The following is a 72,089-nucleotide window of genomic DNA, read 5'->3' as shown; positions in this document are numbered from 1 at the left end:
AGCATATTGATATATATATATATTTGAGATCGCTCGGAAGAAACATTATCATTTCTGTGCATTTTTATAGTCGCGATGTAGTCATACCCGGATCAACACTAAGGGACCAGAAGATTTATAGACTTTAAAAGAAATGCAACACTACACAATTAAAAAAAGTTGGTTCAGAAATAATAGGAAAACGATAATGTTCCTTCTGCCTCATGCTGCGTTCGGCCCATCAGCGTGATCGTAATTTCTGATGATGAAGTAACACAAAATAATTAACAGTTAAGTAAATAAGGAGATGGACTCATCAAGGTTAATTTACGAAAATAAGCACACTTATCTTTAACACACGTTTTTTTTAATGCTACGTACCTTTTCATATTAAATTACAATAGATGACCATTGTGGTTAAATACTTTATACATAACAGTCAAAATGTCCTCTGGATGCTGTCTGTTCGATATCAGTTACAAGAAACTACATCTTTTGTGATTGGAAAAAAATAACAATTAGCATATTCACTCAATATTTTCACATCAAATATAATGTACAGTTGTGGAACGCAGCAAGTCCGCGTCCGCCTCTCATGGAATACAAACAGTAAAAGGTGAGGCGCCAAAAGCCTCATTTGTCTTGAAACAACAGAATTCTTTTTTATACCATTAATCGATACATGTACATAGAGATTTACTGGCACCGCGCAAGAACGGTAAAGATAAAGAATAATAGTTTCTGTCGATGCTATGCGATGGTTCATTTCTTTTACTTTACAATTGTTCGATAACTTTAGGCCATCAGGCGTTTACTATTGAGCGTATATTAATGTTTGTGAGGCGAAAATTACTAATATTACCATTCCGATGCTTCACTTCAGGTTAACTGTATACCTTGGCCCTTCTTATTGTCGATGAAACACAGAAATTGCATCCGAATTTAATACAAAAGGCACAATGCCGACTTAAGTACAAGAGGACAGGCACGCTAACATTCTTTGATTTAAACTTCTCCTGTGAGTCCAGTTTTAGATTCGAATGCTTCACTTCAGGTTTAATGTATCCCTTGGACATTCTTAATGACGACGAAACACAGTAATTGCATCCGAATTTAATACAAAAGGCACAATGTCAACTTAAGTACAAGGGGAGTCACACTCTAACTTTTATTGATTTGAACCTCTGCTGTGAGTCCAGTTTTAGATTCCGATGCTTCACTTCAGGTTTACTATATACCTTGGACCTTCTTATTGACGATGAAACACAGAAATTGCATCCGAATTTAATACAAAAGGCACAATGCCGACTTAAGTTCAAGAGGACTGACACTTTAACTTTCTATGATTTGAAGCTCTCCTGTGAGTTGAGTTTTACATTCCGATGCCTCACTTCAGGTTTACTGTGTAACTTGGACCTTGTTATTGATGATCAAACACAGAAATTGCATCCGAATTTAATACAAAAGGCACAATGCCGACTTAAGTACAAGAGGTCTGACACGCTCACTTTCTATGATTTGAACCTCTCCTGTGAGTCCAGTTTTAATTTCCGATGCTCCACTTCAGGTTAACTGTATCCCTTGGAACTTCTTATTGACGATGAAGCACAGAAATTGCATCCGAATTTAATTCAAAAGGCACAATGCCGACTTAAGTACAAGAGGACTGACACTCTAACTTTCTATGATTGGAACCTTTCGTGTGAGTCCAGATTTAGATTCCGATGCTTCACTTCAGGTTTGCTGTATACCTAGCACCTTCTAATTGACGATGAAACACAGAAATTGCATCAGAATTTAATACAAAAGGCACTATGCCGACTTAAGTAGAAGAGGACTGACACTCTAACTTTCTATGATTTGAACCTCTCCTGTGAGTCCAGTTTCAGATTCCGATGCATCACTTCAGGTTTACTGTATACCTTGGACCATCTTATTGACGATGAAACACGGAATTTGCATCCGAAATTAATACAAGAGGCGCAATGCCGACTTAAGTACAAGAGGACTGACACTCTAAATTTCTATGATGTGTACCACTCCTGTGAGTCCACTTTTAGATTCCGAAGCTACACTTCAGGTTTACTGTATACCTTGGACATTCTTATTGACGATGAAACATAGAAATTGCATCCGAATTTAATACAAAAGGCACAATGCAGACTTAAATACAAGACGACTGACACTCTAACTTTCTGCGATTCAAACCTCTCCTGTGAGTCCGGTTTTACATTCCGATGCTTCACTTCAGGTTTACTGTATCCCTTGGACCTTCTTATTGACGATGAAGCACAGAAATAGCATACGAATTTAATACAAAGGGAACAATGCCGACTTATGTACAAGAGGACTGACACTCTAACTTTCTGTGATTTGAACCTCTCCTGTGAGTCCAGTTTTAGATTCCGATGCTTCACTTCAGGTTTACTGTATCCCTTGGACCTTCTTATTCACGATGAAACACAGAAATTGCATCCGAATTTAATACAAAAGGCACAATGCCGACTTAAGTACCAGAGGACAGGCACTCTAACTTTCTTTGATTTAAACTTCTCCTGTGAGTCCAGTTATAGATTCCGATGCTTCACTTCAGGTTTACTGTATCCCTTGGACCTTCCTATTGACGATGAAACACGGAAATTGCATCCGAATTTAATACAAAAGGCACAATGTCGACTTAAGTACAAGGGGAGTGACACTCCAACTTTCTATGATTTGAACCTCTCCTGTGAATCCAATTTTAGATTCCGATGCTTCACTTAAGGTTTACTGTTTACCTTGGACCTTCTTATTGACGATGAAACACAGAAATTGCATCCGAATTTAATACAAAAGGCACAATGTCGACTTAAGTACAAGAGGACAGACACTCTAACTTTCTTTGATTTAAACTTCTCCTGTGAGTCCAGTTTCAGATTCCGTTGCTTCACTTCAGGTTTACTTTATACCTTGGCCCTTCTTATTGACGATGAAACACAGAAATTGCGTCCGAAATTAATACAAAAGGCACAATGCCGACTTAAGTACAAGAGGACAGACACTCTAACTTTCATTGATATAAACCTCTCCTGTGAGTCCAGTTTTAGATTCCGATGCTTCATTTCAGGTTTACTGTATCCCTTGGACCTTCCTATTGACGATGAAATACAGAAATTGCATCCGAATATAATACAAAAGGCACAATGTCGACTTAAGTACAAGAGGAGTAACACTCTAACTTTCTATGATTTGAACCGCTCCTGTGAGTACAGTTTTAGATTCCGATGCTTCACTTCAGGTTTACTGTATACCTTTGACCTTCTTATTGACGATGAAGCACAGAAATTGCATCCGAATTTAATACAAGAGGCACAATGCCGACTTAAGTACAAGAGGACAGACACTCTAACTTCCTTTGATTTAAACCTCTCCTGTGAGTCCAGTTTCAGATTCCGATGCTTCACTTTAGGTTTACTGTATACCTTGGACCTTCTTATTGACGATGAAACACTGAAATAGCATCCGAAATTAATACAAAAGGCACAATGCCGACGTAAGTAGAAGAGGACTGACACCTTAACTTTCTATGATTTGAACCTCTCCTGTGAGTCCAGTATTAGATTCCGATGCCTCACTTCAGGTTTACTGTATACCTTGGACCTTCTTATTGACGATGAAATACAGAAATTGCATCCGAATTTAATACAAAAGGCACAATGAAGCCTTAAGTACAAGAGGACTGACACTTTAACTATCTATGATTTGAACCTCTCCTGTGAGTCGAGTTTTAGATTCCGATGCATCACCTCAGGTTTGCTGTATACCTTGGACGTTCTTATTGACGATGAAACACAGAAATTGCATCCGAATTTATTACAAAAGGCACAATGAAGACTTAAGTACAAGAGGACACACACTGTAACTTTCTATAATTCGAAAATCTCCTGTGAGTCGAGTTTTAGATTCCGATGCTTCACTTCAGGTTTGCTGTATACCTTCAACGTTCGTATTGACGATGAAACACAGAAATTGCATCCGAATTTATTACAAAAGGCACAAGGCAGAATTAAGTACAAGAGGACTGACACTATAACTTTCTATGAATTGAACCTCTCCTGTGAGTCCAGTTTTTAATTCCGATGCTTCACTTCAGGTTTGCTGTATACCTAGCACCTTCTAATTGACGATGAAACACAGAAATTGCATCAGAATTTAATACAAAAGGCACAATGCCGACAAAGTAGAGAGGACTGACACTCTAACTTTCTATGATTTGAACCTCTCCTGTGAGTCCAGTTTTAGATTCCGATGCATCACTTCAGGTTTACTGTATACCTTGGACCATCTTATTGACGATGAAACACGGAATTTGCATCCGAATTTAATACAAAAGGCGCAATGCCGACTTAAGTACAAGAGGACTGACACTCTAAATTTCTATGATGTGTACCACTCCTGTGAGTCCACTTTTAGATTCCGAAGCTACACTTCAGGTTTACTGTATACCTTGGACATTCTTATTGACGATGAAACATAGAAATTGCATCCGAATTTAATACAAAAGGCACTATGCAGACTTAAATACAAGACGACTGACACTCTAACTTTCTGCGATTCAAACCTCTCCTGTGAGTCCGGTTTTACATTCCGATGCTTCACTTCAGGTTTACTGTATCCCTTGGACCTTCTTATTGACGATGAAGCACAGAAATAGCATACGAATTTAATACAAAGGGCACAATGCCGACTTATGTACAAGAGGACTGACACTCTAACTTTCTGTGATTTGAACCTCTCCTGTGAGTCCAGTTTTAGATTCCGATGCTTCACTTCAGGTTTACTGTATCCCTTGGACCTTCTTATTCACGATGAAAATCAGAAATTGCATCCGAATTTAATACAAAAGGCACAATGCCGACTTAAGTACCAGAGGACAGGCACTCTAAATTTCTTTGATTTAAACTTCTCCTGTGAGTCCAGTTATAGATTCCGATGCTTCACTTCAGGTTAACTGTATCCCTTGGACCTTCCTATTGACGATGAAACACGGAAATTGCATCCGAATTTAATACAAAAGGCACAATGTCGACTTAAGTACAAGGGGAGTGACACTCCAACTTTCTATGATTTGAACCTCTCCTGTGAATCCAGTTTTAGATTCCGATGCTTCACTTAAGGTTTACTGTTTACCTTGGACCTTCATATTGACGATGAAACACAGAAATTGCATCCGAATTTAATACAAAAGGCACAATGTCGACTTAAGTACAAGAGGACAGACACTCTAACTTTCTTTGATTTAAACTTCTCCTGTGAGTCCAGTTTCAGATTCCGATGCTTCACTTCAGGTTTACTGTATCCCTTGGACCTTCTTATTGACGATGAAACATAGAAATTGCATCCGAATTTAATACAAAAGGCACAATGTCGACTTAAGTCCAAGAGGAGTGACACTCTAACTTTCTATGATTTGAACCGCTCCTGTGAGTCCAGTTTTAGATTCCGATGCTTCACTTCAGGTTTACTGTATACCTTTGACCTTCTTATTGACGATGAAACACAGAAATTGTAACCGAATTTAATACAAAAGGCACAATGCCGTTTTAAGTAGAAGAGGACTGACACTATAACTTTCTATGATTTGAACCTCTCCTGTGAGTCCAGTTTTAGATTCCGTTGCTTCACTTCAGGTTTACTTTATACCTTGGCCCTTCTTATTGACGATGAAACACAGAAATTGCGTCCGAAATTAATACAAAAGGCACAATGCCGACTTAAGTACAAGAGGACAGACACTCTAACTTTCATTGATATAAACCTCTCCTGTGAGTCCAGTTTTAGATTCCGATGCTTCATTTCAGGTTTACTGTATCCCTTGGACCTTCCTATTGACGATGAAATACAGAAATTGCATCCGAATATAATACAAAAGGCACAATGTCGACTTAAGTACAAGAGGAGTAACACTCTAACTTTCTATGATTTGAACCGCTCCTGTGAGTACAGTTTTAGATTCCGATGCTTCACTTCAGGTTTACTGTATACCTTTGACCTTCTTATTGACGATGAAGCACAGAAATTGCATCCGAATTTAATACAAAAGGCACAATGCCGACTTAAGTACAAGAGGACAGACACTCTAACTTCCTTTGATTTAAACCTCTCCTGTGAGTCCAGTTTCAGATTCCGATGCTTCACTTTAGGTTTACTGTATACCTTGGACCTTCTTATTGACGATGAAACACTGAAATAGCATCCGAAATTAATACAAAAGGCACAATGCCGACGTAAGTAGAAGAGGACTGACACCTTAACTTTCTATGATTTGAACCTCTCCTGTGAGTCCAGTATTAGGTTCCGATGCCTCACTTCAGGTTTACTGTATACCTTGGACCTTCTTATTGACGATGAAATACAGAAATTGCATCCGAATTTAATACAAAAGGCACAATGAAGCCTTAAGTACAAGAGGACTGACACTTTAACTTTCTATGATTTGAACCTCTCCTGTGAGTCGAGTTTTAGATTCCGATGCATCACCTCAGGTTTGCTGTATACCTTGGACGTTCTTATTGACGATGAAACACAGAAATTGCATCCGAATTTATTACAAAAGGCACAATGAAGACTTAAGTACAAGAGGACACACACTGTAACTTTCTATAATTCGAAAATCTCCTGTGAGCCGAGTTTTAGATTCCGATGCTTCACTTCAGGTTTGCTGTATACCTTCAACGTTCGTATTGACGATGAAACACAGAAATTGCATCCGAATTTATTACAAAAGGCACAAGGCAGACTTAAGTACAAGAGGACTGACACTATAACTTTCTATGAATTGAACCTCTCCTGTGAGTCCAGTTTTAGATTCCGATGCTTCACTTCAGGTTTGCTGTATACCTAGCACCTTCTAATTGACGATGAAACACAGAAATTGCATCAGAATTTAATACAAAAGGCACAATGCCGACAAAGTAGAAGAGGACTGACACTCTAACTTTCTATGATTTGAACCTCTCCTGTGAGTCCAGTTTTAGATTCCGATGCATCACTTCAGGTTTACTGTATACCTTGGACCATCTTATTGACGATGAAACACGGAATTTGCATCCGAATTTAATACAAAAGGCGCAATGCCGACTTAAGTACAAGAGGACTGACACTCTAAATTTCTATGATGTGTACCACTCCTGTGAGTCCACTTTTAGATTCCGAAGCTACACTTCAGGTTTACTGTATACCTTGGACATTCTTATTGACGATGAAACATAGAAATTGCATCCGAATTTAATACAAAAGGCACTATGCAGACTTAAATACAAGACGACTGACACTCTAACTTTCTGCGATTCAAACCTCTCCTGTGAGTCCGGTTTTACATTCCGATGCTTCAATTCAGGTTTACTGTATCCCTTGGACCTTCTTATTGACGATGAAGCACAGAAATAGCATACGAATTTAATACAAAGGGCACAATGCCGACTTATGTACAAGAGGACTGACACTCTAACTTTCTGTGATTTGAACCTCTCCTGTGAGTCCAGTTTTAGATTCCGATGCTTCACTTCAGGTTTACTGTATCCCTTGGACCTTCTTATTCACGATGAAACACAGAAATTGCATCCGAATTTAATACAAAAGGCACAATGCCGACTTAAGTACCAGAGGACAGGCACTCTAACTTTCTTTGATTTAAACTTCTCCTGTGAGTCCAGTTATAGATTCCGATGCTTCACTTCAGGTTTACTGTATCCCTTGTACCTTCCTATTGACGATGAAACACGGAAATTGCATCCGAATTTAATACAAAAGGCACAATGTCGACTTAAGTACAAGGGGAGTGACACTCCAACTTTCTATGATTTGAACCTCTCCTGTGAATCCAGTTTTAGATTCCGATGCTTCACTTAAGGTTTACTGTTTACCTTGGACCTTCTTATTGACGATGAAACACAGAAATTGCATCCGAATTTAATACAAAAGGCACAATGTCGACTTAAGTACAAGAGGACAGACACTCTAACTTTCTTTGATTTAAACTTCTCTTGTGAGTCCAGTTTCAGATTCCGATGCTTTACTTCAGGTTTACTGTATCCCTTGGACCTTCTTATTGACGATGAAACATAGAAATTGCATCCGAATTTAATACAAAAGGCACAATGTCGACTTAAGTCCAAGAGGAGTGACACTCTAACTTTCTATGATTTGAACCGCTCCTGTGAGTCCAGTTTTAGATTCCGATGCTTCACTTCAGGTTTACTGTATACCTTTGACCTTCTTATTGACGATGAAACACAGAAATTGTAACCGAATTTAATACAAAAGGCACAATGCCGTTTTAAGTAGAAGAGGACTGACACTATAACTTTCTATGTTTTTAACCTCTCCTGTGAGTCCAGTTTTAGATTCCGTTGCTTCACTTCAGGTTTACTTTATACCTTGGCCCTTCTTATTGACGATGAAACACAGAAATTGTGTCCGAAATTAATACAAAAGGCACAATGCCGACTTAAGTACAAGAGGACAGACACTCTAACTTTCTTTGATATAAACCTCTCCTGTGAGTCCAGTTTTAGATTCCGATGCTTCATTTCAGGTTTACTGTACCCCTTGGACCTTCCTATTGACGATGAAATACAGAAATTGCATCCGAATATAATACAAAAGGCACAATGTCGACTTAAGTACAAGAGGAGTAACACTCTAACTTTCTATGATTTGAACCGCTCCTGTGAGTACAGTTTTAGATTCCGATGCTTCACTTCAGGTTTACAGTATACCTAAGACCTTCCTATTGACGATGAAACACAGAAATTGCATCCGAATTTAATACAAAAGGCACAATGCCGACTTATGTACAAGAGGACTGACACCGTAACTTTCTATGAATTGAACCTCTCCTGTGAGTCCAGTTATAGATTCCGATGCTTCACTTCAGGTTTACTGTATCCCTTGGACCTTCCTATTGACGATGAAACACGGAAATTGCATCCGAATTTAATACAAAAGGCATAATGTCAACTTAAGTACAAGGGGAGTGACACTCCAACTTTCTATGATTTGAACCTCTCCTGTGAATCCAGTTTTAGATTCCGATGCTTCACTTAAGGTTTACTGTTTACCTTGGACCTTCGTATTGACGATGAAACACAGAAATTGCATCCGAATTTAATACAAAAGGCACAATGTCGACTTAAGTACAAGAGGACAGACACTCTAACTTTCTTTGATTTAAACTTCTCCTGTGAGTCCAGTTTCAGATTCCGATGCTTCACTTCAGGTTTACTGTATCCCTTGGACCTTCTTATTGACGATGAAACATAGAAATTGCATCCGAATTTAATACAAAAGGCACAATGTCGACTTAAGTCCAAGAGGAGTGACACTCTAACTTTCTATGATTTGAACCGCTCCTGTGGGTCCAGTTTTAGATTCCGATGCTTCACTTCAGGTTTACTGTATACCTTTGACCTTCTTATTGACGATGAAACACAGAAATTGTAACCGAATTTAATACAAAAGGCACAATGCCGTTTTAAGTAGAAGAGGACTGACACTATAACTTTCTATGATTTGAACCTCTCCTGTGAGTCCAGTTTTAGATTCCGTTGCTTCACTTCAGGTTTACTTTATACCTTGGCCCTTCTTATTGACGATGAAACACAGAAATTGCGTCCAAAATTAATACAAAAGGCACAATGCCGACTTAAGTACAAGAGGACAGACACTCTAACTTTCATTGATATAAACCTCTCCTGTGAGTCCAGTTTTAGATTCCGATGCTTCATTTCAGGTTTACTGTATCCCTTGGACCTTCTTATTGACGATGAAATACAGAAATTGCATCCGAATATAATACAAAAGGCACAATGTCGACTTAAGTACAAGAGGAGTAACACTCTAACTTTCTATGATTTGAACCGCTCCTGTGAGTACAGTTTTAGATTCCGATGCTTCACTTCAGGTTTACTGTATACCTTTGACCTTCTTATTGACGATGAAGCACAGAAATTGCATCCGAATTTAATACAAAAGGCACAATGCCGACTTAAGTACAAGAGGACAGACACTCTAACTTCCTTTGATTTAAACCTCTCCTGTGAGTCCAGTTTCAGATTCCGATGCTTCACTTTAGGTTTACTGTATACCTTGGACTTTCTTATTGACGATGAAACACTGAAATAGCATCCGAAATTAATACAAAAGGCACAATGCCGACGTAAGTAGAAGAGGACTGACACCTTAACTTTCTATGATTTGAACCTCTCCTGTGAGTCCAGTATTAGATTCCGATGCCTCACTTCAGGTTTACTGTATACCTTGGACCTTCTTACTGACGATGAAATACAGAAATTGCATCCGAATTTAATACAAAAGGCACAATGAAGCCTTAAGTACAAGAGGACTGACACTTTAACTTTCTATGATTTGAACCTCTCCTGTGAGTCGAGTTTTAGATTCCGATGCATCACCTCAGGTTTGCTGTATACCTTGGACGTTCTTATTGACGATGAAACACAGAAATTGCATCCGAATTTATTACAAAAGGCACAATGAAGACTTAAGTACAAGAGGACACACACTGTAACTTTCTATAATTCGAAAATCTCCTGTGAGTCGAGTTTTAGATTCCGATGCTTCACTTCAGGTTTGCTGTATACCTTGAACGTTCGTATTGACGATGAAACACAGAAATTGCATCCGAATTTATTACAAAAGGCACAAGGCAGACTTAAGTACAAGAGGACTGACACTATAACTTTCTATGAATTGAACCTCTCCTGTGAGTCCAGTTTTAGATTCCGATGCTTCACTTCAGGTTTGCTGTATACCTAGCACCTTCTAATTGTCGATGAAACACAGAAATTGCATCAGAATTCAATACAAAAGGCACAATGCCGACAAAGTAGAAGAGGACTGACACTCTAACTTTCTATGATTTGAACCTCTCCTGTGAGTCCAGTTTTAGATTCCGATGCATCACTTCAGGTTTTATTGTATACCTTGGACCATCTTATTGACGATGAAACACGGAATTTGCATCCGAATTTAATACAAAAGGCGCAATGCCGACTTAAGTACAAGAGGACTGACACTCTAAATTTCTATGATGTGTACCACTCCTGTGAGTCCACTTTTAGATTCCGAAGCTACACTTCAGGTTTACTGTATACCTTGGACATTCTTATTGACGATGAAACATAGAAATTGCATCCGAATTTAATACAAAAGGCACAATGCAGACTTAAATACAAGACGACTGACACTCTAACTTTCTGCGATTCAAACCTCTCCTGTGAGTCCGGTTTTACATTCCGATGCTTCACTTCAGGTTTACTGTATCCCTTGGACCTTCTTATTGACGATGAAGCACAGAAATAGCATACGAATTTAATACAAAGGGCACAATGCCGACTTATGTACAAGAGGACTGACACTCTAACTTTCTGTGATTTGAACCTCTCCTGTGAGTCCAGTTTTAGATTCCGATGCTTCACTTCAGGTTTACTGTATCCCTTGGACCTTCTTATTCACGATGAAACACAGAAATTGCATCCGAATTTAATACAAAAGGCACAATGCCGACTTAAGTACCAGAGGACAGGCACTCTAACTTTCTTTGATTTAAACTTCTCCTGTGAGTCCAGTTATAGATTCCGATGCTTCACTTCAGGTTTACTGTATCCCTTGGACCTTCCTATTGACGATGAAACACGGAAATTGCATCCGAATTTAATACAAAAGGCACAATGTCGACTTAAGTACAAGGGGAGTGACACTCCAACTTTCTATGATTTGAACCTCTCCTGTGAATCCAGTTTTAGATTCCGATGCTTCACTTAAGGTTTACTGTTTACCTTGGACCTTCTTATTGACGATGAAACACAGAAATTGCATCCGAATTTAATACAAAAGGCACAATGTCGACTTAAGTACAAGAGGACAGATACTCTAACTTTCTTTGATTTAAACTTCTCTTGTGAGTCCAGTTTCAGATTCCGATGCTTCACTTCAGGTTTACTGTATCCCTTGGACTTTCTTATTGACGATGAAACATAGAAATTGCATCCGAATTTAATACAAAAGGCACAATGTCGACTTAAGTCCAAGAGGAGTGACACTCTAACTTTCTATGATTTGAACCGCTCCTGTGAGTCCAGTTTTAGATTCCGATGCTTCACTTCAGGTTTACTGTATACCTTTGACCTTCTTATTGACGATGAAACACAGAAATTGTAACCGAATTTAATACAAAAGGCACAATGCCGTTTTAAGTAGAAGAGGACTGACACTATAACTTTCTATGATTTGAACCTCTCCTGTGAGTCCAGTTTTAGATTCCGTTGCTTCACTTCAGGTTTACTTTATACCTTGGCCCTTCTTATTGACGATGAAACACAGAAATTGCGTCCGAAATTAATACAAAAGGCACAATGCCGACTTAAGTACAAGAGGACAGACACTCTAACTTTCTTTGATATAAACCTCTCCTGTGAGTCCAGTTTTAGATTCCGATGCTTCATTTCAGGTTTACTGTATCCCTTGGACCTTCCTATTGTCGATGAAATACAGAAATTGCATCCGAATATAATACAAAAGGCACAATGTCGACTTAAGTACAAGAGGAGTAACACTCTGACTTTCTATGATTTGAACCGCTCCTGTGAGTACAGTTTTAGATTCCGATGCTTCACTTCAGGTTTACAGTATACCTAAGACCTTCCTATTGACGATGAAACACAGAAATTGCATCCGAATTTAATACAAAAGGCACAATGCCGACTTAAGTACAAGAGGACTGACACCGTAACTTTCTATGATTTGAACCTCTCCTGTGAGTCCAGTTTTAGATTCCGATGCTTCACTTCAGGTTTACTGTATACCTTGGACCTTCTTATTGACGATGAAACACAGAAATTGCATCCGAATTTAATACAAAAGGCACAATGAAGACTTAAGTACAAGAGGACACACACTGTAACTTTCTATAATTCGAAAATCTCCTGTGAGTCGAGTTTTAGATTCCGATGCTTCACTTCAGGTTTGCTGTATACCTTGAACGTTCGTATTGACGATGAAACACAGAAATTGCATCCGAATTTATTACAAAAGGCACAAGGCAGACTTAAGTACAAGAGGACTGACACTATAACTTTCTATGAATTGACCCTCTCCTGTGAGTCCAGTTTTAGATTCCGATGCTTCACTTCAGGTTTGCTGTATACCTAGCACCTTCTAATTGACGATGAAACACAGAAATTGCATCAGAATTTAATACAAAAGGCACAATGCCGACTTAAGTAGAAGAGGACTGACACTCTAACTTTCTATGATTTGAACCTCTCCTGTGAGTCCAGTTTTAGTTTCCGATGCATCACTTCAGGTTTACTGTATACCTTGGACCATCTTATTGACGATGAAACACGGAATTTGCATCCGAATTTAATACAAAAGGCGCAATGCCGACTTAAGTACAAGAGGACTGACACTCTAAATTTCTATTATGTGTACCACTCCTGTGAGTCCACTTTTAGATTCCGAAGCTACACTTCAGGTTTACTGTATACCTTGGACATTCTTATTGACGATGAAACATAGAAATTGCATCCGAATTTAATACAAAAGGCACAATGCAGACTTAAATACAAGACGACTGACACTCTAACTTTCTGCGATTCAAACCTCTCCTGTGAGTCCGGTTTTACATTCCGATGCTTCACTTCAGGTTTACTGTATCCCTTGGACCTTCTTATTGACGATGAAGCACAGAAATAGCATACGAATTTAATACAAAGGGCACAATGCCGACTTATGTACAAGAGGACTGACACTCTAACTTTCTGTGTTTTGAACCTCTCCTGTGAGTCCAGTTTTAGATTCCGATGCTTCACTTCAGGTTTACTGTATCCCTTGGACCTTCTTATTCACGATGAAACACAGAAATTGCATCCGAATTTAATACAAAAGGCACAATGCCGACTTAAGTACCAGAGGACAGGCACTCTAACTTTCTTTGATTTAAACTTCTCCTGTGAGTCCAGTTATAGATTCCGATGCTTCACTTCAGGTTTACTGTATCCCTTGGACCTTCCTATTGACGATGAAACACGGAAATTGCATCCGAATTTAATACAAAAGGCACAATGTCGACTTAAGTACAAGGGGAGTGACACTCCAACTTTCTATGATTTGAACCTCTCCTGTGAATCCAGTTTTAGATTCCGATGCTTCACTTAAGGTTTACTGTTTACCTTGGACCTTCTTATTGACGATGAAACACAGAAATTGCATCCGAATTTAATACAAAAGGCACAATGTCGACTTAAGTACAAGAGGACAGACACTCTAACTTTCTTTGATTTAAACTTCTCCTGTGAGTCCAGTTTTACTTTTCGATGCTTCACTTGAGGTTTACTGTATCCCTTGGACCTTCTTATTGACGATGGAACACAGAAATTGCATCCGAATCTAATACAAAAGGCACAATGCCGACTTAAGTAGAAGAGGACTGACACTCTAACTTTCTATGACTGGAACCTCACCTGTGAGTCCAGTTTTAGATTCCGATGCTTCACTTCAGGTTTACAGTATACCTAAGGCCTTCTTATTGACGATGAAACACAAAAATTGCATCCGAATTTAATACAAAATGCACAATGTCGACTTAAGTACAAGAGGACAGACACTCTAACTTTCTTTGATTTAAACTTCTCCTGTGAGTCCAGTTTTAGATTCCGATGCTTCACTTCAGGTTTACTGTATCCCTTGGACCTTCTTATTGACGATGAAACATAGAAATTGCATCCGAATTTAATACAAAAGGCACAATGTCGACTTAAGTCCAAGAGGAGTGACACTCTAACTTTCTATGATTTGAACCGCTCCTGTGAGTCCAGTTTTAGATTCCGATGCATCACCTCAGGTTTGCTGTATACCTTGGACGTTCTTATTGACGATGAAACACAGAAATTGCATCCGAATTTAATACAAAAGACACAATGCCGACTTAAGTACAAGAGGACAGACACTCTAACTTTCTTTAATATAAATTTCTCCTGTGAGTCCAGTTTTACTTTTCGATGCTTCACTTGAGGTTTACTGTATCCCTTGGACCTTCTTATTGACGATGAAACACAGAAATTGCATCCGAATTTAATACAAAAGGCACAATGCCGACTTAAGTAGAAGAGGACTGACACTCTAACTTTCTATGATTGGAACCTCACCTGTGAGTCCAGTTTTAGATTCCGATTCTTCACTTCAGGTTTACAGTATACCTAAGTCCTTCGTATTGACGATGAAACACAAAAATTGCATCCGAATTTAATACAAAAGGCACAATGCCGACTTAAGTAGAAGAGGACTGACACTCTAACTTTCAATGATTTGAACCTCTCCTGTGAGTCCAGTTTTAGATTCCGATGCTTCTCTTCAAGTTTACTGTATACCTTGGACCTTCTTATTGACGATGAAACACAGAAATTGCATCCGAATTTAATACAAAAGTCACCGTGACGACTTAAGTACAAGAGGACAGACACTGTAACTTTCTTTGGTTTAAACCTCTCCTGTGAGTCCAGTTTTAGAATCCGATGCTTCACTTCAGGTTTACTGTATCCCTTGGACCTTCTTATTGACGATGAAACACAGAAATTGCATCCGAATATATTACAAAAGGCACAATGCCGACTTAAGTACAAGAGGACTGACACTATAACTTTCTATGAATTGAACCTCTCCTGTGAGTCCAGTTTTAGATTCCGATGATTCACTTCAGGTTTACTGTATACCTTGGACCTTCTTATTGACGATGAAGCACAGAAATTGCATCCGAATTGAATACAAAAGGCACAGTGCCGACTTAAGTTCAAGAGGAGAGACACTCTAAATTTCTTTGATTTAAACTTCTCCTGTGATTCCAGTTTTAGATTCCGATGCTTCACTTCAGGTTTACTGTATCCCTTGGACCTTCTTATTGACGATGAAACACATAAATTGCATAAGAATTTAATACAAAAGGCACAATGCCGACTTAAGTACATGAGGACAGACACTCTAACTTTCAATGATTGGAACCTCTCCTGTGAGTCCAGTTTTAGATTCCGATGGTTCACTTCAGGTTTACTGTATACCTTTGACCTTCTTATTGATGTTGAAACACAGAAATTGTATCCGAATTAATTACAAAAGGCACAATGCCGACTTAAGTAGAAAAGGACTGACACTATAACTTACTGTGATTTAAACCTCTCCTGTGAGTTGAGTTTTGGATTCCGATGCTTCACTTCAGGTTTACTGTATCCCTTGGACCTTCTTAATGATGATCAAACCCATAAATTGCATCCGAATTTAATACAAAAAGCACAATGCCGACGGAAGTAGAAGACGACTGACACTCTATCTTTCTATGATTTGAACCTCTCCTGTGAGTCCAGTTTTAGATTCCGATGCTTCACTTCAGGTTTACTGTATACCTTGGACCATCTCATTGACGATGAAGCACAGAAATTGCATTCGTATTTAATACAAAAGGCACAATGCCGACTTAAGTACATGAGGACTGACACTGTAACTTTCTATGATGTGAACCACTCCTGTGAGTCCAGTTTTAGATTCCGATGCTTCTCTTCAATTTTACTGTATACCTTGGACTTTCTTATTGACGATGAAACACAGAAATTGCATCCGAATTTAATACAAACGTCAATATGCCAACTTAAGTACAAGAGGACAGACACTCTAACTATCTATGATTGGAACGTCGCCTGTGAGTCCAGTTTCAGATTCCAATGCTTCACTCCAGGTTTACTGTATACCTTGGCCCTTCTTATTGTCGATGAAACACAGAAATCGGATCCGAATTTAATACAAAAGGCTCAATTCCGACTTAAGTACAAGAGGACTGACACTCTAACTTTCTATGATATGAACCTCTCCTGTGAGTCCAGTTTTAGATTCCGATGCTTCACTTCAGGTTATCTGTATCCCTTGGACCTTCTTACTGAAGATGAAGCACAGAAATTGCATCCGAATTTAATACAAAAAGCACAATGCCGACTTAAGTACTAGAGGACAGACACTCTAACATTCTTTGATTTAAACCTCTCCTGTGAGTCCAGTTTTAGATTCCGATGCTTCACTTCAGGTTTACTGTATACCTTGGACCTTCTTATTGACGATGAAATACAGAAATTGCATCCGAATTTAATACAAAAGGCACAATGCCGACTTAAGTACATGAGGATTGACACTCTAACTTTCTATAATTGGAACCTCTCCTGTGTGTCCAGTTTTAAATTCCGATGCTTCACTTCAGGTTTACAGTATACCTAAGACCTTCTTATTGACGATGAAACACAGATATTGCATCCGAATTTAATACAAAAGGCACAATGCCGACTTAAGTACAAGAGGACTGACACTCTAACTTTCTATGATTTGAACCTCTCCTGTGAGTCCAGTTTTAGATTCCGATGATTCACTTCAGGTTTACTGTATCCCTTGGACCTTCTTATTGACGATGAAACACAGAAATTGCATCCGAATTTAATACAAACGGCCCAATGCCGACATAAGTTCAAGAGGACTGACACTCTATCTTTCTATGATTTGAACCCTTCCAGTGAGTCCAGTTTTAGATTCCGATGCTTCTCTTCAGGTTTACTGTATACCTGGGACCTTCTTATTGACAATGATACACAGGAATTTCATCCGAATTTAATACAAACGGCACAATTCCGACTTAAGTACAATAGGACTGAAACTCTATCTTTCTGTTATTTGAACCTCTCCTGTGAGTCGAGTTTTAGATTCCGATGCTTCACTTCAGGTTTCCTGTACACCTCGGACGTTCTTATTGACGATGAAACACAGAAATTGCATCCGAATTTATTACAAAAGGCACAAGGCAGACTAAAGAACAAGAGGACTGACACTCTAACTTTCTATGAATTGAAAATAACTTGTGAGTCAAGTTTTAGATTCCGATGCTTCACTTCAGGTTTGCTGTATACCTTGGACCTTCTTAATGACGATGAAACACAGGAATTGCATCCGAATTTAATACAAAAGGGACAATGCCGACTTAAGTACAATAGGACTGACACTCTAACTTTCTACGATTTGAACCTCTCCTGTGAGTCCAGTTACAGATTCCGATGATTCACTTAAGGTTTACTGTATCCCTTGGACCATCTTATTGACGATGAAACACAGAAATTGCATCCGAATTTAATACAAAAGTCACAATGCCGACTTAAGTACAAGGGGACTGACACTCTAACTTTCTATGATTTGAACCTCTCCTGTGAGTCCAGTTTTAGATTCCGATGTTTCACTTCAGGTTTACTGTATACCTTGGACCTCCTTATTGACGATGAAACACAGAAATTGCATTCGAATTTAATACAGATGTCACAATGCCGACTTAAGTACAAGAGGACCGACACTCAAACTATTTATGATTGGAATGTCTCCTGTGAGTCCAGTTTTAGATTCCGATGCTTCACTTCAGGTTTACTGTATACCTTGGCCCTTCTTATTGTCGATGAAACACAGAAATTGCATCCGAATTTAATATAAAAAGCACAATGCCGACTTAAGTACAAGAGGACAGACACTCTAACTTGCTTTGATTTAAACTTCTCCTGTGAGTCCATTTTTAGATTCCGATGCTTCACTTCAGGTTTACTGTATCCCTTGGACCTTCTTATTGACGATGAGACACAGAAATTGCATCCGAATTTAGTACAAAAGGCACAATGTCGACTTAAGTACAAGGGGAGTGACACTCTAACTTTCTATGATTTGAACGTCTCCTGTGAGTCCAGTTTTAGATTCCGATGCTTCACTTCAGGTTTACTATATACCTTGGACCTTCTTATTGACGATGAAACACAGAAATTGCATCCGAGTTTAATACAAAAGGCACAATGCCGACTTAAGTACAAGAGGACTAACACTGAAACTTTCTATGATAGGAACGTCTCCTCTGAGTTGAGTTTTAGATTCCGATGCTTCACTTCAGGTTTACTGTATAACTTGGACCTTCTTATTGATGATCTAACACAGAAATTGCATCTGAATTTAATACATAAGGCACAATGCCGACTTAAGTACAAGAGGACAGACACACTCACTTTCTATGATTTGAACCTCTCCTGTGAGTCCAGTTTTAGATTCCGATGCTTCACTTCAGGTTTACTGTATCCCTTGGACCTTCTTATTGACGATGAAACACAGAAATTGCATCCGAATTTAATACAAAAGGCACAATGTCGACTTAAGTACAAGAGGAGAGACATTCTAACTTTCTATGATTTGAACCGCTCCTGTGAGTCCAGTTTTAGATTCCGATGCTTCACTTCAGGTTTCCTGTATACCGTTGACCTTCTTATTGACGATGAAACACAGAAATTGAATCCGAATTTAATACAAAAGACACAATGAAGACTTAAGTAGAAGAGGACTGACACTACAACTTTCTATGATTTTAACCTCTCCTGTGAGTTGAGTTTTGGATTCCGATGCTTCACTTCAGGTTTACTGTATACCTTGGACCTCCTTATTGACGATGAAACACAGAAATTGCATCCGAATTTAATACAAATGGCAAAATGCCGACTTAAGTACAAGAGGACTGACACTCTAAATATCTATGATTGGAACGTCTCCTGTGAGTCCAGTTTTAGATTCCGATGCTTCACTTCAGGTTTACTGTATACCTTGGCCCTTCTTATTGTCGATGAAACACAGAAATCGCATCCGAATTTAATACAAAAGGCACAATGCCGACTTAAGTACAAGCGGACTGTCACTCTCACTTTCTATGATTTGAACCTCTCCTGTGAGTCCAGTTTTAGATTCCGATGCTTCACTTCAGGTTTGCTGTATACCTTGGACCTTCTTATTGACGATGAAACACAGAAATTGCATCCGAATTTAATACAAAAGGCACAATGCCGACTTAAGTACAAGAGGACTGACACTCTAACTTTCTATTATTGGAACCTCTCCTGTGAGTCCAGTTTTAAATTCCGATGCTTCACTTCAGGTTTACGGTATACCTAAGACCTTCTTATTGACGATGAAACACAGAAACTGCATCCGAATTTAATACAAATGTCACAATGCCGACTTAAGTACAAGAGGACTGACACTATAACTTTCTATGATTTGAACCTCTCCTGTGAGTTGAGTTTTAGATTCCGATGATACACTTAAGGTTTACTGTATACTTGGGACAATCTTTTTGCTTATCAAACACAGAAATTGCATCCGAATTTAATACAAAAGGCACAATGCCGACTTAAGTACAAGAGGACTCACACTATAACTTTCTATGATTTAAACCTCTCCCGTGAGTCCAGTTTTAGATTCCGATGCTTCACTTCAGGTTTACTGTATCCCTTGGACCTCCTTATTGACGATGAAACACAGAAATTGTATCCGAATTTAATACAAAAAGCACAATGCCGACTTAAGTACAAGAGGACTGACTCTCTAACAATCTATGATTGGAACCTCTCCTGTTAGTCCAGGTTTAGATTCCAATCTTCATTTCAGGTTTACTGTATACCGTTGACCTTGTTATTGACGATGAATCACAGAAATTGTATCCGAATTTAATACAAAAGGCACAATGAAGACTTAAGTAGATGAGGACTGACACTATAACTTTCTATGATTTGAACCTCTGCTGTGAATTGAGTTTTGGATTCCGATGCTTCACTTCAGGTTTACTGTATACCTTGGACCATCTTATTGACGATGAAACACAGAAATTGCATTCGAATTTAATACAAAAGGCACAATGCCGACTTAAGTACAAGAGGACTGACACTCTAACTTTCTATGATGTGAACCACTACTGTGTGTCCAGTTTTAGATTCCGATGATTCTCTTCAGTTTTACTGTATACCTTGCACCTTCTTATTGACGATGAAACACAGGAAATGCAACCGAATTTAATACAAATGTCACAATGCCGACTTAAGTACAAGAGGACTGACACACTAACTATCTATGATTGGAACGTCTCCTGTGAGTCCAGTTTTAGATTCCGATGCTTCACTTGAGGTTTACTATATACCTTGGCCCTTCTTATTGTCGATGAAACACAGAAATCGCATCCGTATTTAATGCAAAAGGCACAATGCCGACTTAAGTACAAGCGGACTGACACTCTCACTTTCTATGACTTGAACCTCTCCTGTGAGTCCAGTTTTTGATTCCGATGCTTCTTTTCAGGTTTACTGTATCCCTTGGACCTTCTTATTGACGATGAAACACAGGAATTGCATCCGAAATTAATACAAAAGTCACAATGCCGACTTAAGTACAAGAGGACTGACACTCTAACTATCTATGATTGGAACGTCTCCTGTGACTCCAGTTTTAGATTCCGATGCTTCACTTCAGGTTTACTGTATACCTTGGCACTTCTTATTGTCGACGAAACACAGAAATCGCATCCGAATTTAATACAAAAGGCACAATGTCGACTTAAGTACAAGCGGACTGTCACTCTCACTTTTTATGATTTGAACTTCTCCTGTGAGTCCAGTTGTAGATTCCGATGCTTCACTTCAGGTTTACTGTATCCCTTGGACCTTCTTATTGACGATGAAGCACAGAAATTGCATCCGAATTTAATACAAAAGGCACAATGCCGACATAAGTACAAGAGGACAGACACTCTAACTTTCTTTGATTTAAACCTCTCCTGTGAGTCCAGTTTTAGTTTCCGATGTTTCACTTCAGGTTTGCTGTATACCTTAGACCTTCTTATTGACGATGAAACACAGAAATTGCATCCGAATTTAATACAAAAGGCACAATGCCGAATTAAGTACAAGAGGACTGACACTCTAACTTTCTATGATTGGAACCTCTCCTGTGAGTCCAGTTTTAAATTCCGATGCTTCACTTCAGGTTTACGGTATACCTAAAACCTTCTTATTGATGATGAAACACAGAAACTGCATCCGAATTGAATACAAATGTCACAATGCCGACTTAAGTACAAGAGGACTGACACTATAACTTTCTATGATTTGAACCTGTCCTGTGAGTTCAGTTTTAGGTTCCGATGATTCACTTAAGGTTTACTGTATACTTGGGACAATCTTTTTGCTTATCAAACACAGAAATTGCATCCGAATTTAATACAAAAGGCACAATTCCGACTTAAGTACAAGAGGACTGACACTATAACTTTCTATGATTTAAACCTCTCCTGTGAGTCCAGTTTTAGATTCCGATGCTTCACTTCAGGTTTACTGTATCCCTTGGACCTTCTTATTGACGATGAAACACAGAAATTGTATCCGAATTTAAAACAAAAAGCACAATGCCGACTTAAGTACAAGAGTACTGACTCTCTAACAATCTGTGATTGGAACCTCTCCTGTGAGTCCAGTTTTAGATTCCAATCTTCATTTCAGGTTTACTGTATACCGTTGACCTTGTTATTGACGATGAATCACAGAAATTGTATCCGAATTTAATACAAAAGGCACAATGAAGACTTAAGTAGATGAGGACTGACACTATAACATTCTATGATTTGAACCTCTCCTGTGAGTTGAGTTTTGGATTCCGATGCTGCACTTCAGGTTTACTGTAAACCTTGGACCTTCTTATTGATGATCAAACACAGAAATTGCATCCGAATTTAATACAAAAGGCACAATGCCGACGAAAGTAGAAGATGACTGACACCATAACTTTCTATGATTTGAACCTCTCCTGTGAGTCCAGTTTTAGATTCCGATGCTTCACTTCAGGTTTACTGTATACCTTGGACCATCTTATTGACGATGAAACACAGAAATTGCATCCGAATTTAATACAAAAGGCACAATGCCGACTTAAGTACAAGAGGACTGACACTCTAACTTTCTATGATGTGAACCACTCCTGTGTGTCCAGTTTTAGATTCCGATGATCCTCTTCAGTTTTACTGTATACCTTGCACCTTCTTATTGACGATGAAACACAGGAATTGCATCCGAATTTAATACAAATGTCACAATGCCGACTTAAGTACAAGAGGACTGACACACTAACTATCTTTGATTGGAACGTCTCCTGTGAGTCCAGTTTTAGATTCCGATGCTTCACTTCAGGTTTACCATATACCTTGGCCCTTCTTATTGTCGATGAAACACAGAAATCGCATCCGTATTTAATACAAAAGGCACAATGCCGACTTAAGTACAAGTGGACTAACACTCTCACATTCTATGATTTGAACCTCTCCTGTGAGTCCAGTTTTAGATTCCGATGCTTCTTTTCAGGTTTACTGTATCCCTTGGACCTTCTTATTGACGATGAAGCACAGAAATTGCATCCGAATGTAAAACAAAAGGCACAATGCCGACATAAGTACAAGAGGACAGACACTCTAACTTTCTTTGATTTAAACCTCTCCTGTGAGTCCAGTTTTAGATTCCGATACTTCACTTCAGGTTTACTGTATACCTTGGACCTTCTTATTGACGATGAAACACAGAAATTGCATCCGAATTTAATACAAAAGGCACAATGAAGACTTAAGTACAAGAGGACTGACACTCTAATTTTCTTTGATTTAAACCTCTCCTGTGAGTCCAGTTTTAGATTCCGATGCTTCACTTCAGGTTTACTGTATTCCTTGGACCTTCTTATTGACGATGAAACACAGAAATTGCATCCGAAATTAATACAAAAGGCACAATGCCGGCGTATGTAGAAGAGGACTGACACCTTAACTTTCTATTATTTGAACCTCTCCTGTGAGTCCAGTTTTAGATTCCGATGCTTCACTTCACGTTTACTGTATACCTTGGACCTTCTTATTGACGATGAAACACAGAAATTGCATCCGAATTTAATACAAAAGGCACAATGAAGACTTAAGTACAAGAGGACTGACACTCTAACTTTCTATGATTGGAACCTCTCCTGTGAGTCCAGTTTTAAATTCCGATGCTTCACTTCAGGTTTGCTGTATACCTAAAACCTTCTTATTGACGATGAAACACAGAAACTGCATCCGAATTGAATACAAATGTCACAATGCCGACTTAAGTACAAGAGGACTGACACTATAACTTTCTATGATTTGAACCTCTCCTGTGAGTTGAGTTTTAGGTTCCGATGATTCACTTAAGGTTTACTGTATACTTGGGACAATCTTTTTGCTTATCAAACACAGAAATTGCATCCGAATTTAATACAAAAGGCACAATGCCGACTTAAGTACAAGAGGACTGACACTATAACTTTCCATGATTTAAACCTCTCCTGTGAGTCCAGTTTTAGATTCCGATGCTTCACTTCAGGTTTACTGTATCCCTTGGACGTTCTTATTGACGATGAAACACAGAAATTGTATCCGAATTTAAAACAAAAAGCACAATGCCGACTTAAGTACAAGAGGACTGACTCTCTAACAATCTATGATTGGAACCTCTCCTGTGAGTCCAGTTTTAGATTCCAATCTTCATTTCAGGTTTACTGTATACCGTTGACCTTGTTATTGACGATGAATCACAGAAATTGTATCCGAATTTAAAACAAAAGGCACAATGAAGACTTAAGTAGATGAGGACTGACACTATAACTTCCTATGATTTGAACCTCTCCTGTGAGTTGAGTTTTGGATTCCGATGCTTCACTTCAGGTTTACTGTAAACCTTGGACCTTCTTATTGATGATCAAACACAGATATTGCATCCGAATTTAATACAAAAGGCACAATGCCGACGAAAGTAGAAGAGGACTGACACTCTAACTTTCTATGATTTGAACCTCTCCTGTGAGTCCAGTTTTAGATTCCGATGCTTCACTTCAGGTTTACTGTATACCTTGGACCATCTTATTGACGATGAAACACAGAAATTGCATCCGAATTTAATACAAAAGGCACAATGCCGACTTAAGTACAAGAGGACTGACACTCTAACTTTCTATGATGTGAACCACTCCTGTGTGTCCAGTTTTAGATTCCGATGATTCTCTTCAGTTTTACTGTATACCTTGCACCTTCTTATTGACGATGAAACACAGGAATTGCATCCGAATTTAATACAAATGTCACAATGCCGACTTAAGTACAAGAGGACTGACACACTAACTATCTATGATTGGAACGTCTCCTGTGAGTCCAGTTTTAGATTCCGATGCTTCACTTCAGGTTTACTATATACCTTGGCCCTTCTTATTGTCGATGAAGCACAGAAATTGCATCCGAATGTAAAACAAAAGGCACAATGCCGACATAAGTACAAGAGGACAGACACTCTAACTTTCTTTGATTTAAACCTCTCCTGTGAGTCCAGTTTTAGATTCCGATGCTTCACTTCAGGTTTACTGTATACCTTGGACCTTCTTATTGACTATGAAACACAGATATTGCATCCGAATTTAATACAAAAGGCACAATGAAGACTTAAGTACAAGAGGACTGACACTCTAACTTTCTTTGATTTAAACCTCTCCTGTGAGTCCAGTTTTAGATTCCGATGCTTCACTTCAGGTTTACTGTATACCTTGGACCTTCTTATTGACGATGAAACACAGAAATTGCATCCGAAATTAATACAAAAGGCACAATGCCGGCGTAAGTAGAAGAGGACTGACACCTTAACTTTCTATGATTTGAACCTCTCCTGTGAGTCCAGTTTTAGATTCCGATGCTTCACTTCACGTTTACAGTATACCTTGGACCTTCTTATTGACGATGAAACACAGAAATTGTATCCGAATTTAATACAAAAGGCACAATGAAGACTTAAGTACAAGAGGACTGACACTCTAACTTTCTATGATTTGAACCTCTCCTGTGAGTCGAGTTTTAGATTCCGATGCTTCACTTCAGGTTTGCTGTATACCTTGGACGTTCTTATTGACGATGAAACAAAGAAATTGCATCCGAATTTATTACAAATGGCACATTGCCGACTTAAGTACAAGAGGACTGAGACTATAACTTTCTATGAATTGAACCTCTCCTGTGAGTCCAGTTTTAGATTCCGATGCTTCACTTCAGGTTTACTGTATACCTTGGACCTTCTTATTGACGATGAAACACAGATATTGCATCCGAATTTAGTACAAAAGGCACAATGCCGACTTAAGTACAAGAGGACAGACACTCTAACTTTTTTGATTTAAACTTCTCCTGTGAGTCCAGTTTTAGATTCCGATGCTTCACTTCAGGTTTACTGTATCCCTTGGACCTTCTTATTGACGATGAAACACAGAAATTGCATCCGAATTTAATACAAAAGGCACAATGTCGACTTAAGTACAAGAGAAGAGACACTTTAACTTTCTATGATTTGAACCGCTCCTGAGATTCCAGTTATAGATTCCGATGCTTCACTTCAGGTTTACTGTATACCGTTGACCTTCTTATTGACGATGAAACACAGAAATTGTATCCGAATTTAATACAAAAGGCACAATGAAGACTTAAGCAGAAGAGGACTGACACTATAACTTTCTATAATTTGAACCTCTCCTGTGAGTTGAGTTTTGGATTCTGATGCTTCACTTCAGGTTTACTGTATACCTTGGACCTTCTTATTGATGATCAAACACAGAAATTGCATCCAAATTTAATACAAAAGGCACAATGCCGACGAAAGTAGAAGAGGACTGACACTCTAACTTTCTATGATTTGAACCTCTCCTGTGAGTCCAGTTTTAGATTCTGATCCTTCACTTCAGGTTTACTGTATACCTTGGACCATCTTATTGACGATGAAACACAGAAATTGCATCCGAATTTAATACAAAGGGCACAATGCCGACTTAAGTAACAGAGGACTGTCACTCTAACTTTCTATGATGTGAACCACTCCTGTGAGTCCAGTTTTAGATTCCGATGATTCTCTTCAGTTTTACTGTATACCTTGGTCCTTCTTATTGACGATGAAACACAGGAATTGCATCCGAATTTAATACAAATGTCACAATGCCAACTTAAGTATAAGAGGACTGACACTCTAACTATCTATGATCGGAACGTCTCCTGTGAGTCCAGTTTTAGATTCCGATGTTTCACTTCATGTTTACTGTATACCTTGGCCCTTGTTATTGGCGATGAAACACAGAAATCGCATCCGAATTTAATACAAAAGGCACAATGAAGATTTAGGTACAAGAGGACTGACACTCTAACTTTCTTTGATTTAAACCTCTCCTGTGAGTCCAGTTTTAGATTCCGATGCTTCACTTCAGGTTTACTGTATACCTTGGACCTTCTTATTGACGATGAAACACAGAAATTGCATCCGAAATTAATACAAAAGGCACAATGCCGGCGTAAGTAGAAGAGGACTGACACCTTAACTTTCTATGATTTGAACCTCTCCTGTGAGTCCAGTTTTAGATTCCGATGCTTCACTTCACGTTTACTGTATACCTTGGACCTTCTTATTGACGATGAAACACATAAATTGCATCCGAATTTAATACAAAAGGCACAATGAAGACTTAAGTACAAGAGGACTGACACTCTAACTTTCTATGATTTGAACCTCTCCTGTGAGTCGAGTTTTAGATTCCGATGCTTCACTTAAGGTTTGCTGTATACCTTGGACGTTCTTATTGACGATGAAACAAAGAAATTGCATCCGAATTTATTACAAAAGGCACAATGCCGACTTAAGTACAAGAGGACAGACACTCTAACTTTCTTTGATTTAAACCTCACCTGTGAGTCCAGTTTTAGATTCCGATGTTTCACTTCAGGTTTGCTGTATACCTTAGACCTTCTTATTGACGATGAAACACAGAAATTGCATCCGAATTTAATACAAAAGACACAATGCCGACTTAAGTACAAGAGGACTGACACTCTAACTTTCTATGATTGGAACCTCTCCTGTGAGTCCAGTTTTAAAAGCCGATGCTTCACTTCAGGTTTACGGTATACCTAAAACCTTCTTATTGACGATGAAACACAGAAACTGCATCCGAATTTAATACAAATGTCACAATGCCTACTTAAGTACAAGAGGACTGACACTATAACTTTCTATGATTTGAACCTCTCCTGTGAGTTGAGTTTTAGGTTCCGATGATTCACTTAAGGTTTACTATATACTTGGGACAATCTTTTTGCTTATCAAACACAGAAATTGCATCCGAATTTAATACAAAAGGCACAATGCCGACTTAAGTACAAGAGGACTGACACTATAACTTTCTATGATTTAAACCTCTCCTGTGAGTCCAGTTTTAGATTCCGATGCTTCACTTCAGGTTTACTGTATCCCTTGGGCCTTCTTATTGACGATGAAACACAGAAATTGTATCCGAATTTAATACAAAAAGCACAATGCCGACATAAGTACATGAGGACTGACTCTCTAACAATCTATGATTGGAACCTCTCCTGTGAGTCCAGTTTTAGATTCCAATCTCCATTTCAGGTTTACTGTATACCGTTGTCCTTGTTATTGACGATGAATCACAGAAATTGTATCCGAATTTAATACAAAAGGCACAATGAAGACTTAAGTAGATGAGGACTGACACTATAACTTTCTATGATTTGAACCTCTCCTGTGAGTTGAGTTTTGGATTCCGATGCTTCACTTCAGGTTTACTGTAAACCTTGGACCTTCTTATTGATGATCAAACACAGAAATTGCAACCGAATTTAATACAAAAGGCACAATGCCGACGAAAGTAGGAGAGGGCTGACACTCTAACTTTCTATGATGTGAACCTCTCCTGTGAGTCCAGTTTTAGATTCCGATGCTTCACTTCAGGTTTACTGTATCCCTTGGACCTTCTTATTGACGATGAAACACAGAAATTGTATCCGAATTTAATACAAAAAGCACAATGCCGACTTAAGTACATGAGGACTGACTCTCTAACATTCTATGATTGGAACCTCTCCTGTGAGTCCAGTTTTAGATTCCAATCTTCGTTTCAGGTTTACTGTATACCGTTGACCTTGTTATTGACGATGAATCACAGAAATTGTATCCGAATTTAATACAAAAGGCACAATGAAGACTTAAGTAGATGAGGACTGACACTATAACTTTCTATGATTTAAACCTCTCCTGTGAGTCCAGTTTTAGATTCCGATGCTTCACTTCAGGTTTACTGTATCCCTTGCACCTTCTTATTGACGATGAAACACAGGAATTGCATCCGAATTTAATACAAATGTCACAATGCCGACTTAAGTACAAGAGGACTGACACACTAACTATCTATGATTGGAACGTCTCCTGTGAGTCCAGTTTTAGATTCCGATGTTTCACTTCAGGTTTACTGTATACCTTGGCCCTTCTTATTGGCGATGAAACACAGAAATCGCATCCGAATTTAATACAAAAGGCACAATGATGACTTAAGTACAAGCGGACTGACACTCTCAATTTCTATGATTTGAACCTCTCCTGTGAGTCCAGTTTTAGATTCCGATGCTTCACTTCAGGTTTACTGTATCCCTTGGACCTTCTTATTGACGATGAAGCACAGAAATTGCATCCAAATTTAATACAAAAGGCACAATGCCGACATAAGTACAAGAGGACAGACACTCTAACTTTCTATGATTTAAACCTCTCCTGTGAGTCCAGTTTTAGATTCCGATGTTTCACTTCAGGTTTGCTGTATACCTTAGACCTTCTTATTGACGATGAAACACAGAAATTGCATCCGAATTTAATACAAAAGGCACAATGCCGACTTAAGTACAAGAGGACTGACACTCTAACTTTCTATGATTGGAACCTCTCCTGTGAGTCCAGTTTTAAATTCCGATGCTTCACTTCAGGTTTACGGTATACCTAAAACCTTCTTATTGACGATGAAACACAGAAACTGCATCCGAATTTAATACAAATGTCACAATGCCGACTTAAGTACAAGAGGACTGACACTATAACTTTCTATGATTTGAACCTTTCCTGTGAGTTGAGTTTTAGGTTCCGATGATTTACTTAAGGTTTACTGTATACTTGGGACAATCTTTTTGCTTATCAAACACAGAAATTGCATCCGAATTTAATACAAAAGGCACAATGCCGACTTAAGTACAAGAGGACTGACACTATAACTTTCTATGATTTAAACCTCTCCTGTGAGTCCAGTTTTTGATTCCGATGCTTAACTTCAGGTTTACTGTATCCCTTGGACCTTCTTATTGACGATGAAACACAGAAATTGTATCCGAATTTAATACAAAAAGCACAATGCCGACTTAAGTACAAGAGGACTGACTCTCTAACAATCTATGATTGGAACCTCTCCTGTGAATCCAGTTTTAGATTCCAATCTCCATTTCAGGTTTACTGTATACCGTTGACCTTGTTATTGACGATGAATCACAGAAATTGTATCCGAATTTAATACAAAAGGCACAATGAAGACTTAAGTAGATGAGGACTGACACTATAACTTTCTATGATTTGAACCTCTCCTGTGAGTTGAGTTTTGGATTCCGATGCTTCACTTCAGGTTTACTGTAAACCTTGGACCTTCTTATTGATGATCAAAGACAGAAATTGCATCCGAATTTAATACAAAAGGCACAACGCCGACGAAAGTAGAAGAGGACTGACACTCTAACTTTCTATGATTTGAACCTCTCCTGTGAGTCCAGTTTTAGATTCCGATGCTTCACTTCAGGTTTACTGTATACCTTGGACCATCTTATTGACGATGAAACACAGAAATTGCCTCCGAATTTAATACAAAAGGCACAATGCCGACTTAAGTACAAGAGGACTGACACTCTAACTTTCTATGATGTGAACCACTCCTGTGTGTCCAGTTTTAGATTCCGATGATTCTCTTCAGTTTTACTGTATACCTTGCACCTTCTTATTGACGATGGAACTCAGGAATTGCATCCGAATTTAATACAAATGTCACAATGCCGACTTAAGTACAAGAGGACTGACACACTAACTATCTATGATTGGAACGTCTCCTGTGAGTCCAGTTTTGGATTCCGATGCTTCACTTCAGGTTTACTATATACCTTGGCCCTTCTTATTGTCGATGAAACACAGAAATCGCATCCGTATTTAATACAAAAGGCACAATGCCGACTTAAGTACAAGCGGACTGACACTCTCACATTCTATGATTTGAACCTCTCCTGTGAGTCCAGTTTTAGATTCCGATGCTTCTTTTCAGGTTTACTGTATCCCTTGGACCTTCTTATTGACGATGAAGCACAGAAATTGCATCCGAATGTAAAACAAAAGGCACAATGCCGACATAAGTACAAGAGGACAGACACTCTAACTTTCTTTGATTTAAACCTCTCCTGTGAGTCCAGTTTTAGATTCCGATGCTTCACTTCAGGTTTACTGTATACCTTGGACCTTCTTATTGACGATGAAACACAGAAATTGCATCCGAATTTGATACAAAAGGCACAATGAAGACTTAAGTACATGAGGACTGACACTCTAACTTTCTTTGATTTAAACCTCTCCTGTGAGTCCAGTTTTAGATTCCGATGCTTCACTTCAGGTTTACTGTATACCTTGGACCTTCTTATTGACGATGAAACACAGAAATTGTATCCGAATTTAATACAAAAGGCACAATGAAGACTTAAGTAGAAGAGGACTGACACTATAACTTTCTATGATTTGAACCTCTCCTGTGAGTTGAGTTTTGGATTCTGATGCTTCACTTCAGGTTTACTGTATACCTTGGACCTTCTTATTGATGATCAAACACAGAAATTGCATCCGAATATAATACAAAAGGCACAATGCCGACGAAAGTAGAAGAGGACTGACACTCTAACTTTCTATGATTTGAACCTCTCCTGTGAGTCCAGTTTTAGATTCCGATGCTTCACTTCAGGTTTACTGTATACCTTGGACCATCTTATTGACGATGAAACACAGAAATTGCATCCGAATTTAATACTAAGGGCACAATGCCGACTTAAGTAACAGAGGACTGTCACTCTAACTTTCTATGATGTGAACCACTCCTGTGAGTCCAGTTTTAGATTCCGATGATTCTCTTCAGTTTTACTGTATACCTTGGTCCTTCTTATTGACGATGAAACAAAGGAATTGCATCCGAATTTAATACAAATGTCACAATGCCGACTTAAGTATAAGAGGACTGACACTCTAACTATCTATGATTGGAACGTCTCCTGTGAGTCCAGTTTTAGATTCCGATGTTTCACTTCAGGTTTACTGTATACCTTGGCCCTTCTTATTGGCGATGAAACACAGAAATCGCATCCGAATTTAATACAAAAGGCACAATGATGACTTAAGTACAAGCGGACTGACACTCTCAATTTCTATGATTTGAACCTCTCCTGTGAGTCCAGTTTTAGATTCCGATGCTTCACTTCAGGTTTACTGTATCCCTTGGACCTTCTTATTGACGATGAAGCACAGAAATTGCATCCAAATTTAATACAAAAGGCACAATGCCGACATAAGTACAAGAGGACAGACACTCTAACTTTCTATGATTTAAACCTCTCCTGTGAGTCCAGTTTTAGATTCCGATGTTTCACTTCAGGTTTGCTGTATACCTTAGACCTTCTTATTGACGATGAAACACAGAAATTGCATCCGAATTTAATACAAAAGGCACAATGCCGACTTAAGTACAAGAGGACTGACACTCTAACTTTCTATGATTGGAACCTCTCCTGTGAGTCCAGTTTTAAATTCCGATGCTTCACTTCAGGTTTACGGTATACCTAAAACCTTCTTATTGACGATGAAACACAGAAACTGCATCCGAATTTAATACAAATGTCACAATGCCGACCATAAGTACAAGAGGACTGACACTATAACTTTGTATGATTTGAACCTCTCCTGTGAGTTGAGTTTTAGATTCCGATGATTCACTTAAGGTTTACTGTATACTTGGGACTAACTTTTTGCTTATCAAACACAGAAATTGCATCGGAATTTAATACAAAAGGCACAATGCCGACTTAAGTACAAGAGGACTGACACTATAACTTTCTAAGATTTAAACCTCTCCTGTGAGTCCAGTTTTAGATTCCGATGCTTCACTTCAGGTTTACTGTATCCCTTGGACCTTCTTATTGACGATGAAACAAAGAAATTGTATCCGAATTTAATATAAAAAGCACAATGCCGACATAAGTACAAGAGGACTGACTCTCTAAGAATCTATGATTGGAACCTCTCCTGTGTGTCCAGTTTTAGATTCAATCTTCATTTCAGGTTTACTGTATACCGTTGACCTTGTTATTGACGATGAATCACAGAAATTGTATCCGAATTTAATACAAAAAGCACAATGAAGACTTAAGTAGATGAGGACTGACACTATAACTTTCTATGATTTGAACCTCTCCTGTGAGTTGAGTTTTGGATTCCGATGCTTCACTTCAGGTTTAGTGTAAACCTTGGACCTTCTTATTGATGATCAAACACAGAAATTGCATCCGAATTTAATACAAAAGGCACAATGCCGACGAAAGTAGAAGAGGACTGACACTCTAACTTTCTATGATTTGAACCTCTCCTGTGAGTCCAGTTTAGATTCCGATGCTTCACTTCAGGTTTACTGTATCCCTTGGACCATCTTATTGACGATGAAACACAGAAATTGCATCCGAATTTAATACAAAAGGCACAATGCCGACATAAGTACAAGAGGACAGACACTCTAACTTTCTTTGATTTAAACCTCTCCTGTGAGTCCAGTTTTAGATTCCGATGCTTCACTTCAGGTTTACTGTATACCTTGGACCTTCTTATTGACGATGAAACACAGAAATTGCATCCGAATTTAATACAAAAGGCACAATGAAGACTTAAGTACAAGAGGACTGACACTCTAACTTTCTATGATTTGAGACTCTCCTGTGAGTCCAGTTTTATATTCCGATGCTTTACTTCAGGTTTACTGTTTACCTTGTACCTTCTTATTGACGATGAAACACAGAAAATGCATCCGAATTTAATACAAAGTCACAATGACGACTTAAGTACAAGAGGACAGACACTGTAAATTTCTTTGATTTAAACCTCTCCTGTGAGTCCAGTTTTAGATTCCGATGCTTCACTTCAGGTTTACTGTATCTCTTGGACCTCCTTATTGACGATGAAACACAGATATTGCATCCAAATTTCATACAAAAAGCACAATGCCGACTTAAGTACAAAATGACAGACACTCTAACTTTCTTCGATTTAAACCTCTCCTGTGAGTCCAGTTTTAGATTCCGATGCTTCACTTCAGGTTTACTGTGTACCTTGGACCTTCTTATTGACGATGAAACACAGAAATTGCATCCGAAATTAATACAAAAGGCACAATGCCGGCGTAAGTAGAAGAATACTGACACCTTAACTTTCTATGATTTGAACCTCTCCTGTGAGTCCAGTTTTAGATTCCAATGCTTCACTTCAGGTTTACTGTATACCTTGGACCTTCTTATTGACGATGAAACACAGAAATTGCATCCGAAATTAATACAAAAGGCACAATGAAGACTTAAGTACAAGAGGACTGACACTCTAACTTTCTATGATTTGAACCTCTCCTGTGAGTCGAGTTTTAGATTCCGATGCTTCACTTCAGGTTTGCTGTATACCTTGGACGTTCTTATTGACGATGAAACACAGAAATTGCATCCGAATTTTTTACAAAAGGCACAATGCCGACTTAAGTACAAGAGGACTGACACTATAACTTTCTATGATTTGAGACTCTCCTGTGAGTCCAGTTTTAGATTCCGATGCTTTACTTCAGGTTTACTGTTTACCTTGTACCTTCTTATTGACGATGAAACACAGAAAATGCATCCGAATTTAATACAAAGTCACAATGCCGACTTAAGTACAAGAGGACTGACACTATAACTTTCTATGATTGGAACCTCTCCTGTGCGTCCAGTTTTAAATTCCGATGCTTCACTTCAGGTTTACGGTAAACCTAAGACCTTCTTATTGACGATGAAACACAGAAACTGCATCCGAATTTAATACAAATGTCACAATGCCGACTTAAGTACAAGAGGACTGACACTATAACTTTCTATGATTTGAACCTCTCCTGTGAGTTGAGTTTTAGATTCCGATGATTCACTTAAGGTTTACTGTATACTTGGGACAATCTTTTTGCTTATCAAACACAGAAATTGCGTCCGAATTTAATACAAAAGGCACAATGCCGACTTAAGTAAAAGAGGACTGACACTATAACTTTCTATGATTTAAACCTCTCCTGTGAGTCCAGTTTTATATTCCGATGCTTCACTTCAGGTTTACTGTATCCCTTGGACCTTCTTATTGACGATGAAACACAAAAATTGTATCCGAATTTAATACAAAAAGCACAATGCCGACTTAAGTACAAGAGGACTCACTCTCTAACAATCTATGATTGGAACCTCTCCTGTGAGTCCAGTTTTAGATTCCAATCTTCATTTCAGGTTCACTGTATCCCGTTGACCTTGTTATTGACGATGAATCACAGAAATTGTATCCGAATTTAATACAAAAGGCACAATGAAGACTTAAGTAGATGAGGACCGACACTATAACTTTCTATGATATGAACCTCTCCTGTGAGTTGAGTTTTGGATTCCGATGCTTCACTTCAGGTTTACAGTAAACCTTGGACCTTCTTATTCATGATCAAACACAGAAATTGCTTCCGAATATAATACAAAAGGCACAATGCCGACGAAAGTAGAAGAGGACTGACACTCTAACTTTCTATGATTTGAACCTCTCCTGTGAGTCCAGTTTTAGATTCCGATGCTTCACTTCAGGTTTACTGTATACCTTGGACCATCTTATTGACGATGAAACACAGTAATTGCATCCGAATTTAATACAAAAGGCACAATGCCGACTTAAGTACAAGAGGACTGACACTCTAACTTTCTATGATGTGAACCAGTCCTGTGTGTCCTGTTTTAGATTCCGATGATTCTCTTCAGTTTTACTGTATACCTTGCACCTTCTTATTGACGATGAAACACAGGAATTGCATCCGAATTTAATACAAAAGGCACAATGCCGACTTAAGTACAAGCGGACTGACACTCTCACTTTCTATGATTTGAACCTCTCCTGTGAGTCCAGTTTTAGATTCCGATGCTTCTTTTCAGGTTTACTGTATCCCTTGGACCTTCATATTGACGATGAAGCACAGAAATTGCATCCGAATGTAATACAAAAGGCACAATGCCGACATAAGTACAAGAGGACAGACACTCTAACTTTCTTTGATTTAAACCTTTCCTGTGAGTCCAGTTTTAGATTCCGATGCTTCACTTCAGGTTTACTGTATACCTTGGACCTTCTTATTGACGATGAAACACAGAAATTGCATCCGAATTTTATACAAAAGCACAATGAAGACTTAAGTACAAGCGGACTGACACTCTAACTTTCTATGATTTGAGACTCTCCTGTGAGTCCAGTTTTAGATTCCGATGCTTTACTTCAGGTTTACTGTATACCTTGCACCTTCTTATTGACGATGAAACACAGAAAATGCATCCGAATTTAATACAAAAGTCACAATGACGACTTAAGTACAAGAGGACAGACACTGTAAATTTCTTTGATTTAAACCTCTCCTGTGAGTCCAGTTTTAGATTCCGATGCTTCTCTTCAGGTTTACTGTATCCCTTGGACCTCCCTATTGACGATGAAACACAGATATTGCATCCGAATTTCATACAAAAACACAATGCCGACTTAAGTACAAAATGACAGACACTCTAACTTTCTTTGATTTAAACCTCTCCTGTGAGTCCAGTTTTAGATTCCGATGCTTCACTTCTGGGTTACTGTGTACCTTGGACCTTCTTATTGACGATGAAACTCAGAAATTGCAACCGAAATTAATACAAAAGGCACAATGCCGGCGTAAGTAGAAGAGGACTGACACCTTAACTTTCAATGATTTGAACCTCTCCTGTGAGTCCAGTTTTAGATTCCGATGCTTCACTTCAGGTTTACTGTATACCTTAGACCTTCTTATTGACGATGAAACACAAAAATTGCATCCGAATTTAATACAAAAGGCACAATGAAGACTTAAGTACAAGTGGACTGACACTCTAACTTTCTATGATTTGAACCTCTCCTGTGAGTCGAGTTTTAGATTCCGATGCTTCACTTCAGGTTTGCTGTATACCTTGGACGTTCTTATTGACGATGAAACACAGAAATTGCATCCGAATTTATTACAAAGGCACAATGCCGACTTAAGTACAAGAGGACTGAGACTATAACTTTCTATGAATTGAACCTCTCCTGTGAGTCCAGTTTTAGATTCCGATGCTTCACTTCAGGTTTACTGTATACCTTGGACCTTCTTATTGACGATGAAACACAGATATTGCATCCGAATTTAGTACAAAAGGCACAATGCCGACTTAAGTACAAGAGGACAGACACTCTAACTTTTTTGATTTAAACTTCTCCTGTGAGTCCAGTTTTAGATTCTGATGCTTCACTTCAGGTTTACTGTATCCCTTGGACCTTCTTATTGACGATGAGACACAGAAATTGCATCCGAATTTAATACAAAAGGCACAATGTCAACTTAAGTACAAGAGGAGAGACACTCTAACTTTCTATGATTTGAACCGCTCCTGTGAGTCCAGTTATAGATTCCGATGCTTCACTTCAGGTTTACTGTATAGCGTTAACCTTCTTATTGACGATGAAACACAGAAATTGTATCCGAATTTAATACAAAAGGCACAATGAAGACTTAAGTAGAAGAGGACTGACACTATAACTTTCTATGATTTGAACCTCTCCTGTGAGTTGAGTTTTGGATTCCGATGCTTCACTTCAGGTTTACAGTAAACCTTGGACCTTCTTATTCATGATCAAACACAGAAATTGCTTCCGAATATAATACAAAAGGCACAATGCCGACGAAAGTAGAAGAGGACTGACACTCTAACTTTCTATGATTTGAACCTCTCCTGTGAGTCCAGTTTTAGATTCCGATGCTTCACTTCAGGTTTACTGTATACCTTGGACCATCTTATTGACGATGAAACACAGTAATTGCATCCGAATTTAATACAAAAGGCACAATGCCGACTTAAGTACAAGAGGACTGACACTCTAACTTTCTATGATGTGAACCACTCCTGTGTGTCCTGTTTTAGATTCCGATGATTCTCTTCAGTTTTACTGTATACCTTGCACCTTCTTATTGACGATGAAACACAGGAATTGCATCCGAATTTAATACAAAAGGCACAATGCCGACTTAAGTACAAGCGGACTGACACTCTCACTTTCTATGATTTGAACCTCTCCTGTGAGTCCAGTTTTAGATTCCGATGCTTCTTTTCAGGTTTACTGTATCCCTTGGACCTTCATATTGACGATGAAGCACAGAAATTGCATCCGAATGTAAAACAAAAGGCACAATGCCGACATAAGTACAAGAGGACAGACGCTCTAACTTTCTTTGATTTAAACCTTTCCTGTGAGTCCAGTTTTAGATTCCGATGCTTCACTTCAGGTTTACTGTATACCTTGGACCTTCTTATTGACGATGAAACACAGAAATTGCATCCGAATTTTATACAAAAGCACAATGAAGACTTAAGTACAAGCGGACTGACACTCTAACTTTCTATGATTTGAGACTCTCCTGTGAGTCCAGTTTTAGATTCCGATGCTTTACTTCAGGTTTACTGTATACCTTGCACCTTCTTATTGACGATGAAACACAGAAAATGCATCCGAATTTAATACAAAAGTCACAATGACGACTTAAGTACAAGAGGACAGACACTGTAAATTTCTTTGATTTAAACCTCTCCTGTGAGTCCAGTTTTAGATTCCGATGCTTCTCTTCAGGTTTACTGTATCCCTTGGACCTCCTTATTGACGATGAAACACAGATATTGCATCCGAATTTCATACAAAAACACAATGCCGACTTAAGTACAAAATGACAGACACTCTAACTTTCTTTGATTTAACCTCTCCTGTGAGTCCAGTTTTAGATTCCGATGCTTCACTTCAGGGTTACTGTGTACCTTGGACCTTCTTATTGACGATGAAACTCAGAAATTGCAACCGAAATTAATACAAAAGGCACAATGCCGGCGTAAGTAGAAGAGGACTGACACCTTAACTTTCTATGATTTGAACCTCTCCTGTAAGTCCAGTTTTAGATTCCGATGCTTCACTTCAGGTTTACTGTATACCTTAGACCTTCTTATTGACGATGAAACACAGAAATTGCATCCGAATTTAATACAAAAGGCACAATGAAGACTTAAGTACAAGTGGACTGACACTCTAACTTTCTATGATTTGAACCTCTCCTGTGAGTCGAGTTTTAGATTCCGATGCTTCACTTCAGGTTTGCTGTATACCTTGGACGTTCTTATTGACGATGAAACACAGAAATTGCATCCGAATTTATTACAAAGGCACAATGCCGACTTAAGTACAAGAGGACTGAGACTATAACTTTCTATGAATTGAACCTCTCCTGTGAGTCCAGTTTTAGATTCCGATGCTTCACTTCAGGTTTACTGTATACCTTGGACCTTCTTATTGACGATGAAACACAGATATTGCATCCGAATTTAGTACAAAAGGCACAATGCCGACTTAAGTACAAGAGGACAGACACTCTAACTTTTTTGATTTAAACTTCTCCTGTGAGTCCAGTTTTAGATTCTGATGCTTCACTTCAGGTTTACTGTATCCCTTGGACCTTCTTATTGACGATGAAACACAGAAATTGCATCCGAATTTAATACAAAAGGCACAATGTCAACTTAAGTACAAGAGGAGAGACACTCTAACTTTCTATGATTTGAACCGCTCCTGTGAGTCCAGTTATAGATTCCGATGCTTCACTTCAGGTTTACTGTATAGCGTTAACCTTCTTATTGACGATGAAACACAGAAATTGTATCCGAATTTAATACAAAAGGCACAATGAAGACTTAAGTAGAAGAGGACTGACACTATAACTTTCTATGATTTGAACCTCTCCTGTGAGTTGAGTTTTGGATTCCGATGCTTCACTTGAGGTTTACTGTATACCTTGGCCCTTCTTATTGTCGATGAAACACAGAAATCGCATCCGAAATTAATACAAAAGGCACAATGCCGACTTAAGTACAAGCGGACTGACACTCTCAATTTCTATGATTTGAACCTCTCCTGTGAGTCCAGTTTTAGATTCCGATGCTTCACTTCAGGTTTACTGTATCCCTTGGACTTTCTTATTGACGATGAAGCACAGAAATTGCATCCGAATTTAATACAAAAATCACAATGCCGACATAAGTACAAGAGGACAGACACTCCAACTTTCTTTGATTTAAACCTCTCCTGTGAGTCCAGTTTTAGATTACGATGGTTCACTGCAGGTTTGCTGTATACCTTGGACCTTCTTATTGACGATGAAACACAGAAATTGCATCCGAATTTAATACAAAAGGCACAATGCCGACTTAAGTACAAGAGGACTGACACTCTAACTTTCTATGATTGGAACCTCTCCTGTGCGTCCAGTTTTAAATTCCGATGCTTCACTTCAGGTTTACGGTAAACCTAAGACCTTCTTATTGACGATGAAACACAGAAACTGCATCCGAATTTAATACAAATGTCACAATGCCGACTTAAGTACAAGAGGACTGACACTATAACTTTCTATGATTTCAACCTCTCCTGTGAGTTGAGTTTTAGATTCCGATGATTCACTTAAGGTTTACTGTATACTTGGGACAATCTTTTTGCTTATCAAACACAGAAATTGCATCCGAATTTAATACAAAAGGCACAATGCCGACTTAAGTAAAAGAGGACTGACACTATAAATTTCTATGATTTAAACCTCTCCTGTGAGTCTAGTTTTATATTCCGATGCTTCACTTCAGGTTTACTGTATCCCTTGGACCTTCTTATTGACGATGAAACACAAAAATTGTATCCGAATTTAATACAAAAAGCACAATGCCGACTTAAGTACAAGAGGACTCACTCTCTAACAATCTATGATTGGAACCTCTCCTGTGAGTCCAGTTTTAGATTCCAATCTTCATTTCAGGTTCACTGTATCCCGTTGACCTTGTTATTGACGATGAATCACAGAAATTGTATCCGAATTTAATACAAAAGGCACAATGAAGACTTAAGTAGATGAGGACCGACACTATAACTTTCTATGATTTGAACCTCTCCTGTGAGTTGAGTTTTGGATTCCGATGCTTCACTTCAGGTTTACAGTAAACCTTGGACCTTCTTATTCATGATCAAACACAGAAATTGCTTCCGAATATAGTACAAAAGGCACAATGCCGACGAAAGTAGAAGAGGACTGACACTCTAACTTTCTATGATTTGAACCTCTCCTGTGAGTCCAGTTTTAGATTCCGATGCTTCACTTCAGGTTTACTGTATACCTTGGACCATCTTATTGACGATGAAACACAGTAATTGCATCCGAATTTAATACAAAAGGCACAATGCCGACTTAAGTACAAGAGGACTGACACTCTAACTTTCTATGATGTGAACCACTCCTGTGTGTCCTGTTTTAGATTCCGATGATTCTCTTCAGTTTTACTGTATACCTTGCACCTTCTTATTGACGATGAAACACAGGAATTGCATCCGAATTTAATACAAAAGGCACAATGCCGACTTAAGTACAAGCGGACTGACACTCTCACTTTCTATGATTTGAACCTCTCCTGTGAGTCCAGTTTTAGATTCCGATGCTTCTTTTCAGGTTTACTGTATCCCATGGACCTTCATATTGACGATGAAGCACAGAAATTGCATCCGAATGTAAAACAAAAGGCACAATGCCGACATAAGTACAAGAGGACAGACACTCTAACTTCCTTTGATTTAAACCTTTCCTGTGAGTCCAGTTTTAGATTCCGATGCTTCACTTCAGGTTTACTGTATACCTTGGACCTTCTTATTGACGATGAAACACAGAAATTGCATCCGAATTTTATACAAAAGCACAATGAAGACTTAAGTACAAGCGGACTGACACTCTAACTTTCTATGATTTGAGACTCTCCTGTGAGTCCAGTTTTAGATTCCGTTGCTTTACTTCAGGTTTACTGTATACCTTGCACCTTCTTATTGACGATGAAACACAGAAAATGCATCCGAATTTAATACAAAAGTCACAATGACGACTTAAGTACAAGAGGACAGACACTGTAAATTTCTTTGATTTAAACCTCTCCTGTGAGTCCAGTTTTAGATTCCGATGCTTCTCTTCAGGTTTACTGTATCCCTTGGACCTCCTTATTGACGATGAAACACAGACATGGCATCCGAATTTCATACAAAAACACAATGCCGACTTAAGTACAAAATGAAAGACACTCTAACTTTCTTTGATTTAAACCTCTCCTGTGAGTCCAGTTTTAGATTCCGATGCTTCACTTCAGGGTTACTGTGTACCTTGGACCTTCTTATTGACGATGAAACTCAGAAATTGCAACCGAAATTAATACAAAAGGCACAATGCCGGCGTAAGTAGAAGAGGACTGACCCCTTAACTTTCTATGATTTGAACCTCTCCTGTGAGTCCAGTTTTAGATTCCGATGCTTCACTTCAGGTTTACTGTATACCTTAGACCTTCTTATTGACGATGAAACACAGAAATTGCATCCGAATTTAATACAAAAGGCACAATGAAGACTTAAGTACAAGTGGACTGACACTCTAACTTTCTATGATTTGAACCTCTCCTGTGAGTCGAGTTTTAGATTCCGATGCTTCACTTCAGGTTTGCTGTATACCTTGGACGTTCTTATTGACGATGAAACACAGAAATTGCATCCGAATTTATTACAAAGGCACAATGCCGACTTAAGTACAAGAGGACTGAGACTATAACTTTCTATGAATTGAACCTCTCCTGTGAGTCCAGTTTTAGATTCCGATGCTTCACTTCAGGTTTTCTGTATACCTTGGACCTTCTTATTGACGATGAAACACAGATATTGCATCCGAATTTAGTACAAAAGGCACAATGCCGACTTAAGTACAAGAGGACAGACACTCTAACTTTTTTGATTTAAACTTCTCCTGTGAGTCCAGTTTTAGTTTCTGATGCTTCACTTCAGGTTTACTGTATCCCTTGGACCTTCTTATTGACGATGAAACACAGAAATTGCATCCGAATTTAATACAAAAGGCACAATGTCAACTTAAGTACAAGAGGAGAGACACTCTAACTTTCTATGATTTGAACCGCTCCTGTGAGTCCAGTTATAGATTCCGATGCTTCACTTCAGGTTTACTGTATAGCGTTAACCTTCTTATTGACGATGAAACACAGAAATTGTATCCGAATTTAATACAAAAGGCACAATGAAGACTTAAGTAGAAGAGGACTGACACTATAACTTTCTATGATTTGAACCTCTCCTGTGAGTTGAGTTTTGGATTCCGATGCTTCACTTGAGGTTTACTGTATACCTTGGCCCTTCTTATTGTCGATGAAACACAGAAATCGCATCCGAAATTAATACAAAAGGCACAATGCCGACTTGAGTACAAGCGGACTGACAGTCTCAATTTCTATGATTTGAACCTCTCCTGTGAGTCCAGTTTTAGATTCCGATGCTTCACTTCAGGTTTACTGTATCCCTTGGACTTTCTTATTGACGATGAAGCACAGAAATTGCATCCGAATTTAATACAAAAATCACAATGCCGACATAAGTACAGGAGGACAGACACTCCAACTTTCTTTGATTTAAACCTCTCCTGTGAGTCCAGTTTTAGATTACGATGGTTCACTGCAGGTTTGCTGTATACCTTGGACCTTCTTATTGACGATGAAACACAGAAATTGCATCCGAATTTAATACAAAAGGCACAATGCCGACTTAAGTACAAGAGGACTGACACTCTAACTTTCTATGATTGGAACCTCTCCTGCGCGTCCAGTTTTAAATTCCGATGCTTCACTTCAGGTTTACGGTAAACCTAAGACCTTCTAATTGACGATGAAACACAGAAACTGCATCCGAATTTAATACAAATGTCACAATGCCGACTTAAGTACAAGAGGACTGACACTATAACTTTCTATGATTTGAACCTCTCCTGTGAGTTGAGTTTTAGATTCCGATGATTCACTTAAGGTTTACTGTATACTTGGGACAATCTTTTTGCTTATCAAACACAGAAATTGCATCCGAATTTAATACAAAAGGCACAATGTCAACTTAAGTACAAGAGGAGAGACACTCTAACTTTCTATGATTTGAACCGCTCCTGTGAGTCCAGTTATAGATTCCGATGCTTCACTTCAGGTTTACTGTATACCTTGGCCCTTCTTATTGTCGATGAAACACAGAAATCGCATCCGAAATTAATACAAAAGGCACAATGCCGACTTAAGTACAAGCGGACTGACACTCTCAATTTCTATGATTTGAACCTCTCCTGTGAGTTGAGTTTTAGATTCCGATGCTTCTCTTCAGGTTTACTGTATCCCTTGGACCTCCTTATTGACGATGAAACACAGACATGGCATCCGAATTTCATACAAAAACACAATGCCGACTTAAGTACAAAATGAAAGACACTCTAACTTTCTTTGATTTAAACCTCTCCTGTGAGTCCAGTTTTAGATTCCGATGCTTCACTTCAGGGTTACTGTGTACCTTGGACCTTCTTATTGACGATGAAACTCAGAAATTGCAACCGAAATTAATACAAAAGGCACAATGCCGGCGTAAGTAGAAGAGGACTGACCCCTTAACTTTCTATGATTTGAACCTCTCCTGTGAGTCCAGTTTTAGATTCCGATGCTTCACTTCAGGTTTACTGTATACCTTAGACCTTCTTATTGACGATGAAACACAGAAATTGCATCCGAATTTAATACAAAAGGCACAATGAAGACTTAAGTACAAGTGGACTGACACTCTAACTTTCTATGATTTGAACCTCTCCTGTGAGTCGAGTTTTAGATTCCGATGCTTCACTTCAGGTTTGCTGTATACCTTGGACGTTCTTATTGACGATGAAACACAGAAATTGCATCCGAATTTATTACAAAGGCACAATGCCGACTTAAGTACAAGAGGACTGAGACTATAACTTTCTATGAATTGAACCTCTCCTGTGAGTCCAGTTTTAGATTCCGATGCTTCACTTCAGGTTTACTGTATACCTTGGACCTTCTTATTGACGATGAAACACAGATATTGCATCCGAATTTAGTACAAAAGGCACAATGCCGACTTAAGTACAAGAGGACAGACACTCTAACTTTTTTGATTTAAACTTCTCCTGTGAGTCCAGTTTTCGTTTCTGATGCTTCACTTCAGGTTTACTGTATCTCTTGGACCTTCTTATTGACGATGAAACACAGAAATTGCATCCGAATTTAATACAAAAGGCACAATGTCAACTTAAGTACAAGAGGAGAGACACTCTAACTTTGTATGATTTGAACCGCTCCTGTGAGTCCAGTTATAGATTCCGATGCTTCACTTCAGGTTTACTGTATAGCGGTAACCTTCTTATTGACGATGAAACACAGAAATTGTATCCGAATTTAATACAAAAGGCACAATGAAGACTTAAGTAGAAGAGGACTGACACTATAACTTTCTATGATTTGAACCTCTCCTGTGAGTTGAGTTTTGGATTCCGATGCTTCACTTGAGGTTTACTGTATACCTTGGCCCTTCTTATTGTCGATGAAACACAGAAATCGCATCCGAAATTAATACAAAAGGCACAATGCCGGCTTGAGTACAAGCGGACTGACACTCTCAATTTCTATGATTTGAACCTCTCCTGTGAGTCCAGTTTTAGATTCCGATGCTTCACTTCAGGTTTACTGTATCCCTTGGACTTTCTTATTGACGATGAAGCACAGAAATTGCATCCGAATTTAATACAAAAATCACAATGCCGACATAAGTACAAGAGGACAGACACTCCAACTTTCTTTGATTTAAACCTCTCCTGTGAGTCCAGTTTTAGATTACGATGGTTCACTGCAGGTTTGCTGTATACCTTGGACCTTCTTATTGACGATGAAACACAGAAATTGCATCCGAATTTAATACAAAAGGCACAATGCCGACTTAAGTACAAGAGGACTGACACTCTAACTTTCTATGATTGGAACCTCTCCTGCGCGTCCAGTTTTAAATTCCGATGCTTCACTTCAGGTTTACGGTAAACCTAAGACCTTCTTATTGACGATGAAACACAGAAACTGCATCCGAATTTAATACAAATGTCACAATGCCGACTTAAGTACAAGAGGACTGACACTATAACTTTCTATGATTTGAACCTCTCCTGTGAGTTGAGTTTTAGATTCCGATGATTCACTTAAGGTTTACTGTATACTTGGGACAATCTTTTTGCTTATCAAACACAGAAATTGCATCCGAATTTAATACAAAAGGCACAATGTCAACTTAAGTACAAGAGGAGAGACACTCTAACTTTCTATGATTTGAACCGCTCCTGTGAGTCCAGTTATAGATTCCGATGCTTCACTTCAGGTTCACTGTATACCTTGGCCCTTCTTATTGTCGATGAAACACAGAAATCGCATCCGAAATTAATACAAAAGGCACAATGCCGACTTAAGTACAAGCGGACTGACACTCTCAATTTCTATGATTTGAACCTCTCCTGTGAGTCCAGTTTTAGATTCCGATGCTTCACTTCAGGTTTACTGTATCCCTTGGACTTTCTTATTGACGATGAAGCACAGAAATTGCATCCGAATTTAATACAAAAATCACAATGCCGACATAAGTACAAGAGGACAGACACTCCAACTTTCTTTGATTTAAACCTCTCCTGTGAGTCCAGTTTTAGATTACGATGGTTCACTGCAGGTTTGCTGTATACCTTGGACCTTCTTATTGACGATGAAACACAGAAATTGCATCCGAATTTAATACAAAAGGCACAATGCCGACTTAAGTACAAGAGGACTGACACTCTAACTTTCTATGATTGGAACCTCTCCTGTGAGTCCAGTTTTAAATTCCGATGCTTCACTTCAGGTTTACTGTATCCCTTGGACCTTCTTATTGACGATGAAACACAGAAATTGTATCCGAATATATTACAAAAAGCACAATGTCGACTTAAGTACAAGAGGACTGACTCTCTAACATTCTATGATTGGAACCTCTCCTCTGAGTCCAGTTTTAGTTTCCAATCTTCATTTCAGGTTTACTGTATACCGTTGACCTTCTTATTGACGATGAAACACAGAAATTGTATGCGAATTTAATACAAAAGGCACAATGAAGACATAAGTAGAAGAGGACTGACACTATAACTTTCTATGATTTGAACCTCTCCTGTGAGTTGAGTTTTCGATTCCGATGCTTCACTTCAGGTTTACTGTATACCTTGGACCTTCTTATTGATGATCAAGCACAGAAATTGCATCCGAATTTATTACAAAAGGCACAATGCCGACGAAAGTAGAAGATGACTAACACTCTAACTTTCTATGATTTGAACCTCTCCTGTGAGTCCAGTTTTAGATTCCGATGCTTCACTTCAGGTTTACTGTATACCTTGGACCATCTTATTGTCGATGAAACACAGATATCGCATCCGAATTTAATACAAAAGGCACAATGACGACTTAAGTACAAGCGGACTGACACTCTCACTTTCTATGATTTGAAACTCTCCTGTGAGTCCAGTTTTAGATTCCGATGCTTCACTTCAGGTTTACTGTATCCCTTTGACCTTCTTATTGACGATGAAGCACAGAAATTGCATCCGAATTTAATACAAAAGGCACAATGCCGACTTAAGTACAAGAGGACTGACTCTCTAACATTCTATGTTTTGAACCACTCCTGTGAGATGAGTTTTGGATTCCGATGCTTCACTTCAGGTTTACTGTATACCTTAAACCTTCTTATTGATGATCAAACACAGAAATTGCATCCGAATTTAATACAAAAGGCACAATGCCGACGAAAGTAGAAGAGGACTGACACTCTAACTTTCTATGATTTGAACCTTTCCTGTGACTCCAGTTTTAGATTCCGATGCTTCACTTCAGGTTTACTGTATACCTTGGACCATCTTGTTGACGATGAAACACAGAAATTGCATCCGAATTTAATACAAAAGGCACATTGCCGACTTAAGTACAAGAGGACTGACACTCTAACTTTCTATGATGTAAACCACTTCTGTGAGTCCAGTTTTAGATACCGATGATTCTCTTCAGTTTTACTGTATACCTTGGACCTTCTTATTGACGATGAAACACAGGAATTGCATCCGAATTTAATACAAATGTCACAATGGCGACTTAAGTACAAGAGGACTGACAGTCTAACTATCTATGATTGGAACGTCTCCTGTGAGTCCAGTTTTCGATTCCGATGCTTCACTTCAGGTTTACTGTATACCTTGGCCCTTCTTATTGTCGATGAAACACAGAAATCTCATCCGAATTTAATACAAAAGGCACAATGCCGACATAAGTAAAAGCGGACTGACGCTCTCACTTTCTGTGATTTGAACCTCTCCTTTGAGTCCAGTTTTAGATTCCGATGCTTCACTTCAGGTTTACTGTATCCCTTGGACCTTCTTATTGACGATGAAGCACAGAAATTGCATCCGAATTTAATGAAAAAGGCACAATGCCGACATAAGTGCAAGAGGACAGACACTCTAACTTTTTTTGATTTAAACCTCTCCTGTGAGTCCAGTTATAGATTCCGATGCTTCACTTTATTTTTGCTGTATACCATCTACCTTCTGATTGACGCTGAAACACAGAAATTGCATCCGAATTTAATACAAAAGGCACAATGCCGACTTAAGTACAAGAGGACCGACTCTCTAACATTCTATGATTGGAACCTCTCCTGTGAGTCCAGTATTAGATTCCAATCTCCATTTCAGGTTTACTTTATACCTTGGCCCTTCTTATTGTCGATGAAACACAGAAATAGCATCCGAATTTAATACAAAAGGCACAATGCCGACTTAAGTACAAGCGGACTGACACTCTCACTTTCTATGATTTGAACCTCTCCTGTGAGTCCAGTTTTAGATTCCGATGCTTCACTTCAGGTTTGTTGTATCCCTTGGACCTTCTTATTGACGATGAAGCACAGAAATTGCATCCGAATTTAATACAAAAGGCACAATACCGACATAAGTACAAGAGGACTGACTCTCTAACATTCTATGATTGGAACCTCTCCTGTGAGTCCAGTTTTAAATTCCGATGCTTCACTTCAGGTTTACGGTATACCTTAGACCTTCTTATTGACGATGAAACACAGTAACTGCATCCGAATTTAATACAAAAGGCACAATGCGGACTTAAGTACAAGAGGACTGACACTATAACTTTCTATGATTTGAACCTCTCCTGTGAGTTGAGTTTTAGATTCCGATGACTCACTTAAGGTTTACTGTATACTTTGGACAATCTTTTTGCTTATCAAACACAGAAATTGCATCCGAATTTAATACAAAAGGCACAATGCCGACTTAAGTGCAAGAGGACTGACACCATAATTTTCTATGATTTAAACCTCTCCTGTAAGTCCAGTTTTAGATTCCGATGCTTCACTTCAGGTTTACTGTATCCCTTGGACATTCTTATTGACGATGAAACAGAGAAATTGTATCCGAATTTAATACAAAAGGCACAATGCCGACATAAGTACAAGAGGACTGACTCTCTAACATTCTATGATTGGAACCTCTCCTGTGAGTCCCGTTTTAGATTCCAATCTTCATTTCAGGTTTACTGTATACCGTTGACCTTCTTATTGACGATGAAACACAATAATTGTATCCGAATTTAATACATAAGGCACAATGAAGACTTAAGTAGAGGAGGACTGACACTATAACTTTCTATGATTTGAACCTCTACTGTGAGTTGAGTTTTGGATTCCGATGCTTCACTTCAGGATTAATGTATACCTTGGACCTTCTTATTGATGATCAAACACAGAAATTGCATCCCAATTCTATACAAAAGGCACAATGCCGACGAAAGTAGAAGAGGACTGACACTCTAGCTTTCAATGATTTGAACCTCACCTGTGAGTCCAGTTTTAGATTCCGATGCTTCACTTCAGGTTTACGGTATACCTTGGACCATCTTATTGACGATGAAACACAGTAATTGCATCCGAATTTAATACAAAAGGCACAATGAAGACTTTAGTACAAGAAGACTGACACTCTAACTTTCTATGATTTAAGACTCTCCTGTGAGTCCAGTTTTAGATTCCGATGCTTTACTTCAGGTTTACTGTATACCTTGGACTTTCTTATTGACGATGAAACACAGAAAATGCATCCGAATTTAATACAAAAGTCACAATGACGACTTAAGTACAAGAGGACAGACACTGTAAATTTCTTTGATTTAAACCTCTCCTGTGAGTCCAGTTTTGGATTCCGATGCTACTCTTCAGGTTTACTGTATACCTTGGACCTTTTTATTGACGATGAAACACAGAAATTCATCCGAATTTAATACAAAAGGCACAATGAAGACTTAAGTACAAGAGATCTGACACTCTATCTTTCTATGATTTGAACCTCCCTGTGAGTCGAGTTTTAGATTCCGATGCATCACTTCAGGTTTGCTGTATACCTTGGAAGTTCTTATTGACGATGAAACACAGAAATTGCATTCGAATTTATTACAAAAGGCACAATGCCGACTTAAGTACAAGTGGTCTGAGACTATAACTTTATATGAATTGAACCTCTCCTGTGAGTCCAGTTTTAGATTCCGATGCTTCACTTCAGGTTTACTGTATACCTTGGACCTTCTTATTGACGATGAATCACAGAAATTGCATCCGAATTTAGTACAAAAGGCACAATGCCGACTTAAGTACAGGAGGACAGACACTCTAACTTTCTTTGATTTAAACTTCTCCTGTGAGTCCAGTTTTAGATTCCGATGCTTCACTTCAGATTTACTGTATCCCTTGGACCTTCTTATTGACGATGAAACACAGAAATTGCATCCGAATTTAATACAAAAGGCACAATGTCGACTTAAGTACAAGAGGAGAGACACTCTAACTTTCTATGATTTGAACCGCTCCTGTGAGTCCAGTTTTAGATTCCGATGCTTCACTTCAGGTTTACTGTATACCGTTGACCTTCTTATTGACGATGAAACACAGAAATTGAGTCCGAATTTAATACAAAAGACACAATGAAGACTTAAGTAGAAGAGGACTGACACTATAACTTTCTATGATTTTAACCCGTCCTATGAGTTGAGTTTTGGATTCCGATGCTTCACTTCAGGTTTACTGTATACCTTGGACCTTCTTATTGACGATCAAACACAGAAATTGCATCCGAATTTAATACAAAAGGCAAAATGACGACTTACGTACAAGAGGACTGACACTCTAACTTTCTATGATGTGAACCACTGCTGTGAGTCCAGTTTTAGATTCCGATGATTCTCTTCAGTTTTACTATATTCCTTGGACCTTCTTATTGACGATGAAACACAGGAATTGCATCCGAATTTAATACAAATATCAGAATGCCTACTTAAGTACAAGAGGACTGACACTCTAACTATCTATGATTGGAACGTCTCCTGTGAGTCCAGTTTTAGATTCCGATGCTTCACTTCAGGTTTACTGTATACCTTGGCCCTTCTTATTGTCGATGAAACACAGAAATCGCATCCGAATTTAATACAAAGGGCACAATGCCGACTTAAGTACAAGCGGACTGTCACTCTCACTTTCTATGATTTGAACCTCTCCTGTGAGTCCAGTTTTAGATTCCGATGCTTCACTTCAGGTTTACTGTATCCCTTGGACCTTCTTATTGACGAAGAAGCACAGAAATTGCATCCGAATTTAATACAAAAGGCACAATGCCGACATAAGTACAAGAGGACAGACACCCTAACTTTCTTTGATTTAAACCTCTCCTGTGAGTCCAGTTTTAGATTCCGATGCTTCACTTCAGGTTTGCTGTATACCTTGGACCTTCTTATTGACGATGAAACACAGAAATTGCATCCGAATTTAATACAAAAGGCACAATGCCGACTTAAGTACAAGAGGACTGACTCTCTAACATTCTATGATTGGAACCTCTCCTGTGAGTCCAGTTTTAGATTCCGATGCTTCACTTCAGGTTTACTGTATCCCTTGGACCATCTTATTGACGATGAAGCACAGAAATTGCATCCGAATTTAATACAAAAGGCACAATGCCGACATAAGTACAAGAGGACTGACTCTCTAACATTCTATGTTTGGAACCTCTCCTGTGAGTCCAGTTTTAAATTCCGATGCTTCACTTCAGGTTTACGGTATACCTTAGACCTTCTTATTGACGATGAAACACAGTAACTGCATCCGAATTTAATACAAAAGGCACAATGCGGACTTAAGTACAAGAGGACTGACACTATAACTTTCTATGATTTGAACCTCTCCTGTGAGTTGAGTTTTAGATTCCGATGATTCACTTAAGGTTTACTGTATACTTTGGACAATCTTTTTGCTTATCAAACACAGAAATTGCATCCGAATTTAATACAAAAGGCACAATGCCGACTTAAGTGCAAGAGGACTGACACCATAACTTTCTATGATTTAAACCTCTCCTGTAAGTCCAGTTTTAGATTCCGATGCTTCACTTCAGGTTTACTGTATCCCTTGGACATTCTTATTGACGATGAAACAGAGAAATTGTATCCGAATTTAATACAAAAGGCACAATGCCGACATAAGTACAAGAGGACTGACTCTCTAACATTCTATGATTGGAACCTCTCCTGTGAGTCCCGTTTTAGATTCCAATCTTCATTTCAGGTTTACTGTATACCGTTGACCTTCTTATTGACGATGAAACACAATAATTGTATCCGAATTTAATACATAAGGCAGAATGAAGACTTAAGTAGAGGAGGACTGACACTATAACTTTCTATGATTTGAACCTCTACTGTGAGTTGAGTTTTGGATTCCGATGCTTCACTTCAGGATTAATGTATACCTTGGACCTTCTTATTGATGATCAAACACAGAAATTGCATCCGAATTTTATACAAAAGGCACAATGCCGACGAAAGTAGAAGAGGACTGACACTCTAGCTTTCAATGATTTGAACCTCTCCTGTGAGTCCAGTTTTAGATTCTGATGCTTCACTTCAGGTTTACGGTATACCTTGGACCATCTTATTGACGATGAAACACAGTAATTGCATCCGAATTTAATACAAAAGGCACAATGAAGACTTAAGTACAAGAAGACTGACACTCTAACTTTCTATGATTTGAGACTCTCCTGTGAGTCCAGTTTTAGATTCCGATGCTTTACTTCAGGTTTACTGTATACCTTGGACTTTCATATTGACGATGAAACACAGAAAATGCATCCGAATTTAATACAAAAGTCACAATGACGACTTAAGTACAGGAGGACAGACACTGTAAATTTCTTTGATTTAAACCTCTCCTGTGAGTCCAGTTTTGGATTCCGATGCACCTCTTCAGGTTTACTGTATACCTTGGACCTTTTTGTTGACGATGAAACACAGAAATTCATCCGAATTTAATACAACAGGCACAATGAAGGCTTAAGTACAAGAGATCTGACACTCTATCTTTCTATGATTTGAACCTCTCCTGTGAGTCCAGTTTTAGATTACGATGCTTCACTTCAGGTTTGCTGTATACCTTGGACCTTCTTATTGACGACGAAACACAGAAATTGCATCCGAATTTATTACAAAAGGCACAATGCCGACTTAAGTACAAGAGGACTGAGACTATAACTTTCAATGAATTGAAACACTCCTGTGAGTCCAGTTTTAGATTCCGCTGCTTCACTTCAGGTTTACTGTATACCTTGGACCTTCTTATTGACGATGAAACACAGATATTGCATCCGAATTTAGTACAAAAGGCACAATGCCGACTTAAGTACAAGAGGACAGACACTCTAACTTTTTTGATTTAAACTTCTCCTGTGTGTCCAGTTTTAGATTCCGATGCTTCACTTCAGGTTTACTGTATCCCTTGGACCTTCTTATTGACGATGAAACACAGAAATTGCACCCGAAATTAATACAAAAGGCACAATGTCGACTTAAGTACAAGAGGAGAGACACTCTAACTTTCTATGATTTGAACCTCTCCTGTGAGTCCAGTTTTAGATTCCGATGCTTCACTTCAGGTTTACTGTATACCTTGGACCATCTTATTGACGATGAAACACAGAAATTGCATCCGAAATTAATACAAATGTCACAATGCCGACTAAAGTATAAGAGGACTGACACTCTAACTATCTATGAATGGAACGTCTCCTGTGAGTCCAGTTTTAGATTCCGATGTTTCACTTCAGGTTTACTGTATACCTTGGCCCTTCTTATTGTCGATGAAACACAGAAATCGCATCCGAATTTAATACAAAAGGCACAATGCCGACTGAAGTACAAGCGGACTGACACACTCAATTTCTATGATTTGAACCTCTCCTGTGAGTCCAGTTTTAGATTCCGATGTTTCACTTCAGGTTTACTGTAACCCTTGGACCTTCTTACTGACGATGAAGCACAGAAATTGCATCCGAATTTAATACAAAAATCACAATGCCGACATAAGTACAAGAGGACAGACACTCTAACTTTCTTTGATTTAAACCTCTCCTGTGAGTCCAGTTTTAGATTACGATGGTTCACTTCAGGTTTGCTGTATACCTTGGACCTTCTTATTGAGGATGAAACACAGAAATTGCATCCGAATTTAATACAAAAGGCACAATGCCGACTTAAGTACAAGAGGACTGACACTATAACTTTCTATGATTTGAACCTCTCCTCTGAGTCCAGTTTTAGTTTCCAATTTTCATTTCAGGTTTACTGTATACCGTTGACCTTCTTATTGACGATGAAACACAGAAATTGTATGCGAATTTAATACAAAAGGCACAATGAAGACGTAAGTCGAAGAGGACTGACACTATAACTTTCTATGATTTGAACCTCTCCTGTGAGTTGAGTTTTGGATTCCGATGCTTCACTTCAGGTTTACTGTATACCTTGGACCTTCTTATTGATGATCAAACACAGAAATTGCATCCGAATTTATTACAAAAGGCACAATGCCGACGAAAGTAGAAGAGGACTAACACTCTAACTTTCTATGATTTGAACCTCTCCTGTGGTCCAGTTTTAGATTCCGATGCTTCACTTCAGGTTTACTGTATACCTTGGACCATCTTATTGTCGATGAAACACAGATATCGCATCCGAATTTAATACAAAAGGCACAATGCCGACTTAAGTACAAGCAGACTGACACTCTCACTTTCTATGATTTGAAACTCTCCTGTGAGTCCAGTTTTAGATTCCGATGCTTCACTTCAGGTTTACTGTATCCCTTGGACCTTCTTATCGACGATGAAGCACAGAAATTGCATCCGAATTTAGTACAAAAGGCACAATGCCGACTTAAGTACAAGAGGACTGACACTATAACTTTCTATGATTTGAACCTCTCCTGTGTGTTGAGTTTTAGATTCCGATGATTCACTTAAGGTTTACTGTATACTTTGGACAATCTTTTTGCTTATCAAACACAGAAATTGCATCCGAATTTAATACAAAAGGCACAATGCCGACTTAAGTACAAGAGGACTGACACTATAACTTTCTATGAATAGAACCTCTCCTGTGAGTTGAGTTTTAGATTCCGATGAGTCACTTAAGGTTTACTGTATACTTTGGACTATCTTTTTGCTTATCAAACACAGAAATTGCATCCGAATTTAACACAAACAGCACAATGCCGACTGAAGTACAAGAGGACTGACTCTCTAACATTCTATGATTTGAACCTCTCCTGTGAGTTGAGTTTTGGATTCCGATGCTTCAGTTCAGGTTTACTGTATACCTTAAACCTTCTTTTTGATGATCAAACACAGAAATTGCATCCGAATTTAATACAAAAGGCACAATGCCGACGAAAGTAGAAGTGGACTGACACTCTAACTTTCTATGATTTGAACCTTTCCTGTGAGTCCAGTTTTAGATTCCGAAGTTTCGCTTCAGGTTTACTGTATACCTTGGACCATCTTGTTGACGATGAAACACAGAAATTGCATCCGAATTTAATACAAAAGGCACAATGCCGACTTAAGTACAAGAGGACTGACACTCTAAATTTCTATGATGTGAACCACTCCTGTGAGTCCAGTTTAAGATTCCGATGATTCTCTTCAGTTTTACTGTATACCTTGGACCTTCTTATTGACGATGAAACACAGGAATTGCATCCGAATTTAATACAAAAGGCACAATGCCGGCTTAACAACAAGCAGACTGACACTCTCAATTTCTATGATTTGAACCTCTCCTGTGAGTCCAGTTTTAGATTCCGATGCTTCACTTCAGGTTTACTGTATCCCTTGGACCTTCTTATTGACGATGAAACACAGAAATTGCACCCGAATTTAATAGAAAAGGCACAATGTCGACTTAAGTACAAGAGGAGAGACACTCTAACTTTCTATGATGTGAACCGCTCCTGTGAGTCCAGTTATAGATTCCGATGCTTCACTTCAGGTTTACTGTATACCGTTGACCTTCTTATTGACGATGAAAAACAGAAATTGTATCCGAATTTAATACAAAAGGCACTATGAAGACTTAAGTAGAAGAGGACTGACACTATAACTTTCTATGATTTGAACCTCTCCTGTGAGTTGAGTTTTGGATTCCGATGCTTCACTTCAGGTTTACTGTATACCTTGGACCTTCGTATTGATGATCAAACACAGAAATTGCATCCGAATTTAATACAAAAGGCACAATGCCGACGAAAGTAGAAGAGGACTGACACTCTAACTTTCTATGATTTGAACCTCTCCTGTGAGTCCAGTTTTAGATTCCGATGCTTCACTTCAGGTTAACTGTATACCTTGGACCATCTTATTGACGATGAAACACAGAAATTGCATCAGAAATTAATACAAATGTCACAATGCCGACTTAAGTATAAGAGGACTGACACTCTAACTATCTATGATTTGAACCTCTCCTGTGAGTCCAGTTTTAGATTCCGATGCTTCACTTCAGGTTTACTGTATCCCTTGGACCTTCTTATTGACGATGAAACACAGAAACCGCATCCGAATTTAATACAAAAGGCACAATGCCGACTTAACTACAAGCATACTGACACTCTCAATTTCTATGATTTGAACCTCTCCTGTGAGTCCAGTTTTAGATTCCGATGCTTCACTTCAGGTTTACTGTATCCCTTGGACCATCTTATTGATGATCAAACACAGAAATTGCATCCGAATTTATTACAAAAGGCACAATGCCAACTTAAGTACAAGAGGACTGACACTCTAACTTTCTATGATTGGAACCTCTCCTGTGAGTCGAGTTTTAAATTCCGATGCTTCACTTCAGGTTTACTGTATCCCTTGGACCTTCTTATTGACGATGAAACACAGAAATTGTATCCGAATATATTACAAAAAGCACAATGTCGACTTAAGTACAAGAGGACTGACTCTCTAACACTCTATAATTGGAACCTCTCCTCTGAGTCCAGTCTTAGTTTCCAATCTTCATTTCAGATTTACTGTATACCGTTGACCTTCTTATTGACGATGAAACACAGAAATTGTATGTGAATTTAATACAAAAGGCACAATGAAGACGTAAGTAGAAGAGGACTGACACTATAACTTTCTATGATTTGAACCGCTCCTGTGAGTTGAGTTTTGGATTCCGATGCTTCACTTCAGGTTTACTGTATACTTTGGACCATCTTATTGATGATCAAACACAGAAATTTCATCCGAATTTATTACAAAAGGCAAATGCCGACGAAAGTAGAAGAGGACTAACACTCTAACTTTCTATGATTTGAACCTCTCCAGTGGTCCAGTTTTAGATTCCGATGCTTCACTTCAGGTTTACTGTATACCTTGGACCATCATATTGTCGATGAAACACAGATATCGCATCCGAATTTAATACAAAAGGCACAATGCCGACTTAAGTACAAGCCGTTTGACACTCTCACTTTCTATGATTTGAAACTCTCCTGTGAGTCCAGTTTTAGATTCCGATGCTTCACTTCAGGTTTACTGTATCCCTTGGACCTTCTTATTGACGATGAAGCACAGAAATTGCATCCGAATTTAATACAAAAGGCACAATGCCGACTTAAGTACAAGAGGGCAGACACTATAACTTTCTATGATTTGAACATCTCCTGTGAGTTGAGTTTTAGATTCCGATGATTCACTTAAGGTTTACTGTATACTTTGGACAATCTTTTTGCTTATCAAACACAGAAATTGCATCCGAATTTAATACAAAAGGCACAATGCCGACGAAAGTAGAAGAGGACTGACACTCTAACTTTCTATGATTTGAACCTTTCCTGTGAGTCCAGTTTTAGATTCCGAAGCTTCGCTTCAGGTTTACTGTATCCCTTGGACCTTCTTATTGACGATGATTCACAGAAATTGCATTCGAATTTAATACAAACGGCACAATGCCGACTTAAGTACAAGAGGACAGACACTCTAACCTTCTTTGATTTAAACCACTCCCGTGGGTCCAGTTTTTGATTCCGATGCTTCACTTCAGGTGTACTGTATCCCTTGGACCTTCTTATTGACGATGAAACACAGAAATTGCATCCGAATTTAATACAAAAGGCACAATGCCAACTTAAGTACAAGAGGACTGACACTCCAACTTTCTATGATTAGAACCTCTCCTGTGAGTCCAGTTTTAAATTCCGATGCTTTACTTCAGGTTTACAGTATACCTAAGACCTTTTTATTGACGATGAATCACAGTAACTGCATCCGAATTTAATACAAAAGGCACAATGCCGACTTAAGTACAAGATGACTGACACTATAACTTTCTATGATTTGAACCTCTCCTGTGAGTTGAGTTTTAGATTCCGATGATTCACTTAAGGTTTACTGTATACTTTGGACAATCTTTTTGCTTATCAAACACAGAAATTGCATCCGAATTTAATACAAAAGGCACAATGCCGACTTAAGTACAAGAGGACTGACACTATAATTTTCTATGATTTAAACCTCTCCTGTAAGTCCAGTTTTAGATTCCGGTGCTTCACTTCAGGTTTACTGTATCCCTTGGACATTCTTGTTGACGATGAAACACAGAAATTGTATCCGAATTTAATACAAAAAGCACAATGCCATCTGAAGTACAAGAGGACTGACTCCTTAACATTCTATGACTGGAACCTCTCCTGTGAGTCCAGTTTTTAATTCCAATCTTCATTTCAGGTTTACTGTATACCGTTGACCTTCTTATTGACGATGAAACACAATAATTGTATCCGAATTTAATACATAAGGCACAATGAAGACTTAAGTAGAAGAGGACTGACACTATAACTTTCTCTGATTTGAACCTCTCCTGTGAGTTGAGTTTTGGATTCCGATGCTTCACTTCAGGATTACTGTATACCTTGGACCTTCTTATTGATGATCAAACACAGAAATTGCATCCGAATTTTATACAAAAGGCACAATGCCGACGAAAGTAGAAGAGGACTGACACTCTAGCTTTCTATGATTTGAACCTCTCCTGTGAGTCCAGTTTTAGATTCCGATGCTTCACTTCAGGTTTACTGTATACCTTGGACCATCTTATTGACGATGAAACACAGTAATTGCATCCGAATTTAATACAAAAGGCACAATGCCGACTTAAGTACAAGAGGACTGACACACTAACTTTCTATGATGTGAACCACTCCTGTGAGTCCAGTTTTAGATTCCGATGATTCTCTTCAGTTTTACTGTATACCTTGGACCTTCTTATTGACGATGTAACACAGGAATTGAATCCGAATGTAATACAAATGTCTCAATGTTGACTTAAGTACAAGAGGACTGATACTCTAACTATCTATGATTGGAACGTCTCCTGTGAGTCCAGTTTTAGATTACGATGGTTCACTTCAGGTTTGCTGTATACCTTGGACCTTCTTATTGAGGATGAAACACAGAAATTGCATCCGAATTTAATACAAAAGGCACAATGCCGACTTAAGTACAAGAGGACTGACACTATAACTTTCTATGATTTGAACCTCTCCTCTGAGTCCAGTTTTAGTTTCCAATTTTCATTTCAGGTTTACTGTATACCGTTGACCTTCTTATTGACGATGAAACACAGAAATTGTATGCGAATTTAATACAAAAGGCACAATGAAGACGTAAGTCGAAGAGGACTGACACTATAACTTTCTATGATTTGAACCTCTCCTGTGAGTTGAGTTTTGGATTCCGATGCTTCACTTCAGGTTTACTGTATACCTTGGACCTTCTTATTGATGATCAAACACAGAAATTGCATCCGAATTTATTACAAAAGGCACAATGCCGACGAAAGTAGAAGAGGACTAACACTCTAACTTTCTATGATTTGAACCTCTCCTGTGGTCCAGTTTTAGATTCCGATGCTTCACTTCAGGTTTACTGTATACCTTGGACCATCTTATTGTCGATGAAACACAGATATCGCATCCGAATTTAATACAAAAGGCACAATGCCGACTTAAGTACAAGCAGACTGACACTCTCACTTTCTATGATTTGAAACTCTCCTGTGAGTCCAGTTTTAGATTCCGATGCTTCACTTCAGGTTTACTGTATCCCTTGGACCTTCTTATCGACGATGAAGCACAGAAATTGCATCCGAATTTAGTACAAAAGGCACAATGCCGACTTAAGTACAAGAGGACTGACACTATAACTTTCTATGATTTGAACCTCTCCTGTGTGTTGAGTTTTAGATTCCGATGATTCACTTAAGGTTTACTGTATACTTTGGACAATCTTTTTGCTTATCAAACACAGAAATTGCATCCGAATTTAATACAAAAGGCACAATGCCGACTTAAGTACAAGAGGACTGACACTATAACTTTCTATGAATAGAACCTCTCCTGTGAGTTGAGTTTTAGATTCCGATGAGTCACTTAAGGTTTACTGTATACTTTGGACTATCTTTTTGCTTATCAAACACAGAAATTGCATCCGAATTTAACACAAACAGCACAATGCCGACTGAAGTACAAGAGGACTGACTCTCTAACATTCTATGATTTGAACCTCTCCTGTGAGTTGAGTTTTGGATTCCGATGCTTCAGTTCAGGTTTACTGTATACCTTAAACCTTCTTTTTGATGATCAAACACAGAAATTGCATCCGAATTTAATACAAAAGGCACAATGCCGACGAAAGTAGAAGTGGACTGACACTCTAACTTTCTATGATTTGAACCTTTCCTGTGAGTCCAGTTTTAGATTCCGAAGTTTCGCTTCAGGTTTACTGTATACCTTGGACCATCTTGTTGACGATGAAACACAGAAATTGCATCCGAATTTAATACAAAAGGCACAATGCCGACTTAAGTACAAGAGGACTGACACTCTAAATTTCTATGATGTGAACCACTCCTGTGAGTCCAGTTTAAGATTCCGATGATTCTCTTCAGTTTTACTGTATACCTTGGACCTTCTTATTGACGATGAAACACAGGAATTGCATCCGAATTTAATACAAAAGGCACAATGCCGGCTTAACAACAAGCAGACTGACACTCTCAATTTCTATGATTTGAACCTCTCCTGTGAGTCCAGTTTTAGATTCCGATGCTTCACTTCAGGTTTACTGTATCCCTTGGACCTTCTTATTGACGATGAAACACAGAAATTGCACCCGAATTTAATAGAAAAGGCACAATGTCGACTTAAGTACAAGAGGAGAGACACTCTAACTTTCTATGATGTGAACCGCTCCTGTGAGTCCAGTTATAGATTCCGATGCTTCACTTCAGGTTTACTGTATACCGTTGACCTTCTTATTGACGATGAAAAACAGAAATTGTATCCGAATTTAATACAAAAGGCACTATGAAGACTTAAGTAGAAGAGGACTGACACTATAACTTTCTATGATTTGAACCTCTCCTGTGAGTTGAGTTTTGGATTCCGATGCTTCACTTCAGGTTTACTGTATACCTTGGACCTTCGTATTGATGATCAAACACAGAAATTGCATCCGAATTTAATACAAAAGGCACAATGCCGACGAAAGTAGAAGAGGACTGACACTCTAACTTTCTATGATTTGAACCTCTCCTGTGAGTCCAGTTTTAGATTCCGATGCTTCACTTCAGGTTAACTGTATACCTTGGACCATCTTATTGACGATGAAACACAGAAATTGCATCAGAAATTAATACAAATGTCACAATGCCGACTTAAGTATAAGAGGACTGACACTCTAACTATCTATGATTTGAACCTCTCCTGTGAGTCCAGTTTTAGATTCCGATGCTTCACTTCAGGTTTACTGTATCCCTTGGACCTTCTTATTGACGATGAAACACAGAAATCGCATCCGAATTTAATACAAAAGGCACAATGCCGACTTAACTACAAGCATACTGACACTCTCAATTTCTATGATTTGAACCTCTCCTGTGAGTCCAGTTTTAGATTCCGATGCTTCACTTCAGGTTTACTGTATCCCTTGGACCATCTTATTGATGATCAAACACAGAAATTGCATCCGAATTTATTACAAAAGGCACAATGCCAACTTAAGTACAAGAGGACTGACACTCTAACTTTCTATGATTGGAACCTCTCCTGTGAGTCGAGTTTTAAATTCCGATGCTTCACTTCAGGTTTACTGTATCCCTTGGACCTTCTTATTGACGATGAAACACAGAAATTGTATCCGAATATATTACAAAAAGCACAATGTCGACTTAAGTACAAGAGGACTGACTCTCTAACACTCTATAATTGGAACCTCTCCTCTGAGTCCAGTCTTAGTTTCCAATCTTCATTTCAGATTTACTGTATACCGTTGACCTTCTTATTGACGATGAAACACAGAAATTGTATGTGAATTTAATACAAAAGGCACAATGAAGACGTAAGTAGAAGAGGACTGACACTATAACTTTCTATGATTTGAACCGCTCCTGTGAGTTGAGTTTTGGATTCCGATGCTTCACTTCAGGTTTACTGTATACTTTGGACCATCTTATTGATGATCAAACACAGAAATTTCATCCGAATTTATTACAAAAGGCAAATGCCGACGAAAGTAGAAGAGGACTAACACTCTAACTTTCTATGATTTGAACCTCTCCAGTGGTCCAGTTTTAGATTCCGATGCTTCACTTCAGGTTTACTGTATACCTTGGACCATCATATTGTCGATGAAACACAGATATCGCATCCGAATTTAATACAAAAGGCACAATGCCGACTTAAGTACAAGCAGTTTGACACTCTCACTTTCTATGATTTGAAACTCTCCTGTGAGTCCAGTTTTAGATTCCGATGCTTCACTTCAGGTTTACTGTATCCCTTGGACCTTCTTATTGACGATGAAGCACAGAAATTGCATCCGAATTTAATACAAAAGGCACAATGCCGACTTAAGTACAAGAGGGCAGACACTATAACTTTCTATGATTTGAACATCTCCTGTGAGTTGAGTTTTAGATTCCGATGATTCACTTAAGGTTTACTGTATACTTTGGACAATCTTTTTGCTTATCAAACACAGAAATTGCATCCGAATTTAATACAAAAGGCACAATGCCGACGAAAGTAGAAGAGGACTGACACTCTAACTTTCTATGATTTGAACCTTTCCTGTGAGTCCAGTTTTAGATTCCGAAGCTTCGCTTCAGGTTTACTGTATCCCTTGGACCTTCTTATTGACGATGATTCACAGAAATTGCATTCGAATTTAATACAAACGGCACAATGCCGACTTAAGTACAAGAGGACAGACACTCTAACCTTCTTTGATTTAAACCACTCCCGTGGGTCCAGTTTTTGATTCCGATGCTTCACTTCAGGTGTACTGTATCCCTTGGACCTTCTTATTGACGATGAAACACAGAAATTGCATCCGAATTTAATACAAAAGGCACAATGCCAACTTAAGTACAAGAGGACTGACACTCCAACTTTCTATGATTAGAACCTCTCCTGTGAGTCCAGTTTTAAATTCCGATGCTTTACTTCAGGTTTACAGTATACCTAAGACCTTTTTATTGACGATGAATCACAGTAACTGCATCCGAATTTAATACAAAAGGCACAATGCCGACTTAAGTACAAGATGACTGACACTATAACTTTCTATGATTTGAACCTCTCCTGTGAGTTGAGTTTTAGATTCCGATGATTCACTTAAGGTTTACTGTATACTTTGGACAATCTTTTTGCTTATCAAACACAGAAATTGCATCCGAATTTAATACAAAAGGCACAATGCCGACTTAAGTACAAGAGGACTGACACTATAATTTTCTATGATTTAAACCTCTCCTGTAAGTCCAGTTTTAGATTCCGGTGCTTCACTTCAGGTTTACTGTATCCCTTGGACATTCTTGTTGACGATGAAACACAGAAATTGTATCCGAATTTAATACAAAAAGCACAATGCCATCTGAAGTACAAGAGGACTGACTCCTTAACATTCTATGACTGGAACCTCTCCTGTGAGTCCAGTTTTTAATTCCAATCTTCATTTCAGGTTTACTGTATACCGTTGACCTTCTTATTGACGATGAAACACAATAATTGTATCCGAATTTAATACATAAGGCACAATGAAGACTTAAGTAGAAGAGGACTGACACTATAACTTTCTCTGATTTGAACCTCTCCTGTGAGTTGAGTTTTGGATTCCGATGCTTCACTTCAGGATTACTGTATACCTTGGACCTTCTTATTGATGATCAAACACAGAAATTGCATCCGAATTTTATACAAAAGGCACAATGCCGACGAAAGTAGAAGAGGACTGACACTCTAGCTTTCTATGATTTGAACCTCTCCTGTGAGTCCAGTTTTAGATTCCGATGCTTCACTTCAGGTTTACTGTATACCTTGGACCATCTTATTGACGATGAAACACAGTAATTGCATCCGAATTTAATACAAAAGGCACAATGCCGACTTAAGTACAAGAGGACTGACACACTAACTTTCTATGATGTGAACCACTCCTGTGAGTCCAGTTTTAGATTCCGATGATTCTCTTCAGTTTTACTGTATACCTTGGACCTTCTTATTGACGATGTAACACAGGAATTGAATCCGAATGTAATACAAATGTCTCAATGTTGACTTAAGTACAAGAGGACTGATACTCTAACTATCTATGATTGGAACGTCTCCTGTGAGTCCAGTTTTAGATTCCGATGCTTCACTTCAGGTTTACTGTATACCTTGGCCCCTCTTATTGTCGATGAAACACAGAAATCGCATCCGAATTTAATACAAAAGGCACAATGCCGACTTAAGTACAAGTGGACTGACACTCTCATTTTCTATGATTTGAACCTCTCCTGTGAGTCCAGTTTTAGATTCCGAAGCTCCCCTTCAGGTTTACTGTATCACTTGGACCTTCTTATTGACGATGAAGCACAGAAATTGCATCCGAATTTAATACAAAAGGCACAATGCCGACATAAGTACAAGAGGACAGACACTCTACCTTTCTTTGATTTAAACCTCTCTTGTGAGTCCAGGTTAGATTCCGATGCTTCACTTCAGGTTTACTGTATACCTTGGACCTTCTTATTGATGATCAAACACAGAAATTGCATCCGAATTTAATACAAAAGGCACAATGCCGACGAAAGTAGAAGAGGACTGACACTCTAACTTTCTATGATTTGAACCTCTCCTGTGCGTCCAGTTTTCGATTCCGATGCTTCACTTCAGGCTTACTGTATCCCTTGGACCTTCTTATTGACGATGAAGCACAGAAATTGCATCCGAATTTAATACAAAAGGCACAATGCCGACATAAGTACAAGAGGACAGACACTCTAACTTTCTTTGATTTAGACCTCTCCTGTGAGTCCAGTTTTAGATCCGATGCTTCACTTCAGGTTTACTGTATACCTTGGATCTTCTTATTGACGATGAAACACAGAAATTGCATCCGAATTTAATACAAAATGCACAATGCCGACTTAAGTACAAGAGGACTGACACACTAACTTTCTATGATTTGAACCTCTCCTGTGAGTCCAGTTTTAAATTCCGATGCTTCACTTCAGGTTTACAGTATACCCAAGAACTTCTTATTGACCATGAAACACAGAAACTGCATCCGAATTTAATACAAATGGCGCGATGCCGACTTAAGTACAAGAGGACTGACACTATAACTTTCTATGATTTGAACCTCTCCTGTGTGTTGAGTTTTAGATTCCGATGATTCACTTAAGGTTTACTGTTTACTTTGGACAATCTTTTTGCTTATCAAACCCAGAAATTGCATCCGAATTTAATACAAAAGGCACAATGCCGACTTAAGTACAAGAGAACTGACACTATAATTTTCTATGATTTAAACCTCTCCTGTGGGTCCAGTTTTAGATTCCGATGCTTCACTTCCGGATTACTGTATACCTTGGACCTTTATATTGACGATGAAACACAGAAATTGCATCCGAATTTAATACAAAAGGCACAATGCAGACTTAAGTACAAGAGGACTGACACTCTTACTTTCTATGATTTGAACCTCTCCTGTGAGTCCAGTTTTTAATTCCGAAGCTTCACTTCAGGTTTACTGTATACCTTGGACCTTCTTATTGACGATGAAATACAGAAATTGCATCCGAATTTGATACAAAAGGCACAATGCCGTCTTAAGTACAAGAGGACTGACACACTAACTTTCTATGATTTGAACCTCTCCTGTGAGTCCAGTTTTAGATTCCGAAGCTTCACTTCAGGTTTACCGTATACCTTGGACCTTCTTATTGACGATGAAATACAGAAATTGCATCCGAATTTAATACAAAAGGCACAATGCAGACTAAAGTACAAGAGGACTGACACTATAACTTTCTATGATTTTAACCTCTCCTGTGAGTCCAGTTTTATATTCCGATGCTTCACTTCAGGTTTACTGTATCCCTTGGACATTCTTATCGACGATGAAACACAGATATTGCATCCGAATTTAATACAAATGCTCAATGCCGACTTAAGTACAAGAGGACTGACACTCTAACTTTCTATGATTGGAACCTCTCCTGTGAGCCCAGTTTTAGATTCCAAAGCTTCACTTCTGGTTTACTGTATCCCTTGGACTTTCGTATTGACGATGAATCATAGAAATTGCATCCGAATTTAATACAAAAGGCACAATGCCGACTTAAGTACAACAGGACTGACACTCCAACTTTCTATGATTGGAACCTCTCCTGTGAGTCCAGTTTTAGATTCCTATCTTCACTTCAGGTTTACAGTATACCTAAGACCTTCCTTTTGACAATGAAACACAGAAATTGCATCCGTATTTAATACAAAAGGCACAATGCCGAATTAAGTTCAAGAGGACTGACACTCTAACTTTCTATGATTTGAACCTCTCCTGTGAGTCCAGTTTTAGTTTCTGATGCTTCACTTCAGGCTTACTGTATACCATAAAGCTTCTTATTGACGATGAAACACGGAAATTGCATCCGAATTTAATACAAAAGGCACAATGCCGTCTTAAGTACAAGAGGACTGACACTCTAACTTCGTTTTGATTTAAACCACACCTGTGAGTCCAGTTTTAGATTCCGATGCTTCACTTCAGGTTTACAGTATACCTTGGACTTTCTTAATGACGATGAAACACAGAAATTGCATCCGAATTTAATACGAAAAGCACAATGCCAACAAAAGTACAGGAGGACAGCACTCTAAATTTCTTTGATTTAAACTTCTCCTGTGAGTCCAGTTTTAGATTCAGATGCTTCACTTCAGGTTTACTGTATCCCTTGGACCTTCCTATTGACGATGAATCACAGAAATTGCATCCGAAATTTATACAAAAGGCACAATGCCGACATAAGTACAAGAGAACTGACACTCTAACTTTCTATGATTGGAACCTCTCCTGTGAGTGCAGTTTTAGATTCCAATCTTCACTTCAGGTTTACAGTATACCTAAGAGCTTCTTATTGACGATGAAACACAGAAATTGCATCCGAATTTAATACAAAAAGCACAATGCCGTCTTAAGTACAAGAGGACTGACTCTCTAACTTTCTTTGATTTAAACCTCTCCTGTGAGTCCAGTTTTAGATTCCGATGCTTCACTTCAGGTTTACTGTATCCCTTGGACCTTCTTATTGAAGATGAAACACAGAAATTGCATCCGAATTTATTAGAAAAGGCACAATGCGGACTTAAGTGCAAGAGGACTGACACTGTAACTTCCTTTGATTTAAACCACACCTGTGAGTCCAGTTTTAGATTCCGATGCTTCACTTCAGGTTTACAGTATACCTTGGACTCTCTTATTGACGATGAAACACAGAAATTGCATCCGAATTTAATACAAAAAACACAATGCCGACTTAAGTTCAATAGGACAGACACTCTAACTTTCTTTGTTTAAACCTCTACTGTGAGTCCAGTTTTAGATTCCGATGCTTCACTTCAGGTTTACTGTATACCTTGGACCTTCTTATTGACGATGAAACACAGAAATTGCATCCGAATTTAAAACAAAAGGCACAATGCCGACTTAAGTACAAGAGGACTGACGCTCTAACTTTCTTTGATTTGAACCTCTCCTGTGAGTTGGGTTTTAGATTCCGATGCTTCAGTTCAGGTTTACTGTATACCTTGGACCATCTTATTGACGATGAAACACAGAAATTGCATCCGAATTTAATACTAAAGGCACAATGCAGACTTAAGTACAAGAGGACTGACACTCTCACTTCCAATGATTTGAACCTCTCCTGTGAGTCCAGTTTTTGATTCCAATCTTTATTTCAGGTTTACAGTATACCTGAGACCTTCTTATTGACGATGAAACACAGAAATTGCGTCCGAATTTCATACAAAGGGCGCAATGCCGACTTAAGTACAAGAGGACTGACACTCTAACTTTCTTTGATTTAAACCTGTCCTGTGAGTCCAGTTTTAGATTCCGATGCTTCACTTCAGGTTTACTGTATACCTTGGACCTTCTTATTGACGATGAAACACAGAAATTGCATCCGAATTTAATACAAAAGGCACAATGCCGACTTAAGTACAAGAGGACAGAAACTCTACTTTCTTTGATTTAAACCTCTCCTGTGAATCCAGTTTTAGATTCCGATGCTTCACTTCAAGTTTACTGTATACCTTGGACCTTCTTATTGTCGATGAAACACAGAAATTGCATCCGAATTTAATACAAAAGGCACAATGGCGACTTAAGTACAAGAGGACTGACACTCTAACTCTCTATGATTTCAACCTCTCCTGTGAGTCCAGTTGTAGCTTCCGATGCATCACTTCAGGTTTACTGTATCCCTTGGACCATCTTATTGACGATGAAACACAGAAATTGCATCCGAATTTAATACAAAAGGCATCATGCCGACATAAGTACATGAGGACAGACATTCTAAACTTCTTTGAATTATACTTCTCCTGTGAGTCCACTTTTAGATTCCGATGCTTCACTTCAGGTTTACTGTATCCCTTGGACCTTCTTATTGACGATGAAGCACAGAAATTGCATCCGAATTTAATACAAAAGGCACAATGCCGACTTCAGTACAAGAGGACTGACACTCTCACTTCCAATGATTTGAACCTCTCCTGTGAGTCCAGTTTTATATTCCGATGCATCACTTCAGGTTTACGGTATCCCTTGGACATTCTTATCGACGATGAAACACAGATATTGCATCCGAATTTAATACAAAAGGCTCAATGCCGACTTAAGTACAAGAGGACTGACACTCTAACTTTCTATGATTGGAACCTCTCCTGTGAGCCCAGTTTTAGATTCCGAAGCTTCACTTCTGGTTTACTGTATCCCTTGGACTTTCGTATTGACGATGAATCATAGAAATTGCATCCGAATTTAATACAAAAGGCACAATGCCGACTTAAGTACAACAGGACTGACACTCCAACTTTCTATGATTGGAACCTCTCCTGTGAGTCCAGTTTTAGTTTCTGATGCTTCACTTCAGGCTTACTGTATACCATAAAGCTTCTTATTGACGATGAAACACAGAAATTGCATCCGAATTTAATACAAAAGGCACAATGCCGTCTTAAGTACAAGAGGACTGACACTCTAACTTCCTTTTGATTTAAACCACACCTGTGAGTCCAGTTTTAGATTCCGATGCTTCACTTCAGGTTTACAGTATACCTTGGACTTTCTTATTGACGATGAAACACAGAAATTGCATCCGAATTTAATACGAAAAGCACAATGCCAACAAAAGTACAGGAGGACAGCACTCTAAATTTCTTTGATTTAAACTTCTCCTGTGAGTCCAGTTTTAGATTCCGATGCTTCACTTCAGGTTTACTGTATCCCTTGGACCTTCCTATTGACGATGAATCACAGAAATTGCATCCGAATTTTATACAAAAGGCACAATGCCGACATAAGTACAAGAGGACTGACACTCTAACTTTCTATGATTGGAACCTCTCCTGTGAGTGCAGTTTTAGATTCCAATCTTCACTTCAGGTTTACAGTATACCTAAGAGCTTCTTATTGACGATGAAACACAGAAATTGCATCCGAATTTAATACAAAAAGCACAATGCCGTCTTAAGTACAAGAGGACTGACACTCTAACTTTCTTTGATTTAAACCTCTCCAGTGAGTCCAGTTTTAGATTCCGATGCTTCACTTCAGGTTTACTGTATCCCTTGGACCTTCTTATTGAAGATGAAACACAGAAATTGCATCCGAATTTATTAGAAAAGGCACAATGCGGACTTAAGTGCAAGAGGACTGACACTGTAACTTCCTTTGATTTAAACCACACCTGTGAGTCCAGTTTTAGATTCCGATGCTTCACTTCAGGTTTACAGTATACCTTGGACTTTCTTATTGACGATGAAACACAGAAATTGCATCCGAATATAATACAAAAAACACAATGCCGACTTAAGTACAAGAGGACTGACGCTCTAACTTTCTATGATTTGAACCTCTCCAGTGAGTCCAGTTGTAGATTCCGATGCTTCACTTCAGCTTTACTGTATACCTTGGACCATCTTATTGACGATGAAACACAGAAATTGCATCCGAATTTAATACTAAAGGCACAATGCAGACTTAAGTACAAGAGGACTGACACTCTCACTTCCAATGAAATGAACCTCTCCTGTGAGTCCAGTTTTTGATTCCAATCTTTATTTCAGGTTTACAGTATACCTAAGACCTTCTTATTGACGATGAAACACAGAAATTGCGTCCGAATTTCATACAAAAGGCGCAATGCCGACTTAAGTACAAGAGGACTGACACTCTAATTTTCTTTGATTTAAACCTGTCCTGTGAGTCCAGTTTTAGATTCCGATGCTTCACTTCAGGTTTACTGTATACCTTGGACCTTCTTATTGACGATGAAACACAGAAATTGCATCCGAATTTAATACAAATGGCACAATGCCGACTTAAGTACAAGAGGACAGAAACTCTACTTTCTTTGATTTAAACCTCTCCTGTGAGTCCAGTTTTAGATTCCGATGCTTCACTTCAAGTTTACTGTATACCTTGGACCTTCTTATTGTCGATGAAACACAGAAATTGCATCCGAATTAATTACAAAAGGCACAATGCCGACTTAAGTACAAGAGGACTGACACTCTAACTTTCTATGATTTCAACCTCTCCTGTGAGTCCAGTTGTAGCTTCCGATGCATCACTTCAGGTTTACTGTATCCCTTGGACCATCTTATTGACGATGAAACACAGAAATTGCATCCGAATTTTATACAAAAGGCATCATGCCGACATAAGTACAAGAGGACAGACATTCTAAACTTCTTTGAATTATACTTCTCCTGTGAGTCCACTTTTAGATTCCGATGCTTCACTTCAGGTTTACTGTATCCCTTGGACCTTCTTATTGACGATGAAACACAGAAATTGCATCCGAATTTAATACAAAAGGCACAATGCCGACTTCAGTACAAGAGGACTGACACTCTCACTTCCAATGATTTGAACCTCTCCTGTGAGTCCAGGTTTTGATT

The sequence above is a fragment of the Schistocerca americana genome, chromosome 8 (genome assembly GCF_021461395.2).
Source record: "Schistocerca americana isolate TAMUIC-IGC-003095 chromosome 8, iqSchAmer2.1, whole genome shotgun sequence".
In the NCBI taxonomy this organism is placed as follows: Eukaryota; Metazoa; Arthropoda; class Insecta; order Orthoptera; family Acrididae; genus Schistocerca; species Schistocerca americana.
The sequence above is the reverse complement of the archived record's forward strand: the minus strand, read 5'-3'. Positions refer to the sequence as shown.